General features: G+C 42.9%; 1 protein-coding gene across 1 annotated transcript; it reads left to right on the top strand.

Moving 5' to 3' along the window:
- Positions 1-4,372: 4,372 nt before the first annotated feature.
- Positions 4,373-41,081, top strand: LOC104620204 (dnaJ homolog subfamily B member 6-like). The gene is made up of 5 exons (XM_010286354.1): positions 4,373-4,505; positions 5,411-5,552; positions 7,750-7,820; positions 31,280-31,486; positions 39,478-41,081. The coding sequence occupies exons 2-5, from the start codon at positions 5,485-5,487 to the stop codon at positions 39,558-39,560; spliced, it is 429 nt and encodes a 142-aa protein (XP_010284656.1). The 5' UTR covers positions 4,373-4,505; positions 5,411-5,484; the 3' UTR covers positions 39,561-41,081.
- Positions 41,082-61,908: the final 20,827 nt, after the last annotated feature.

The following is a 61,908-nucleotide window of genomic DNA, read 5'->3' as shown; positions in this document are numbered from 1 at the left end:
CACCCAGCGAAGAGTAAACCTGTCTAAGATAGTTTATAGTGTATTGTGATTTCTTCTAATGCCTTTGATTTAATTAATTTCATGAAATTTAACTGAATTGTGGACTGCTCCAAATGTAGATACACTGCTTTTTGCCTCCTTTCCTCCCTTCCCCTATCGTATGGTGCTTTCCTGCTCATTTTCTTTCAGATACACCAATCTTGCCAATACTGAGTCAGATTGGCTCACGGATGCAAAAGAAAGATAACAATACGAACACTCAGTGTTTTCTTTTGGATCAGTGAATTAATGCAATTTGTTGTTTGGTTTCATGATTGCAAGGCAGGAAAGGAGAGCAATCACATCTTTTAAGTAGTATTCTGCAGTTGGCTTATACTGCTAAAAAAGATAAAATCTTCTTTCTGTGTTATGGCTGAGGACTCCTGGGGCGGGATCATGACCTACCTTATTTGGAACTGCAGTGAGATATTTATTATACTTCTTGTTGTTGTTGTTTGACTTGTTTAGAGGTGAAATTCTTTTCCTGTGACTACAGAAATGCAAGGTAGGATTCCCTGGTTTGCAGTGAGCAGATTTAACATTTTTCCCAGAGGTACAATACAATCGCTGCATTTGAATTAGCAAAGATTTTTTTTTTTTAAATAAAGTAAATTCGTTTGGAAACATTACTGCTAATGGAATTATTTTCAGATAGGTTTGTTAGTGTACAGTCTTTTGTGTTGCTGTGGGTTCTGTTTTCGAACCTTAGCATTAACTTTTTGGCTTCTGTAACTGTAGTCTTCTACCTAGTAACAGCAGGAGTTCTGAAGCCCTTCATTTTGTCTCTTTTTTTGGTAACAGGCTAACATGTGTTCTTTGCTTAAGCATTTGCTTTTTCCCAAAAAGCTTCATGTCATGCTGTTGTTGATAGACTACAAATCTGTCTCACTGGCTTTCTTGAAATTTCTCACCTTTTATTTTCTCGTGGTCTTTGCCGTTTTGACAGCACCATGTTTTTGTTGAAACTGAATCTGATACTCTGTCTTCCCATAAGCTTCTGGTAATACCCAGATTAGAATAAACAGTGAGTTTATCTCCACACAGTATTTTGTCATACCTTGAAGTGACGCTAGTCTAGCATTTCAGTTTTCCGAAGCTTTTAAGTTGTATAGTATTTATATAGTATTTTTCCTTTCTAGAAAAGCCTTCACTGGTGGGTTGGTTTGGTTTTTTTCCTTTTTACTGCTTAGTTTTGTTGATCTGATATGCTTCTAACGTTCAATAAGAAAATTACATGGATTGTAAGCACAAAAATGACTATCATAAGAGGAGTCATTAAAAAAAGCCCAGTGCTATTGTGATATTCACTGCTTTTGAACTGTGTGGAAAAAGCCATCTATGTGGAAAGGTTATCATGCATGGAAAGGTATCACAAAAATAGACCTATCAGGCTGAAATGTTGTTATTTTACTGAGTGGTACTATTAATCATCCTGATACAGGGACTAAAAGCATAAACAGGGTCTGAGTAGTTGTGAGGTTGCTATATTAATGTGTATTTGGTGGTGGATACAACAAATGTTAATGTAGAAGCCTCCTGCTGTCTTCTCTCCTCAATGTTCTTGGCTTTTTTATTTTTTCCTGCATGCTCTACCTGGATGGCTGTCAGGATAGTAAGAAATAGTCCCTCAGGAAAGTCCTACCCATTTTCCTGTCTCTGCATAATCCATCTTGCTGAACATTCTGCAGTGCACTGCAGAGGTGTGGTTCAAGTATTTTAGTTACTGGGGAGAATTACTGGAAGAGCACTGGAGGATTATTAGCAGGGCTGCTAACAGAAATCACATGAGGCCAGAACATTTTCTAATATGGAGTGCTGACCTCTTTCTTTGGTGTGTAGGGTTGCCAAAGGCTAAGAAGGCATATCCAAGTCTCAGATAGGTTTTTTGTGTGTCTAGGAGTAGGCAACAATCCATTTAGAAGCTGGGTTGATAGCAGGGATCTCCAGGAGATTCTGTGATCCTCCCTTAAAAACCTTTGTGTTTCTGCTGCTGTTGTGCCAGGAGAGATTAACTTGCAGAATAGGCTGATATACTGCGAGGATTAAAAACTCAAAGCTTAATGGTAGGTTGTTTTGTTTTTATTTGAACTCCAGGTAACAGGAAAAATTGGACTATAAATAGAAAGCTTAACAGTGGGAGTAATATAATATAGATCATTTGTACACGTGAGTGAATGACCTTCATAACTAACTTATGAGTCACTCTAGCAAGAATAAATTGGACTACAAACCAATTAACTGCAGTGGTTTTGCTTGCTAGCTGATATGCTTGTCTGACAAAAAAATAATCTGTTTCTAAATGGGCATAGTGCTTGTTTTGGAAGTAATAATTTTAGTGGTAGGTTCCCATATCACCATGCCCAAGCATTGATTTAACTTTTACTGTTTTGAAGATAACAATAGGTCATGTTTATATTGAAGAAAATTTTTTCTACATGAAAAAAAGCACAAAACAAAAGAACACCTGAGGTAGAAACACATCTTGCCACTTGCTTGTCTAGTGTATGTAAAATAGAAGTTGGGTCCTGCCTTGTTTTATTTAGTGACTGTAGAAGCTAGGGGAAGGATAGGGTTATTTTTTTGTTGTCCTTGGCATTTAATGTCTTTGCTGATGGGAGTATATGTCTGAACCTCAGCAGCTGCCATTGTTCAGCATCAATATATTGTGATGTTTCACTTTTGTTAAGTAATTGCACATAAACCAGATGGTAACGAATATCTTTTTATTAGTGCATTGATTCCTTTAATACTGTCACTATTGTATTAGCTTGGTGATTTATCATAAATCAGCTTTGATTTTTTTGTGGGGTTACCAGAGGTGGAATAAATACTGCATTTCTGACCTTTGCTTTGTCAATTTGTAGTTATGAAGTAATGCAGTTTTAAGAGTCTTTCCTGGCTGTCATACTTCTATTGCTGCTATGACCACTTTCTGTGTTTTTCAGTAAGAGCGTATTCTGAGCAGTGTTTCAGACTGTTATCTTTCAATATTGAGTCCCCACTTGTAAAACTTGGTAAAATCATTGGTACTGTACAACACTCATTCTGGGGGAGTTGTGATTGATGGAGAGAGTAGTTGAAGTGCCTAAACTTTTCAGATTTTAATGCAGGTACTATGTTTATTGAATATCTGTTCTGATTGTAATTTTCTGTGGTGCTCTTTGTTTTAAGAGCCCTTGTAAAAAGTAGTTTTCAGATAATTCTAGTAATAACTATTTTTTAGGAAAATGTGATAAATAACGATTGCTTGTATTGTTGTCTGGAGTTCCCCTCCCTTCCTTTTTTTTTTTTTTTTTTTTGAAAGAGACTATTGTCTTCCTACTGGGGGTGGAACAACAGCTGTTCTGAATGACATAACAGTTCTACTTGAATTTGAAGCAGCATTTTATCCATGACCCCTTTTCTCTATTTCTGCCCTCTTCTTCCTGCTTAGTAGGGACAGAATGCCTCTTTGGAACACTGTGTGTAAACCTCCATACTTTTCTGCCTAAACATGCATCAGAATATGTGTTTGAAGTACCTAATGTGGCAAGTGCTAAAATAAACGCTTTGAACACTTTCAGATTATGAGTCATCAGTCCCTAGCTCCTGTTTCTATATTTCGATAATTGATACAGCCTATCTGAGAGTTACTTTTCAGATTCCTCATCCTGGTGATCCACAATAGATCTTGAATAGATGTAAGGTAGAAAGTTCAGGTACCTGTGTGCAATATTTTAAGATTTGTTAAATTCAAGTTCTAAGAGTTTAATTTGTCTGTAGTGCTACTCTGTATTCCACACCTAGGGAAACCGTAGTCCAACAACAGGGAGTTCTGTAGAACGGCTGAAGGATTTGCCTTGTGGTGACTTGGTATGGAGAAATCACAGTTCTGTAACTGAAGAGTGTTAAATCTGTCAAATGCTAACTGACTGGACATAGTTAGCTTCAAATAAATACTGATTTTATTTTTATCATACCTCCAGTGTATGATGCTATATGGACATGGGGTAGAAATAGTATTATTTCTGTAGCTCTTGCCACTTCTGTTACACTGAAAAATGTAAAAGCATCTACATTAGGTTTACTGTTTTTAACACTAAACAGCTATGATAAGAAAATAACCACTTTTTATAATTATTTTTAGGTCCAAAAGCAAGACAGAATTTAGTCCAAAAGGAGCATAGGAATTGCCTTTTTTGGTGGACTGTTCAGTTCAATAGCATCAAGTATTTCAAAGGAAGAATCTTATCTGTAACAGGAAATTTCTTTTTTTTTAATGAAGAATCCCTCATGATTAAATATGGAATCACTCAGTAATATTGACCTTTTAAATGTTGTCTCCTGTTTTGTAGAAGACCCTTTTGAGGACTTCTTTGGGGGCAGGCGGGGTCCAAGGGGAAGCAGAAGCAGAGGTGGTGGATCATTTTTCTCTGCCTTTGGTGGATTCCCTGCTTTTGGAAGTGGTTTTTCTTCATTTGACACAGGTAAATACCACAACATTTAACAAGGAATGCAGTTTTCGTTCTAAAATGATCTCCGTATAATCTGATAAATACTTTTTTAAAAGTTGCTTTCTTCATTCAGGAAATTGAGGCTGCTTTTTTTAAAATCACGCTGCTCTCTGTAAAGTCTGAATGTAAATAAAGCTATACTTAGAATATTTGGTCTACCTGAAAGTTCATGAAAAGTAAACAGATCTCTAAGAGGTAGAATTTATAGTATTCTTAATTTTGGTGCTACAGTTCCTTTATAGCTTTAGAGTTGTTTTTGTTCTGTTTGCTTTTAGGGGTTGGGGGTGTGATGGCTTTCATTTAAGGTCCTGAAGACACCCTGGAAAAACGTTTGCCTAAAACCCATGGTACTACTTGGAATCAGTTCTGGGGTAGTCAATTTGAATGCTGACAGCTGTATCTCCGAGGTTGCTGAGAGTTGCTGGTAGTCACCATTGTTTCAAGTATTAAGATTCTGGGTATTAGTTGGGATGTTTGTGATACAAAACTTGTTCTGCCTGCTAATTCAGGGCATCCCAACATCTACATTAAAGCAAAAATTGGATTCATTAACGTTACTAGCTTTACCTTGAGTGGAAAGAATGGTACAATGGTTGAGTTCAGCAGATAGGCTTGAATGCCTTTTCTTCAGGGGAGGAGATGACGAATGGTTTTTAGACAACGCTATGCATTTGGAATTTGAACTCTTGGGCCCATATGGGAGAAATTGATGGGGCTGGAGCCATGGTTTTGTTCTCACACTGGTGTTTAATGCCATCTAGTCACCGGTGCTGTGTTGATGCAACCAACTAAGGACATCCTGAAGCTAGGGATGATAAATTTGGATCCCATGGTCATACAAAAATATATTTTTAGTCGAATACCTTCTTTCCCAATAGGTTTTACTTCGTTTGGTTCATTGGGACATGGAGGCCTTACTTCGTTCTCCTCTACGTCATTTGGTGGCAGTGGGATGGGTAACTTCAAATCAGTATCAACCTCAACTAAAATAGTTAATGGCAGAAAAATTACTACGAAGAGGTAAGTGGTGCAAATATGTTTGTATGAAACTATATGTAGACACATACATAGCTATAAATACATGCATATAAAGATACTATCTATCTATATATATACTCTCACATAAATATAGTGAGATATATATGTATGTGTATTTTTACTTTTGCTGTTGCGGTCATCGCATTACTTGGATTTCTCTGCTTAAAAAGAAAAATGGAAAAGTTTTATTGGGTTCTCTAACTCCTCTTGGCATTGCTGAGTTACTTAAAGCTGTCGCATGTGGAAATGGGGAAGATGGTGTTTTTGTCTAAACTCTTGATAGTCAGTGAGGGTTCAGATATGTAAGACATGCTTTCAGAACTGCCCCAATTAAAAATTAAGGTTGCAGCTTGTTTGCTGTTTGAAAGGGACCTCCAACGGAGCTCTTCCAGGCCTTCAGAACCTCCTGTGTAGTGATGCATCTTTTATTATGGTCCTTGACTACTGTCTGCCAAGTCAGCTTGAGCTTCTGGAGGAGAAAAGCGTGCTTGGTTTCGTTGATCATGAAGCTTTTAACATTATGAAACACGAAACAATTTTCCCTAACATCTGCTGTAGCTTGCTTTCCCAGGCAGTGTTTGAGAGAAGTTAAGTTTTTGTGTAAAAAGTAATTTTCTTTTATCTCTTAAGTGAAATAAGCAACTGAAACCTGCTTTGGAGAAAACTTTTCCTGTTTGTTGGAAAGTGGATTTTCAAGTACGGTACACAGTGTATCTTCTCAGTATTTCATGTGTTTGTCATAGGGAAATCACTGCATTTGGGAAACCCAAATATTAGTTAGCTATACAGTAACCTACATGGAACATTATGATCAGTAAGTTGTAGGAGTACTGGACAAGTAAATTAATTTCAGTACTTAATAAAAATTTACAGAAAAGCAGGGGAGAACCAATTATTTTGTTTGGTAACTTGTGTCCCATACTTCAAAGTGCAAGGTTCTTCTGTCTCCTCTTGTAATGGAGAGACCCTGTCATCTTGACCACTTAAATGTAGCCTTTGTCATCATGTGCTGGTGTGGTCATGATATTTTTCTGTGAGGGTATTCCAGAAAAATCTGAAAACTGCCCACTCTTCAGGGAATTGTACCAGGTAAGAGAGATCAAAGAAAGTGTTTATGCAAAAGAAGATAATGCATCATGTTGGTTTTAATAATAAAAAATAGGCTAACTCAGGCATGCTGCTATTACATCTTTTGTTGTCGTATGTAGAAAGCAGGGGAAAAGCAAGAAACCTGGCTAAGCACATCTAGGAAGACATATTTACTATCTCTGAGAAGTCCTGTTACTTTGTAGAATGTCTGCCCACAAAGTACCTAAGAAGATTCATATCTCAGCATACCCAATGAAAATCTTCTCTCTGTAATATTTTGCCTCAGGCAAGAAGCCGTTCCCTCTGTTTTTAATTTGGGTGTATTCTCTTCAATAAGTCTGATCTCCAGAAAAAATTATATTCATCCATGTGGCTTCCTCGTTTGAATCATGAGGGGAGAATTCTTACATAATCAAAATTTAGGCTTTAACTGTTCTAAAAATAATTTAAACATCCCTTATCTTCCCATTTCTAAAACAAGCAAAAAAACCCCCAACAAACTCAACCTCAAACTCATAGAACTCTTTAATAATCTCTCCTTCCAGCAAGGGATACTTAAATTTTTCAACATACGTGGTAGTCATAATCTTGGTATTCAGTAGGTCTCCAAGTTAATTGCTGTGCACAAATTAAAAGTGGATTAAAGACTGTCTTGCATGCCTTACATCATGCAAAATTGTGATTTGATCTAGAATATTACACATTTAACAAATGGGGTAGGTAATAAATGCAACATCAAGATTGTACAGTTTGATCTGTCAAAAGACATTTAGTTCTAGATAATAGTGCGTAGTGTCAGTACAACTGTGACAGCGTATGAGGTGACAGCTGTAACTGTGAGCTCTACAAACTGGAGGATTCAAACTTCCAGAAAGCAGTTTTCCTGCTATAAATAAGCAATATCAGTGGGAGAATGCAGATGGCTACTAGTTAATGGCTTCTGTGCTGTTAAATACAAGTTTGCCAACTACAGTTGCATTAAGCAGGCAGTGCTCTGTTATAGTTCATTATCTAAAAAAACTAGGTCTGGTGTGTATTTTCAAACTGCTTACAGTGCTTTAAAAGGGCTAACTGTGTTTTTGTCCTACAGAATTGTTGAGAATGGGCAAGAGAGAGTAGAAGTTGAAGAAGATGGCCAGTTAAGGTCGCTAACAATAAATGGTAAGGAGCAGCTGCTACGCTTGGATAACAAGTAATTCAACGCACGCATTTAACAGAAATTTTAAGCTATAACAGCCACCATTTGAGGATTGACAGGAACATTTTTTGAAGATTTCAAACGAACTCAACTTTCTGTATATCCGTACTTAAGTAGTATAAATAGCTCACTGAAGCTCGTATTTGTCATAGACTTTTGAGTTAATTGTTGGGACCACATCAATTGGACCATTTTTTGTCCTTAAAATTGTTGTAAATTTCTGTATGCACTTTTCTTTTTACTATATATGATCAAAGTGAACCATGATCCTTCAGTAGTGCTAGGGCAAGATGTACACTAACACTAGCATGAATCTTGCTTTTTCCGATTTGTTTGAAATGTGAGCCAATTAGTAGTTTACGTCTGCTGTGAAGTTAACATTTCCAGGATAACCTTTTTAATAATTTCAACTTTTTTTTTAAATGTTTGGTAGTGAACAATGTTAATACATTTCTAGTAATGCATTTCTGGTTTAAATAAATTAAGGATGTTTTCTAGTTGTGCATGAATGCAGACAACTTAGTAAGTTTTGACAAATGTTTAAATGTGTAATGTAAGCAAAAGGTAAACAAAAGTGAAGCCAGTGAGCTGAGTCTTTTGTCATTTGCTAAAAAAAAAAAAAAAAAATTCAAAATGAATAAATGCTGATGTTTGTGGTGCATTCTTTCATGAATGGCATTTGTAACCTTCTTGTGTCTGTGTGTGATTTGGGCAACTTGGGAAAACAGTGCTTTTTTTTCTTTTTTTCTTCCCCTACCACCTTTTTCTTCAATCTTAAGGATGAGGGCCTTTTTTTCTTTGCAGATGCTTTCTTCAATGTGACTGAAAAAATTATATTTAATTTCTTTTCTAAACCTGTATTTGAAGCACCTATTTTTAAGAAGCATTCAGAGACTTACTCTCTAACTCCATCTTTTGCCCTAATACATAATTTTTTTTTTGGTCTAGGCCTGAAATAACTCCCTCTGTTTAAAAATAAAGTTTTCTAAAGCTTTAAGTTCTGAGATTGCTTCAAAAAATAATCTGTAGTGAACATAAATATACAGGAAAACATTTAAGAATTTAAAAAAGGCTTTCTGAACAATAAGATTTTTTTGCTTATTTTGAGAACAGACGTAATTGCTTTGAAGAAGATTTGTACAAAATTATTAGGGTTAAAATATCTTAGTCTTATTTTTACTCATCGACCAAAAATCAAAAGATGGATGAATGCCTTTTGTTAAACTAATGGAGTGAAGCAAAGTGTTAATTTGTAGCTAAGACCAGATTTTCAAAGTTTAGTGGAAGATGACTTGATTTCTGTAGGTCATAGGGAAAGCATGCAAATAAGTATTGGCATGTGTTAACACCTGCCAGGCTCTGGGTAATTTCATGCATGAATCATGGATGTGCGGTTTTTATCTGTGCACCAGCTTTGAACATCTGGCCTTCACCAAATTCTTTAGGGTGGCTTAGTGTTTAAAAAAAAAAAAAAAAAAAGGCATGGTGTTTTCAAATGATTATTTAATACCTTCGTGCTGAACACCATCTGCTTTCTACTAACAAATGCTTTGATTTTTAAATATATCGAAAAGATTTGCTGTTGTTTATCATGCAAGAAAACCAAGTCAACTTAACCCAAACCAACAATCTAATAAACTGCTACAATAGAATTCATATTTGCAGCAAAGTTAGTATATCTTGCGGTTGTCCCTCTACCATTAATGCTAATTTCATAGAACCAAACAAAATAACAGAAAAAGAAATAAATATGTACTTTGGTTTTGGGACTACAGAAGTTAACGTCCTTTTTCAAGTTCTTTGCAGAGTTCTTGTTACTTCAGTGTTGTGTTTTTGGTGTAGAAGCACAAACTCAGTTTAGAACTAAACAGTGTGTTCTTGTCAATGATGTTTTTTTCATTCTCCATGTATGTTCCTTCTTGATCCAGATAACTAAACAGACAATTTACTTCAAAATCTGGCTTTGTTGTGATGTCTTGAGTTATTAAAAATGTTAATTTATATTTATAGGGGACAGTGTGCTCCTTTAAGTTATGTAAACTGTAAAAACTGCTTCAAAATTCGTTAACCAACACAAATAAAATTAGGACAATCTGGAGTTGAGTTTTAATTCCTTCCTGTGGATACCCATAAGTTTTACATTAAACTGACAAACGTCACCCTCTATTTTAATCCCAGCTAATCTTTTTTTAACATTTAAGTTACCTAGCTCAAGTTAAGAATGCAGTTATGATAGCATAGCTGCTAGGGGCCAGTCTGCACCCACATGTTCTTGCCTTCGCTCTTCTTACCCAGAAAAGTGTGGTTCCTCTCACAGTGTGTGCGTGTACAAACCATTCACTCCAGGGTTCTATAATGAAATCCTTTAACGCTTTAAATTTGCTGAAGATACAGTGTTTTGGATAGTCTCTTTTCTGCCTTCAGCTCCCTGAAGCTGGTTATCTGAGCTGGATAAAATGCAGCATTAAATGGCAGTTGCTGCTGCATATTCTTGGTTGAAAGAGAAACTGCCAAAACACAAAACCAGACAAGAATAAATGAGTCGGCAGAAGGCAGAATTTGTCAGTGAAGATCTCTACAGTAGTACCCATACACCAGCATTTGAATAGGCTGATGCTTGAACCGGGTGGATACGTGGTCTTGGTCCAAGTATATACTTGAACTAGCAGTTCCAGTTCCAGATGTAAGAAATTGTCACCTTCTTACACTTGAGCTAAGCCTAATAGTCTCCACCTGTTTCAATATGTAGAACACAGTTCTGTTTTTTTGAAATAACAGTGCATCCAACTTCTTTTTTAATACATGAAATGTCTCCTCATTCAGTGCTTACTGTGGATCCAATTTAAATTCTTCCTATTATGTATTATATATTCAGAATTTCTTATTTGTGCTGCTGAAATGAGTTTCTGTTCTCTTGAAACCCCACTTACTAGACTGCTCTGAAAAATTTTATGTCATTCCTTACTAATACATAATTTGTATGTATATATGAAACGTACTCACTAGAAGTAATGGATCATCAAGGGCAGCGAATTCCCTTAAATTCAATTTTGGCCAAAATAGCACAAAATAGTAACAAAAAAGGTTCTTAATTCTAGCAAATGCTAGGCATCAAATGTGCAGTGGGATGAGGTAGCTTTCAAAAAGAGTGTTTGATTAAAAGTACCATTTCTTCATATAGGAGGGATTAATTTTGAATGTGTAGGGACATCGTTCCATTTAAAGTAAAGCTGCTTCCAGTGGTTTGGAAAAACTAAGATGGAGTTTTTGAACCTGCTAAGTCACTTAACGCTTTCATGCTCTGCTTCAAAGTTCATTGGTAGAATACAATAACTTTGTAATGCTTTTTCTTGGTGTAACTTTTTGGTCTCATGCATGGCAGCAATTTCAATGCAATACACTGTAACAGCAGTTTCTCTTTAGATTGCATGGCACCTACCCCTTTCACTTGGCTTTACTGAAGAAATTTGGGATTTTTGCCTTAGAATGCTTCACACTTTAAAATGGCTGCAGCTATTGTAGTTCTTGGTTCTTAGAATAATGTCCCAGTTGAGAATGGCAGGCACTGTTCTGTGGTGTACGTGACAAAGCTGCCCTGCAGAGTAAGTATACGTAGCGCTTGTAAGGTGTATACTATATCGACTTGTGATTAGTTGATGGACTGAGTCTTAGACTGCTGAAAACAAGACTTGTAAAAGACTTAAAAAATCGTCTCTAAACAAGCCCAAGGGTTTCCTCTCTCTCTGTCAGTGTTTGTGTTCGGCTGTCCTGTTCGCGTGTTAGCTTTAGGTCTAAGTGGAGGTTTGTCTTTTGTACTTAGCTGTCCTTCTGTGTTTCAGACCATCTCTGGGATGGCTGAAAGTTACATTTTATGTTTTATTTTTGGAAATGTGTGTTCTGTTCCTGAATCTGCTTCTGTTTGAGAAGTGAGTTTGTTTCCTACTGTGCCTTAGTATAATCTGTGATTGTAACAGGAGAGTGTTTACTTCTAAGATGGTTGCCTTGCAAAACGAATGCTACAGCTGTGTGATGCTTCTGGTCAGAGAACTTTTCAAAAGCCCTCAGTGCTAATGCCGTGCTTTAACTTAGTATTAGAATGCTTATTAACCGTTTCATTAAGCATTTCAAAAATGCTTTTGGAAAACAAGTGCTTTGGTTGTGATTTTTGGATATCTTAGTATTCAGGCTTATTTTTAACTCATGGTGTTTTCACAAGGTAGTTGCAGTACAAACATCAGTCATCTGCTGTCCTGGTTTCAGCCAGGATAGAGCTGGTTTTCTTCACAGAAGCTGGTGTGAGGCTGTGTTTTGGATTTGGGATGAGAAACTGTTGATAAGGTGCTGATGTTTTGGGTTGTTGCTGAGCAGTCAAGGACAGTCCAGCTTCTCGTGCTGGCTTGCCAGCGAGCAGGCTGGGGGTGCACGGGGAGCTGGGAGGGGGCACAGCCGGGACAGCTGACCCAGGCTGGCCAAAGGGATATTCCATACCGTACGACATCATGCCCAGTACATAAACTGGAGTTGGCTGGGAGGTGGGAATCGCTGCTCGGGGATGGGCTATCGATCGCCGGGTGGTGAGCAGTCGCTGTACTGGGCATCACTCGTTCTTGTACATTCCTTTGTCGGTATTATTATTGTTGTTATCATTGTTGTTTCTTTTTCTCTTTCTGTCCTATTAAACTGTTTGTATCTCAACACATGAGTTTTTTTTTCCCAATTCTCTCCCTGTCCCACTGGGGGAGGAGGGAGTGAGCGAGCGGCTGCGTGGTGCTTAGTTGCCGGCTGGGGCTAAGCCACGACATCTGCCAATCGGCAGGAACCCCGACTTTTGAAACTTTACTTTTCTAATGTAAGAAAAGGAAGCTTGCTGGCACTGTCTGCTCCCTCTGGTCTTGTTTACTTTGGGACTGAATTGTGACCACAGACTTGTTTTACGTAGTACTCAACGTGTGCAGTTTGGATTTTCTTGTTGTTATTGCTTGTCTTCAGGTAGTTGTCGTAAGTGAAAAGCTTTTTGTCTTCTGACCAAAATGCCGAAATGGTCCTATGTTGCAATAGTGTTGGAATGGAGCATATTTCCTTTGTTAGTGTTATGAGCTATATCTTTTGAATTCATAATTTTAGTGGGTTTACTGCTTGATCTGCTTTGGTTTTGGAAAAAATACCTTGACTGGAGTTGTTTTTTTAGTGAGGTGTACTGCTGAGAAGTTAGAGCAGAAGATGGTCAGTTGATACTCTGCCACATAGGTCATACATTCACAAAGCAGTAAGCCCCGCTTTTGAAATGTTGTTGTCGAATAAAAAAAAAAAAAAAAAATGCTGTGACCATCTGAGGCATAACCCTGAACCTGTGCAAGCTGAATGCTGATTCAAACTCATTGAAACTTCTCTGAAAACTGTGTTCTGGCAGACTTAGCGCTGGGTTAGGTGTTATCTTACTTACAACAGCTGGTAGAAAGTTAATTGAAAACCCACAGGAGTACTATATCCCCGTCATGCTTACTGTGTCTAATACACACGCAGTAGTTTGGATGTGATAGTACCCAAATCTGAAAGCTGTGAAGCTTTGGTGTGAGGTAGATTGCACTGGTGGCCTAAGTGCTAATTATCTTCCAAGTAAAGGAAGCTGAAGTCTTCTGCCGGATAAGATGTCGGCTTCAGAATGTAATGGTAAGGATTAAAGTATATTTAATTCAGAAGATAAGTAAAAAGTCGTATTAAAAGGATGCTATTAAGTATGCTATGTCTCTTTAGTTCCCTGGCTTGCTAGCTTTTGCAGCACAGTAGGTTCATTTTACAATAACTAAATATAGATAATTTCTGGGCTTGACTTAAAATTGACAGTCAAGAAAATAGATTTTTTTTTTTTTTTTTTTTTTTTAGAGCCTTACAGTCATAACTCTTAAAGCTTTGCTTTGCCCTGGAACTTACCCTTTATACTGAATCATAAATGAGAGCTTTTTCAGCTGTTCTTTTCAATGTAGCCAACTTCGAATGAATGTCATAAAAGTAGCAATAAACCCCCGTAGCCGCTAGTTTTACCAGCGGTCAAAATAAAGCTGGATCCTTTCATACAATTGAATGTTAATTCTGAGAGAGATTAAATATTAACACCTAGCTTGTAAAGACTACAATAAGGATGCTATTTACATGAAAGGGCATATTCCATAGTATCAGTCTCCGTCACTTTTCTTCCAAAGGGAGCTAGACTATGGATGGTTTAAAATTGCTGTGGACTTCTCTGGGAAAGTATTTCTGGAGGAAAATGGAGAAAACTCACATGGCCAAGGCTCAGCCTTTCCTCCAGTCTCTCTTCGCCGGAGTCAGAGGACTACACCTTTTGTCTTCCCATAGTAATACTGCCTCTCATCAGGAGGCACTTTGGTTCTTTGATTTATTTGGACATGCCCTGTTCAGTAGTCACTCAGACACCTCCCAGATTAGTCTGCTAATCTCGACGTATAAATTTCTTACTACTGGGTGCTTATGGGAAATACAGCCAGGTCCTTATCACCAAGCGTACTGCACTTCAGTAACGAAAGGGCATTATTCAGCTCTTCCACACAAACTGGGAGCTGGATGTTCAAGAGAGCAGTAGAGAGAGAAGAGTTCACTTAAAACTGTTTTGGATGTGTCTGGTATTGCCTGCAAGCATGACTAACGTTTACGAACCTCCTGCCCTCAGTCTTTGACCGAGCTCCTGCATGAATGCAGAGAGGTGGAAGACTTTTCTCTTGGGGAGATTCACCTTCTGAGTTAGGACAACCACCAAAGTGTTTCTTTCATTAAATACCTGTAGTGCTACTTCCATCTTGTCTGGGCTTGGATGTTTTAGCCCCAAGAAGAAAGGCAAAACTTAACATCCTTGATAGGCACAAGAAACAGCTTCTCAGTGTAGCTTGCAGGGCGTGAAGCCAGTAAGAGAGAAGCAGGAAACCAACACAGCCTGTTTTGTGCTGATGACATAAATTTCAAGGACGTCTTTTTCCTCATTTGGCCTTTGCCTGTCTCATCAGGAAAACCTGATCACGAGTTACTGCCGTGAACGCAGAAGCAGTGGGCATTTGCCCGGTGTCTGCCGGCCCGCGCTCCGTGCTGCGGTGGAGGCTTGTTTCCCTGCCAGCGCAGGCAAGAGAGCTGCTTCTGCAGCCTGAGGATGATGTGCCAAATTCCAGTTTGTTTCTAAAAAAGATGTCTACACCACTAAGATAAAACTGTGCATATTAAAGGTCATCTTGTTTGGAAGAAGGGTATAAACATTTGTGTAAGACTAGACAAATTCAAATGAGAAGATAAACATAACATTTTTAACACATGGGTGATTATCTGTTGGAAGAACCTGCCAAGAGAAGTGGTTTCTCCAGCTTTCAGTGTCTTAAAAGACTAGTTTTGTGACAAATGTATTTTAGTGAGAAGTGAGTGTGTGGGCTCTACAGAGAAGTAGCGGAAACTCGGGAGCTGGGGGCAGAGGCTGAGACGTGACATAGGGCACGGTGTTCCCTCAGGCCTTTCTTCACAGGCTGTGTCTTAGCTTCTTCCCTCCCTCTCCTGATGTGTTAACGTTAATGCACATGGCGTATTCTCTTACCGTGTTTTTGAGACTGGGGGATGCTTTTGTGATCGAGGAATTTGAGGGATGGCTGCGGCTGCGTGCAGGGGCTGCCTTGCCGGTCGGGAGGTGCGGGGGGAGCAGGGTAGCCGGGAAGAGAGGAGGCAACGCGTGCGTCTGGGGCGCAGGTGATACTGCCCGATGGCTGTTGCCCTCAAGCATCCAGTTTGGGATGTGTAGGTGCCCAGGGTGGACTTCATGTGGGAGAAGACGTTCTGCATCTATTAAGGTAAGTAGTTGCTTTATTGTAGTGGACAAGTTGGGTGTTCAGTGCCAAGGAGGACCCAGAGCGAGGGCCGTGATGGGTGTCCCAGGGAATTTGATTTGGAATTTGCGCTACAGTGAGCCCTTGTACATCTCCTGTCTTCTCACCCACAGCAGGCTGCAGAGCTTGAGAGCGCCTAATTTCAGCTCCCAAGCTGAGGATTAGGAGGTCTCTTGTTAATGAATGTAATGTTATGGTAAAGATTGATTTGGCAGACTGAACTATTCATTTTCTTAAATGTGGGCAACGTTTTAACGATATAAAGTTTTTACTTTTAGTGTGTGTTAAATCTTATGTGGATAGCAATATGCGTGTTTTGAATTTTGAGTGAGTATGATGAAAAAAGCTGTCTTTTTCTTAATTGGATCGTCTTTGGTAGTGTACTAAATGCCTAAGACTGCAGTATGTCAGAAAAGTAGTTCAACAGGGAACAGCCAGAGAAGAGTCTCCTATAGGGCTTATGTGCGTGAAAAAAAGAGAGTAGACTCTTATTTGGGTTTTGTGTACACCTGAGCTGCATTTGTTAATCAAGTTTATTTCGAGGCAAATTCCTGGAAATACAACTCAGCAGCATTTGGATCATATAACCATAAAACGTAGCACAGAGCAAAACCAAAATGTTAACTCTTGTATGGCAAAATCCTGGTATCTCTAGGGCCTTCCTAATTTTCTGGGGGAGGTACCCTGCTTGGCGAGTGCTGGAACTCCAGAACTAAGTCATGGTTCTCCAGTCAGATTACCCATGCTTTGAGAGCTGAATATTCAGCCCTTAAAATAGCTTTTGTGCTTCTCTTTTCTGTACAGATGCAAAACCCGTAAGGCTTTCACCTTAACAGCAGTCAAAGCAGTGCAGCTTCACCAGGACAGGCACAGCTGTAGTGACAAGGAAACTTGTTAATGGAAAAGCAAATAAGTAGCTGTGCCCTTTTCTGCCTTAAAAGAAGTCTTGGGCAGAAATATTCCTGTAGTGGGCAAAATATATAGCCAGTGTACACCTTGTATGTGCTGACTGTTCGTTAGCACAAAACCTCTTCAAAACTAGTTATTTTTAAATGTCTCAGAGCTGTAACTTGTCAAAGCAAAAGAATTCTATCCAGTTTATATTTTCCAAGGAGCTTTAGAGTTCTTGAGTCACATTCTGCGTGGAACCTGTTTCAGAGGTAGGAATTCTGTTTGCTGCGCAGCTCAAGTCCCCTGTTATGTCGCTGGAGGAGACATCATCAGGTGGTCTTAGGCGAAACACAGCGATTTCTCTAGAGAATCAGGTAGAAAATGACAAAGTAGATGGTCGTTTTTACCACTGTGAGGTAAAAAAACCCATGCATACTTCACTGTGCATATACATCTTTTTTAGGTGTTACATCAATGCCAGCTACTATTGTATGGTGTGCATGTAACTTGCAGTGTCTACGGCAGTGAGGGCTGTCTAAATTTACAAAGTATTTCTGAAACATTGGTATTGACTTTTGATCCATCTTGAAAGTATTAGCCTGAAATAACTGCAAAATAATCCTGTTTGAAAGGTTAAAAGAAAGTTGAGTAATTTGTCCTGAATCCTACCCACAGCAGTTTCGTAGCCATTAGTAATGTCTTTATTAACAAATATAACTCTGTCTTGAAAAGTGTCATAGAACAGAAGGTGAATTTTAAGTGCTTTCTACTGCAGTGAATAGTCGAGAAGTGCTTCTTGTAATCATTCCTTAAAACAAGAAGCTCGGCTCGGGGAAATAAAAGGGGTTTTTTGTGAAGACACAGGTGTTTAAACCTCCCTGCTCTTCTTGATGAACGAAATCAAGAATAAAAGATTAAGTGATCACTCTTACGTGGTTTCCACTCTTCCCTCTCCTCTAGCACTTGGTCTGAGGTCACGTGTGTGCTTTGCTCCCAAAATGTTTATAGGAGGAGATGACTGCATCCCTGGTAACCCTTGTTGTAGAATAAATCACGAAGCCAAGTGCATGCCCGTGCTGTGTGCTCGGTTGCAGGCTCGGTGCTCGTTGCCCTGGATAGAATAATTTCCAATAGTGGAAAGCCTTTTTTTTTTTTATGAGAGCTGTTTGAGGGGGGGATTTTGCCTAATGCCTCCCAGCTTCTTCTGAAACACAAAGCCAACCCTTCATTCACGTCAGACTCCTGATTCAGCTCACTGTTGTGTTTTCTGGGTGTGGCGGTAAAATTCCCCAAATTATCGGTGTCTCCGGTGTTGAGTATGGACCTGTAAGTGGCACAGAGCCGAGGTAGCAGCTTGAAGTGCAGCTTTAATGTAGGTTAGATGATATATTGCTAACAGAGGTCAAAGCCGCTCAAGTTTTCTATTTTTGTGACAGTTCTGGCTAATCTTCCCTTAAAATATAGGCCCTCCAAAATTTCAGTTGAAATTGTGATAGAGATGGGCATCCTGAGGTCCTAGCTGAACTGTCATCAGTGACTTGTCCAGTATATTGGTGTTACAACAGCCTGGTTTTATTTATTGGTGTATCTTCTCAATAAAAATTCAATGCTTTGAAGGCTTCTGCAAAGAGATTCCACCTCCTGGAACATGAAATTACTGCCTTTCCTGCTGTAATTTTGTCTCCAGTCCACTGCTTAGTGTGGAGTAAGCAACTTCTTTAGAAAAAACAGTTGTTAATTCTTGTATCTAATGTTTTTAAAAATTACTGTAACAGGACATTGTTTTTGCAGAGATGCTAGGCTGTATCCAATACTGGGAGTTCAGGCAAGGTCAGAATTTTAGTTAGAAAGTGATGAAATGTTCTCAAAAGTGCAAAGTCTGGGACTTTTCATCGCAGTTGCTGACTTGCACGATAACAAATGTAGGTGAACGTCAGCCTTGTCCGTTGTGCATCCGTTCTAGGTTTCCTTTCGGTGCCGCCGTGCTGACGGCAGGACATTCTGAACCCTGCAAAGGGAGCGGTAATGGTCTTACAAGGCCAGGGAGAAACGCTGTGGCCTATGTGAGGTTTGGCATCTTCAAGCTTAGTAACTTGGCAAGTGTTTCTGAGAAGGTTTTGAGTTTGCTGGTGTTGAAGAGGGAGATGGATTAGCTTTGCTAGGTCCTGCACTTTGGTCTGCTAGTAGTACAAAATTGTCTTTGTAGTTAAACAGTTCGAACCTCTGCAGTTTTTGATGACATGTTTTTAAAGTTTTTCAAACATTTATACCATGATATGATGAGTCTGCTGACAGATACTCACTTAAATACTTGTAAAAGCTTTCACTGCCGTTACGGAATTACAGGAGATGCGAGTATGGCTGTATGATGGGTGATGTTGAGCAGAAGCTCGTTAGGGCATCTTCAGGTGTTGAGCTGTCCTGTCACGCAGGTTCAGTGGGTGCATCCCTTCCATGGGCACACCAGTCTCTCCTCCAAGAGCTGGTGGGCATTCAGGTTCTACCTTCTGGAACGTGGTGTTCTCCAGTGTGTCTGCCTTCGTTGTAGCTTGTCCCCCCCGTCTTTTGCTTTGGCCCCAGAGATTGAGGTTGGAAATGGTTGTTATTGTCCTTGGTGCTTCATCCTTTGGATCTCAAAGGTGCGTTAAAGAGAAGGTGGGATAGTGCTGCTGCAGCAATGTAGGATGGGAACGGCCATCGCTCTGGGCATGGGCAGCTCCGGGGTGGCCTTCCCAGGAGATGCATGGCCCCGTTGAGTACACCAAGCAGGTACTAATGTCACTGTTTGAACTTTCCTTCTCTTTCCAAAACTCACAAAGCGCTCTTGGTAAAATGTTCCCTGTTCCCACTGGATCTCAGCAGAAGGAGCGTATAAACTGGCTGACAATACTGTTCCCAGGCCCAAAAGGTAATTGTAAGTATTGTATTCTTGGATGGTAGTCGTGTCTGGTTTGGTGTTTGGGATTTTTTTTAATTGAGAAAATTTTAATTTCTGTGCACTCCATTTATTGGTTATTTTGGTCTGAGCTTCAGTTCGAGCAGTATACACAGAGCAGTTTCTTTGTGTGTGTATAAATATATGCATGTATACATATGTTTGTGTGTGTAAACATTTAGTTATTGATGATAGGTCTTGGATTTGAAAAATTACTTGTTGTATTCCTAAACCGTGGTGGGTTTTAAAGCACAGGTTGAAGAGCTTGACTATGGGTGGGAGAGAAGGATTGTTTGAAAACTTTGAGAGTTCCCTGATGGATTGGAGATGCCGAACAACAAAAAGTGGTATCGCTTGGGAATTACAGCCCCTGTAAGGCCTGTGTACAGGTTCCTAATTAAATATAGTATTTAGTCAAAATTATTATTGAATGTCAACTTGAAATGCTATTTTTTTTTCAAATTCAGACTTCTCATTATCATGCCAACATTATTGAACTGAATGCCAACTAACAGCTTAGTGCTCTTGTCAGGACGATGTCAAAAATAGGCTTCGGTTTTGTGGTGAAGGTTCATAAAACACTTTGAAACCTATTGAGCTGTTGGAAGCAGGCTCCGGGTTGCTACAAGCACGTGTCGTTTTCGGGTCAATTAAAATATGGTGGTCTCTGGAGCTCTGTAGATCAGGGATGCGTGCAGACGCTGGGAGCTGGGATCCGCTTGCCCTAATCCTAGTAATGCAGGAATGGATGAGGAATGAATTACATGTTGGGGGGTGTAATTGCAGAGGGCAGGTATCTTTTTTTTTTTTTGATAATTAATATGTGAAACCCTTAGTGTCCTATTTAAGGCTCCGGGTAGAAGGGAGAATATTTTTCAAATGACTAACGTGAAAAGATGAGGGCTTACAAACTGAGCAAAGGCAATGCAATAGAAAACATGGGGCTTGCTCTTACTGTCTTGTGTCTGTGAGATTTCAACAGCACTAATAGCCATTTGATGAAAATATAAACTTGGTGATTTTGTGCTTTTGCCAAATTACTATGGAAGTGTTGACAAAACAGCTGGGGAAGTCATTCACTGCATTTTTCTGAAGTCACTCATGCGATTCTTTTATTTTTAAATTTAACAGCATGGCTTTTTGCTTTATATATAGTTTTTTTCTCTTATGGTAAGCTAGATTTGCAGTACATGAAGGTTTTGAAGACTGGTTTAAAGCTGATAATGGAAAAATGTTTAACAAAACTGTATAATTTGCAAATTAGGGCTTGCTCAGAACTGCTCTGGAGTTGCTCCTGTTAATGAGGGCCACTAATGGAAATAGAAGGTGTTGTCTTCATACTTTATGACTCTTAAAAACTATTGGGTTAAAGATCTGTTCGTTGGGAAGGTAGAAGGGCACTTTTCCTCTGCTTGCTGTCTGAAGGGTTGTCTAATTAGCAGCCAGTTTTGCTGGACCTGGTGGTGGTGGTAACTCCGAGGAGGGTTGAAGGCGAGAAGCAAAGCTTTGTCTTTCGGGGCAGCGAAGGGGCCACGTCGTCTGGCGCTGGGAGGTTCTGGAGCACAAACACGAGAGGTGTGAAGGTCCCTGGGGCTCTGCTTGGGTGCAGGGAGAGAGGAAACGCCGGCGGAAGGTGCCTCATGTCTGGGTACATGATGGAGGACCTGGCCAGGCTGCATGTAGTTGCGCTGTGGATTTTTTTATTTGTTTTCCTCTAGTAGTGAGTATTAAGTTGCATTGTAAGGGCTGGTTATTTTTATTTTCCTCAGTACGATTTTGGTTTGCACTTCAAAATCCAATTTCAAAGTGAAACGTGAGCTGCAAGGGCTTCCTCATGCTAGAGGTGAAACCTGCAGGGACTTTTCCCTGGGGTTGAAATATGTGAGATGAAAAAACCCTGTGAATATTGAACCCAATCAAGTATTTTGATGTCAGTGATACCAATTCTGGAGGAAGAGGGACCGTGTAAGAGGGGGAGGCAGTTACTGGGATATGAGCCCTACACATTGCGCAGGGAGTGTTTTGGGGAGAGAAGCCCCAAGAGTAGGAGCCCATGGCACAACTTTTTAAGGGGGGTCTGACTGACAGCACTGTAACGTAGTGGCATACAACGTGACTTGCAAGAAACGATGGTAGAGATCTGACATGACCCTGAAAAGTGTAGAAAGAATAATGTTTTAAGTAATCTTTTTTTTTTTTTAAATGAGGTCCATTTGCTCAAACTCTGAGCTTGAAATCTTGCTAATTTGTATTTATATATGTCAAGCTGCGAAGCTCATTCCTTGTTCTTTGATTCCTTTCAAAATTCATGCGGAAGTGAATAAAGGACCTCAGTGTGATAAAGTCTTTTAAAATTAATAAAATTCACTTTGAGCAGCAGCATGCAAACGGGGTCATCTCTTTGCTTGCTGGAAACACGGGGATTTGTCTTACCTCCTGCCATTTGCATTTCCCACATCCCAGATCTTTAAGATGAGAGCAGCTGGCATAATCTATACGTGCTTCAAGAGAAGCACAACAGCTGCAGAAGCCTGGATGTGCTCAGCCTGCACTTCTCTCTGGCCTCAAATTTAACATAGGACCATTCACTGGGCTTGAAAAGATCTTCCGAGGAGTAAGTTTTGGCAGTGAGGAGGTAAATCCCGGCTCTCTCGGCAGCTCCCTATCCGTACGGCAGGCTGCGGAGCTCGGTGCCACCAGCTACAGCCAAACGGGATGGGCTTTAGCCACTGATCCCCGTTCAGCCGCTCGGGGGGGACAGCACAGTAGCTCCTTTCAAAGTACCCGCCGGCAGCGCTGCTGCAGCTAGCGTGGGGTGTACGCTCATTTCGTTTTCCCAATTTGTTGCTGATCGGGGTATCTTTGTGGTGAAACGTTGTTGTCTTGAGTAGCCTGATGTGCAGGATTCCTGTTGGTACACGCTGGGCTGAATACAGGATATTATTGGGTTTTTGGGCACGTGTGGGGGTGGTGGGTAAAATCCTGATGGCTAAAAAAAAAAAAAAAAGAAAAGGCTGAGCTGTCAAAGGGAGCTGTTGCAGGGCGAGGAGGGTGAGCGACCCGGCGTGGGGCTTTCCCCGTCCCTGCCCTGCGCCGCGGGGGTACGGGCTGGGTAGGAACAGAGTGAGCTGGCGCCGGAGCAGCTGGGTACGAGGGCAAAAATAAAAGGAGCAAGTCCATTGCCAGCTTTTAAAGCCAGAAGGGCAGAAGATGGCTGTGTGCATTGAGCAAAAAGTATTGAGCCCTGCCCTTTCCCAGATACTGGACGTGCTGCAGCCATGGCTGTACCGGGACAGAAATAGCACTGCGAGCGTCGCTCCCTCAGTCTCTGCCCTTTTCCCCAAGTCCCATCACGCTTTTTTCTTTTCCCCCATCACTTCCCAGGAACTTCACCACCACCTCCCGTGCTGTCCCCGGCCACTTGTGGACTTGTTTCCCCCCCTCGCAGGAAATGCCCGGCTCCCACGGCAGAGCAAATAGTAAGTGCTGGTCCTGGCCTGGGAAAGCCTGGCCCAAATCCCCCAAGTTCTAAACTTAGCACGAGGTTTGGAGTTGGAGCAGGGAGACATCACGCACGTCTGAGCGTGGTGCCGTCGGCGACGGCAGAGGCGTGGGGCTCGGAGCCAGCGCAGGCTGTGGGATGGGGAGAGGATGAGGTGGGACATGGCCGCAGGTCTCTGCGGAGGGCCCGGGCTGGGCGCTGACGGTGTCTTTGGTTGTCAGCCCGCGGGCGCTCTGGGTGCCGCTCTGGCTCAGCGTTCCCGGCGTTGGCGGGGAAGGTGGCTGCCACCGCGGCGAGCCGCGATCTCCTCCTCTTCTCTCTTCGAGTCTGACGGTGGCACCGGGGAATACGCAATTGCTCCGGAAGAAAAATGGTTGCCAATAAATCGGGGAAAGCCCCTGGTTTGTGTGAGGCGACTCAGGATGTCGTCCTTCATCCCGTGCTTTGGCTGATCAACTTCAGCGCCGAAATAAACTCCCTTTCCAGTTTACAAAAGCTCTGCCCCTAGAAGCGATGGTGCGGATGGGGCAGCTGCTCCGGCATTCCCCGGAGAGTTTCTGAGTGATTTCAGGCTCTTTCGGCTTTCGAGACTACTTGCATTTTTTTTTATCAGTAGATTTTAAAATGGCTGTTTTTCTCATAAGCATCGCAGCAAATAGCAAGAGAGAGGTTTTTAAAGGCTGTTGCTGTCATACTCAGAGAGCGACGTTTTCCAGAGAGGACTTGACCAAAACTAAAATTTACATCGAGTCTGACAAACCTGGGAGAGCACAGGCTGCACTCCTGCTGTTAAGCGTTTTACTGTTAGTGCTTCCTGGCATTTAGAAACAAGTTTAAGAATGATTAATCTGAAGAACTTGCTCAACATCGCCTCCGGTAACGGTGAGGGAGTACTTTCCGGGGGTGGAGGGGGTGCACATGTGGTTTTGTAAAATACCCTGGGCTTGGTATCTTATGAGCATCCCTTGCTCCCAACAGAAATCAAAAGAAACTGTGATGATTTGGCAACTTTCTGAAAACAGCTTTCAAGTTTGGTCCCCCAAATTAGACTGCTTCTATGTTTTAGTAGAGTTACTTGGTCTCCTGATGTTTTCTCTGTGCTATAATATATTAGACATGAAGCTTTTAAGAGAAGAAACAAAAGAAACAGTTAATCTCTAGGAATTTTTCAGCCCAGGGTAATCCAGGCCTGTAGACAGGTTGTTTCCATGAAGTAAGTTCTCGGCTCCAACGGGCTTCTCTAAAGTGTGAGATTTCCCAGCAAATGTCGGACTTGAGTCGCAGAGGAACCCTGGTATCTTCTGCTAAGTTAAATATTAATACCAGAGCTGCTGTAAGCATGGAAAAGTTTATCAGTACAAAAATCTTATCAACAGATTACAAAGACTGTAGTACTATTGACTTCAGATAAATGTATTTAAATATGTATTTTTTTTTAGTTTCTCTTTGGGTCGCTCCTTTGGTGACAGCTCAGCTCTCCCCAGCAGCGGATGTAGCAGAGTCATCAGAAACTCCAGTGCCCTCCGTAGGCGCAGGGTAGATTCCAAGTCCTTGTAATAAGAGGGGAAAAAAGTCAAGCAAAGCTTTTTTTCTTTTGAACTCTTGTTTTATTGTCAGTTGGCATCGGTAGCAGCTCAGACTGCCATCAGACTTCCAGCTGGGTCCTCTCTAGAAGCAGCAATATGGTGTGCTGCTTCAGAAAATACATGACCTCTTAACTTCAGAGTCTTAAAGAAGTGTAAGAAGGACACTTTGTTGGCCATCATTCAAGAAATACTAGAATGGAGTAAGTTTCCTGCAAGCCATCCTTGCACAACCTGGGGCTTTATCTCGGAGCCAACTTGTGTCATTAGATAAAGCCAGACATGCCTCACCGGTTGCATCTCCTGATGCTGGTTGCAGGAAGGGCTGCGTGTTGCTCGCAGCCATGGGGAGGTCCTCCTCTGGACTGAGCAAACCGGTGCGCCTGCTGTTTGTTTCCTAATACAAGGGAAAACCCTGATTTTATGTTTATTTATACACACACACACACATTTTCTTTTCCTTGGTTAGGTGTGTAAGGAAACTGTGGCGATGAGGGTGTTGGTCTCTTCTCCCAAGTAACTAGTGATAGGACGAGAGGAAATGGCTTCAAGTTGCGCCAGGGGAGGGTTAGATTGGATATTAGGAAAAATTTCTTTATAGAGAGAGTGGCCAAGCATTGGAACAGGCTGCCCAGGGAGGTGGTGGAGTCACCACTGGGAGGGTTCAAAAAACGGGTGGATGTGGCACTTCAGGACATGGTTTAGTAGGCATGGTGGTGCTGGGTTGATGGGTGAACTTGATGATCTAAAAGGTCTTTTCTAACCTTAATGAATCTGTGATTTTGTCAAAGAGCACGCAAGCGGTGGGGCTGCCATGCGGGAGCCACGAAGGCTCCGTTTCCTCTTGTGCGAGAAGTGACCTGGTAAATGTAAATAAGAGGTTTGATATCCTCAGGATGTTTACCCCGGTTTGTTCGGCATGTTTCTATTAATTACTATCTTGCCATTAATTACTGCTGATTCCTGGTAGGATTTCAGTTCAATTCCAGGACGTACACAGATGTTACTTAAATGTAACACAGAATAATAATGTTAGCCCGTGCGGGGCTGTTCTTTTGTAAAGTCGTCTGTGACTTGTCTGTCCCACCTCACCTGGAATATCCTCTGCCTTCGTGTTTTTATTCCCGAGTGTTATTGCCGTTTTCCAGGATTCCTGGGTGTAGCTGGTGGCTCCTCCAAAGCACCCACCTAGTCCAAGAATTTGGAAAAAAACCTCACGGTTTGCCTTAGACATGTAAGATTGACGCATTACCGAAAAAATACGAGTTGGCAATGACTTTTCCGATAACGCCGCCCCTCACAATAGGCAATATTGCCCTCTACTGGTTAATTACAGGTTAAAGGATCCATATTTTCCCCTTTCATACAGCAGTACTTTGCTGTGAGCAATTATTTTTCAGCCCTTCTTGCTTGGAGCAGAAGGCAGGTTTTGGACCTAATGCAGTTTTTTAGGGTGGTGCAGCTCGTGTTTGATTGCTTTGTCCCCAGAAGCTGCTTTTCATTTGGGAGAACCTGGTGCACCAGAAAACCAAACTTTAATTATGGTTTTTAAATGTTAGTGGTAATGCTGAATCCCTCATTTTCAGAATTAACCCTTGGAAATGTGACTTCTCCAGACTGGTTTTTCAAGTGAAGTAACTGCAAGTTTTAAAATTATTATTTGCATTAGTAGAATAAGACCTTTTGCTTCACGCTGCAATCTGGATGCTGGTGCTGGCAGCCCCCCATAATTGCCCTCTCCCCTGCCCCGGCTGGGGCAGCTGCACGATGAGCTGGATCCAGGCACTGACCGGGGTTAAAAATAAGCTTGCAAAAAGAGCGTTATTTTTAACCCGGGTCCGTCCCCCGCTTGGGTTCACGGCGCGGCTGCCCAGGTTCTCACGTGGGTCTGCTGGCTTGGAGGCACGGGAGATGGCAAGAAGGAGCCATGGGGGAAACCGAGGGCTGTTTTAAAGCTGGAGCACCCCGAAAGCTGCTTCTCAGGTGGATATTCCAGCCCTGAACTCAGCTATGGAGCCCTCCCTCCGACTCGTCTTCCTAAAAGTCTTTTCCAGGGCAGACATCACCGTTGACAAAACTCCAGCAATGTTTAAGCACTTTTTGGTGGTGATGCCCTGTGTGGGGGTCACTCATTCGTGACACCGACCCTTCCCAGAGTAAATTCTTTTCAAGTCTCATAGTTGCAGTTGTACAGCTAGCTGTATTCAGAGTCTGGCTTGAATGTTTTAAATACATTTAAGTATGTAGAACAAGAGAGAGTAGTTGGTGCAAATGACGCGTTAGGTTTGCTTTGCAAGGTGTGCTAAAGATAGATGATCCGAAGAAAGGTCTGGCAGCTCATACAGCGCACAGCGCTGTAGTCGATTCAGTATTTGAATCGCAGCCGATGCGATGTTACAGCGTTTAGCTAATTTATGGTGCCATCCTAGTCTCCTGCAACTCAGAAAGGGGAAAAAGTTTGGACAATTTTTTGATATCTATTTGTTGAACTGAAACTTGTCTTTACTTCAGGGAGAGGTGGGAAACTGAATGACTCTGTTGGGTGATCGAGATGGATTTAATCCTTCCAGTACTTAACGGGATCTTATAAGAAAGATGGGGACAGACTTTTTAGCAGGGCCTGTTGCAATAGGACGGGGGTAATGGTTTTAAACAAAAGGAAAGTAGAATCAGAGTAGATACAAGGAAGAAATTTTTAACCATGAGGGTGGTGAAACCCTGGCCCAGGTTGCCCAGAGAGGTGGTAGATGCCCCATTCCTGGAAACATTCCAGGTCAGCTTGGATGGGGCTCTGAGCAACCTGATCTAGTTGAAGATGTCCCTGCTGATTGCAGGGGGTTGGACTAGATGACCTTAAAAGGTCCCTTCCAACCCAAACCAATCTCTGACTCCATGATTTAGCTGCAGAATGCGCTGCCTGGGTAGTGGTGGGGAGGAGCTCTGCACCCCCCAGGGCTCCGCCGTGGGTGAAGTGGGGGCAGGCGCAGGCAGCCCAGAAATAGGAAGCACAAGTTATTCTTCAGGAGGAAAACTGAGTAACCTTGTCATCTAATCGAGGTTAATAAATTGTTTGGTTTCATTTCCCACTGTATCACGTGTTGGAGCATGCAGGCGCAGCCCCTCTGGCGTGCGTACCCCGAAGAGCAGAGTAATGCCGAGGGCAGCTTAAGACAGAATTTTCTTGCAGTGTAAGACAGGTCAGCTCAGCCTAGCAAAAATGCTAATTACAAATCCTTGATGACAGAAAGTTAGGGAGCTTATGAGGAAAGATTTAACACAAACTTCCAAAGGGACGCCGTTTCCCTGAGTCCAATACTGAGGAGTTGTGCTCTAGGCTTAGCGTAGATTGCCGCCTCTTTTGGGGCAAATGCTGGGTTTGAACAAGTTTTCAAACAGCCCCTTCACCACTTGTTCTCGGCGGATGCTGTCTAAGTGTTTGATACTGATTCCCACCCACCGCCACGTGCCCTTCCCTGGAGCTTCGGCCACAGCTGCGCTGCACAGGCGAGCCCCAGGCAGGAGGAGCCAGGTCCTGCATCTCGGACCGGTGCAGGCAGCGTGCAGGCAGCGTGCAGGCAGCACCAAGCACAGCCAGGGCTCTCCTGCGTTCGTTGGGCTGGTGCAGCACCTTCAGCCGATGTGATGGTGCAGTGCAAGGTCCAGCTTCGGGGGTTAGTTTTGGATCATTTTTGAAGGAAAGGGACGTGCATTGCAGGAATTGTCTGTTTGTGGGGTTTTTTTCTTGGTGTATCACCCTTCATGGAGCAATTGAACTATGAGCCCTGCTGGAAGAGGGGACAGTCTGTGCTCTGGGCCGTTTGCGGACGAGCTGCAGGTGGAGGACACATCAGGCAATGCCTTGGAGAAGGTGCATCGTGACTTTTCAGAGACAAAAAGTGGCATAGTTGTGAGGACTTGTCCCAAAACTCACAGGAGGTGTGTAACAGGCAGGCAGCATTGTTTTCCAGAGTCAGAGCCGTGCTCGTACTATCAGGAGCTGCAGGCTAGAACCTGCTCTGGAGAGCAGCTCTCATGGGATTTGATAAAGTAGGACAAGCTCTCCTGCCTCTTCCCTAGGTTGCAGTTGATTTAATTGGAAAGTTCGGAGTACGGAATACCTTTTGCATTTTTATATTTTATTTTAAGTTGGACTCAAGCAGCGAGTACCTGCTGGAAGACCTTTCTGTGACTTCATTAGGTGCTCGGTGCCGTGGGGCTGGTGGCACAGCTCCGCTCTCGGGGCAGGGGAGCTCTGCAGCAGTTGTTCGCCGCAGGCAGCGGATCAAGGAGGCATCGGGGTGAGGGAGGGACGGCATGCAGCAATGCTGCGGTACGTCACCAGGGAGGAGCAAGATTATCTTGAATTCTTCCAGTGTTTAACTGTGCCTTTCACACCAGCCGAAGTAGACTTTAAAATGCGGAGATTAATCTCTAGCATAGTTAGGAGTAATTTATAGGGGTGTGTGTAGAGCATCTGGTTTAATATTTAACTGCGCTAAGCGTTAGTCTGTCTGATCGGGGTGTCTCTGCGATGCACACACACACACACAGCCTCAAGAATGGCCTCGGCACATTTCTCATTCCTGCGTCTGCTTGCCAATACAAATTTAAAAAGTGCATCAAGCAAGACTTTGCACATCAAAAAGAAAGCTGCGCGGTTTGTTTCCATGGGAGGGGAGGGATCTTCTATTTCTGGTGCACTACAATTTGTTAGGAAATGAACTGTCTTGACTGGTTTTTGTATGTGCAACTGGTGTTACATGGATTTCCTATGGTTTTTTGGTTTTTTTGTTTTTTTTGAGTTTTTTACACCTGGCATTTTATAGGCTCCCTCTTCAAAGACCTGGTATCATCAGACTGATACATGCTTCAGTGCTGTTTGTACAGCGTGTAAAATCACGTAGCCTCTTACGGGAAATGCTGGCAATTCTGCATCTGACTTTTTCTGGTCTTTTCCTTACCCACCACCTCTCATAGCTGCAGCACCGTGCCCCATGCGAGGGGAAAAAAGGTGTCTTGCCAGCCCTCTCCTACTGCAGGGAGAACCACACACCGAGTTTTACACCGGTACGGTGCAGGCAGGCAGTGTCTAAATGCGGAAATCCTCGCTGTTGTCATCACTTGTGCTTTTGTCTTGTTTGCTGGTGCCTTTGGAAGTGCAGGAGACTCCAGAGTAAAAAAGCGTGAGCGTTGTGTGTGGGGGGGCATTTAATCACCTGGGAAGAAGGGTCCTCTGCATCATACCCGTGCACATCGGGCGCTCACATGCACGGCGGGGTGATGTGAGGCACGTCTTGGAGTCCTCTTCTCCTGCAAGGCCTTGGGTGCCACACTGCACTGTGAAATGACTTTTTCAATATACCTTGCCTCCTTTTCCTCATGCCCTCAGAAGCATCTCCCCATGTACGATTACAAGGTAAAGACAATGCAACCTGTTTTGTTTGAAAGTGTCTGTGGTTTGGTGCACACAACGAAGTGGGTATTACTCCTGTTCCTTACTGCATACGTGGTGCTTTTTCCATCTTCAAAGCATTTTCCAGCCATGAACTAAGAGCACACGCATTAGCTGAGAGCACACACCCCTCTCTAAGCAGCTGATGCCGAGCACATCCTGGGAAAAACTTCCAGAATGTGACACACCACTTTTGATGCAAATAAATGACGCCATGTTTCATCAGCTCTATTAAAAGTACTTAAGTAATTGAATTAATGAAACTTTAAAAAGCCTTTAAGAGACAAATGGGGTACACACCTTTCATCTCACTTCTTAAAAATTTTTCTTTTTACTTTCTTATTTTCCACATTGAATGTCTTTGGTTGGATTTTTTATTTGGTATCTTACTGTTGGCTTTTCAGTGTGTGGTTTTGCTGGTTTTTTTGTGTTACAGTAGCTGATTACTCTTCTTTGCAGTATTCTGTTACAGTTTCTACAACGAAGGAAGGTGTAATCTGAAAAATAGCATGAGTATAACTGCAATACCTCATCTTTCATATTAATTTTTGCAAACTGTTTTTTTATTTCCATTGTGTTCATTCACCTTTGCTGTGAGTGTGTGCCTGCCTTGCCCCCTGGACTGTGCTCCTCTCTTACATACTCAACCCCATTTCCCGTTTTCATGTGATCTTCTATGCTTCTCTGCCATCCTTCCACTTACGGATGTCCAAAATCCAACCCCTCTGAACCCACATTTGTTTTTCTCTCACCATCCCTGTAGCCATCTTGGGTATTTCTCCCTCCTTCCGCCATAGCTTTTCCTTGAGCAGGGCCAACCCTTCCTGGACAGATGGCCCAGGTGAGGTGGGGCGAGATGCCATGCTCTGCACAGGACAGAAATATCATCCAGGGCCAAGTGCTTGGCTCGCTCACCCTGCCTTTTGGGAAAAAGGAAATGGTGGCCCCAGAGTTGTCATACCTAGCTGACTTTTCTGGGTGGCTCCAGTGTGGTGAGGCCATTGATGGAGCTTTCTGCTCTGGACACTCCCTGATCTGCAGATAGACAGGAGTATCTGGTGAGCTAACCACAGCCAAAGCCGTAGTTTAGTGACACTCAAATTCCAGCCCAGTTTTGAGTTTTTTTTCAGGCTAAATTTAAGCGTTCTGGGTGCAGCTGACTTTTCTTGCACTTTGCTTTTTCAGGTGAGGCAGATGAAGAAGCCTTTGCCGAGGAGTGCAGACGGAGAGGACAACATGCTCTGCCTTTCCAGCCGACCAACCCTCGCCTGCTGAAGTCTCACAAGCCTGCCAGTTCCCCCAAATATGCCTATCATTATAACAGCGATGAGGTGGAAGAACAAGATAGAAGCCGGGTTACAAGCAGCTTGGAGACCCCTTTTTATTTATCAGGTGTGCACAAGCATGTTGATGAGAAATGTGCAGAAAAGGATCCATCAGCTAGTCAAAAGCCAAAACCAAAAAGCCAGGCAAGAGGTTGTTGCTGTGTGTTGACTTAATGTTAGCTCCCTAGTAGATAATAAATGGCAGCTTTTGTGCCTTCACCCTGCATTAGCTCTGCTCTTCAATTTAGTCTGGACTCACAAACGCCCTGGTATATTCAAGGATCCAGGGCAAATATTGTTATGCTGTTGAAGTGCCCATGCTTTTTGTTCTTAAAAGTGAAGGCCTTTTAGAGGTTAACTAATCACAATACCTTGCACATTCATTTACTTAAATTGTGCTTGGCTTCCTTGTCGAAGGAGTAGTTCAGCAACTTGATATTATTTCTGGAAGCTGCAATTTTAGGCACCTAAATCCTAGTAGAGAAGGCTGAGACCGTTCCAGTGAACGCGGAAGCGCGGCAATTGTCCCAGTTATTTTTGGAAATAATTAGTCCTTTGATATATTTCCTGTCTGTAATGTTTCAGCAATATAGTCCAGAGGCTATCTTGGACAACAGAGTCCTCATAACTACTTGATTTAATTTGAACCTGTGGTTAAAGATCATCCAGGACTGCCAGGACAGGTTTTTCTGAAACATGAAGGTGCTTTTCTACCTGGATGCCCAAACTAAGGGCCCTTCTCAGTAGTGCTGAATTAGGTGAAGCACTGGGAAGTGTGAGCGTATGAGGCTCCTCAGGGTAAACACAGTGCATGAAAAACATGCACTGTACCCCAGAGCATCTGCTCACATACACCCAGTGCTGTACTGCATTTATGAGCCTTTAAATCTAACACCATTTTCTGTACAGAACACCTAAAGATATCATGTGGGATGACAGCTTGAGAAAATAGAAACATTCAGATAAATGTCTTCCTGATCAGCTGCTGGAAGTTTTGTCTCTTTAGGGATGGCTAAGTTGAAACTTTTCTTAAAAAAAAAAAAAGATTTAATATTTCTTTACAGAAGCCTGGAGGCAACCTCTGGGCTGATGTCCTGAAATCTCCCACACAAAGGTTACAGGTTTTGTCTCCTGTGTCTGTAGCCGGCAAAACAAAACCTTGGCTCTGCATTTGGAGACTTGAGGTTCTCTGCAATCATAAAAATGCCTCGTAATGGTTTTTACTTTTTGCTGTGAATCTATTTATGCTCCAAGACGCACAAGTTTGCAGTTGAAATGAAATTCCAGAAGTATTTGTGCAATCACAAAATCCTGTCTTCTACCATTAGATTGTGAGTTGCCTTAAAAGATTCAGGGTGAAAACTTGATTGCAGTAAGACTAAGATTTTACTGTTGCTTTAAACATTTTGCCTACTGTTCCTCTGACGGACAGGGCTGCTGAAGGACTGGTTGAGTCAGTCATAAAAACCTACGTGAGTGTCTTAATCCCTCCCTGGGAAGTCTGCACATGAGCCCTGGCTGGTAACACCGTGTTCTCCTTCATAGGTGTTCACCTCTGCCGACTGCCTTGCCCAGCAAGCAGGCTTCACCAGCGCAGGTCTGTAATTGTATAGGCCACTTACTTGCTCCCATGTGGCTGCTTCTTGATCACTGCAACAGCTGCCATGCTTACACGGGCCAGCATTGGGAAAGGGTAGCATCTTTTTCTGCCTTGGTCCAAAGCCCACTCAATTCAGTGCAAAATAGTTAGTTAAGTTCAATAGCCTCAAACTGGGCGCTGTTCCACCTCGAATCAGATGCTGTTGCCACCACTGGCGTGTGGCCCTTGGCAGCGAGACTGTGCGGCAGTTTTAGACGTTGTCCCAGTTAGAGCACCTCAGGCAAATCCTCAGTTGTTAATGATTCACCTGCAGTGAAATGGTTTTCTTTTCCCAGCTCTAAGAGTGGGAATGTTTGAGTTTTAATTTGTAAGTCTGTAGCAAACTTAAATGAAGGAAAAGAGGATAGGTTTCATCTTGACTACGTGGTGGGAATCCCTCTGGAAGTTGACATTTCTCTGTAGTGCCCAAGGAGAAAGGCTGGCCAACTCATTTAGACTGGCAGCTGATACCCAGAGGTGAGGTGAATCCTTTCCTTAGTCAGGATTTCCAGTCATTACAGTGGGTATTTAATAAAAAAATTAGAGTTTAATTTGATTCTCCATCTAACATTGACATTTTGCGTTTTAGTAGGAATTGCTCTGGGTTTCATACTGTTCCTGGTTTTCTAATGGCCTTTTAAAGTAAAACTTCACCTCTGGTGCTCTGAAGTCACTGCATATCATCTCGAACACTTTTCTAGCTCCAAACAAGTAATTTTTAATAAGAATTCAGATACTGCAGGTAATATGCTCCATGATCATATGATGTATGTCTGGTGGTATCCAAGCTGTGTCAAAGTGGTGGTAATGCCAGCAGAGACCTGGGGGTTGCAGCCATTAATGGTAGAGGTAGTGGCAACTACCCCTAAAAACTACTTCTCTGGATTTGAGAGTTTTGACCTCTATCTAGCAAGAATGGTTGAAATGTTTAATTGTTAAAATACTGAAAAATACATGATACAAAAGATCATTATTTGCAAGATAATATTGCAAGGTTTGCTCTTCCTTTTGAATGAAAAAGCTTGCATTAAACTAAAACTTACAACATTAATAATTCATTTTTGCTGCATTTTCATCCACTGGCATCCCTGAAGGGGAAACCACTTTAAAATAACTAGCTTAACTAATGTAGATCCTTTCCTGGCATGGATTCCTCTGCTGGAAAGTTGAGCTATTTGAACTTTATTTCATCTTTAATGCAGTCTCCGTTCTTTTTACTGACATACGGTTTCCTGAATTACTCTTTGCTAACTAGTAAAATCGATATGCTTGGTTATCCAAACTAATTACCTTATAATTCCCTTGCACACTTCTATTTGGGCATGTAATGGAAAGAGAAAGGAAAGCAAAGCCACTGTTTTCTGTGGAAGTCTTAATACATGAAGAATACTGGAGGTATGGAGATGGGAGGGAGTTCACTCTCCCCTTGCTCCGCGTCCCCTGGCTGTAACTGCACACAAATGGGACGGGGTGACAGCTGTCCTCTTCTGCGGGCAGAGGGTGGGAAGATTGGCTGGTGGATTTGGAGGCTGGCGGGTTGCTCCCTGGCTTAGCCAGAGCTGCCTTCATGCATGGTTTTTTGGCTGCTAGTACGAGTGCATCCCGTTACCCGTTGGCTTCCCACAGAAGGTGGCAGTTGCACATGGAAAGGCTTCCAAGATGGCATAGCCTTGCAAACGTTTGCTTGCCATGTGGGAGTAAAACCTTGGACTCTATTCAGTAATAGTATTACCGTAATTAATAGCAGGAAAGCAGGTTGTATCTGGCTTGGTATGTTCTTGTAGCAATTCTAGGCAGAATTAGTAATGAAAATAGTATGGTGAGCAAGCATCAAGGAAGGCCCCAGTTAGCTGCTAAAGCTTTTCAGTCCCCTAAAACATCAAAGTTGGAATTACATCACTGGGTTGGCCAGTGAAACTGGAGAACTCGCCCCTTGGATTTAACAGTGTGGATAATTAAATAGTGGAGCGGCATACCTAGACGGGGTGGGATGTTTGTCACCTCTGGTCTTTATGTAAAGGTGGGTTTTCTCTCCACGATGCTCTGTGGCATGGGCAGGAGCTGTGGATGTGGGGAGAGAATTATTAGGTCAGATCATGGTGTGTGTTGGGCAGTGGCTCAGGCTGAAAGGAGGGAATGTGAAAGTGTAGTATAAAGCTGTAATTGTAAATTGAGTCACACGCATGAGATTATACTGAAGCTGTGATCTGGGGTCAATTTTTATAATGGCATATGCAAGTGTGGTCAGTTGAAAATGGTGGCTGCAACTCAGAAGTAAGCTAGCTACCTTTGAAGTAGCAATTTATCATTTTGACTAGAGAGGTGTTTCTAAGAGCAGAAAATTAGAAAGCACACTACAGAACCCAATTTGCATATGCCCTGTGCCCTGTTAAAGCTCTGTGTGCATGTTGGAGCCATGACTGCTTTCATGGTTTGAAGGGCAGCAGAAGAATGGTCACAATCTTAGCAAGAAGTTAGTAGATCTTGAAAACTATTTTCTCTGGGACTTGGGCAGAAAGCACGAATCTTGCCCAAGTATAACCTCAGTGCTTCAGAGCCTGAAAGTGGGAAGAAACTCCTCCAACTCTTCACCTTTGCAGGAGATCTTCTATGAAAATCAGGCCATGGCCTTTATTACTGACTGATGTGGGTCGAGAAGCAGCAATGCTGCGTGTTAATCGTTGGTCATGACCGAACACCTTGTTTCCTTCTGCTGACTCCTACACTCTCCTGTCCTGGCAGAAGGAAGGTGGAGCAGACCCATGGCTGCTCTCTGCATCCTCGTGGAGCAGGCAGATGTCAGGCAGGGCAGGAAGAAGTAGGATACTACAAATGAGTTGGGTAGGAGCGTTTTCCCCAGGACACTTGTCCCTTTAGATCAATGACTTGATGTGCACACCTCCCTTGCAGTTGCTGCCCAAGAATATAACGAGTTTCATAGTCAGTGACTGAACAAACCTGTGACTTTGGGAGGTGCAGATAACAGAGAGGTGGAAAACCAATCTGGGACACAGCAGAGAGGATTCCCAGTTTGTTTTGGTCCTTGCTGAGTGGTTGAGGGATTTGCTACTAAGCGTTATTGGAATTGGTTTCAGCCTTCAGCAGCTTTATGAAAGCTGGAATAGCTTCTTTGCTCTTTATTGTTCTTCTAGAAGTAGGGGAGAAGGGGGTGAAATGGCAAGAGCAGGTCAGCAGATGCTGTTTGTTTCAGACAAGAATTATACAAGTTGTAAACCAGGTGTAATTCCAAATGGTGTGGGTTCTTGCCTCGTCTGTCTCTGCTCCTGGCAGCTGACAAAAGCAAGAACATACCAAGTTAGGGTGATATCTATCTGCTTTTGAGTGACTCTGTTTTCCAAATGTCCAAGCATGTGGGGAAGATCTCAGCAACCTGTTCTCCCTCCACCCCGTAATGCATTTCTAGAGTTTAGATGGCTAACACTTGCTTCTAAGGGTGGAAATTTGAAAAGCCCTTCTCCAAGGCCAGAACTGTTTGGCTGAAGCCAGCTCAGCCAGGCACTGGCTATGGGAAGCTTCTATGACCTCTTTGTGATGCTGGCGACTCGCCAGGACACAGGTTCACTGCAAATTAATCAAATAGTAATGGGGCTGCTGCTTTCTAATTCAGATTTTGTTCTCTCATGACTTTGGGGCTATTCTTGTAACCGAGGCAGCTAAATATGCTTTAAATAGTGCTGGTTGAAGTATTCAAGTGAAATAAGCACCAAGGGGTTACACCTTTAGTGTGGAATTTTTATTTTTGTCAGGAACTGCTTCACTTGTTTGGATCAGGTTTTTGGCCGTTATCACCCAGCATAGCATCACTGGAGCTAACAGACTGGCAAAGTTTGACCCATCCTTTCTTCTTACCTGGGGTAGAAAAAGAAATCATTGAGAGTGAAATTATTTATCACAGCAGGCTTGAAACAGAAAAGACTTGGCAGTTTTCTCTTGGGGAATACTCTGTATTTGTGTGTTATCTCCTACTTTTGGCCAATCTGTTTCTGTGTGTCAGTGATAACACTTGAAAGATTTCCACTCTTCACCCTTATCATTCCGGAGGCTGGTAGGAGACCATGTTGTCAAATGCCTAAATATCTTCATACCACATTATTTTAACGTTTGAGTTGTTTCATTTATAAGACAATGAGTTATGTGGCATTCATTTCAAGTAATAATTTACATTCACTCACAGTATTTTCAAGGAAGAGTTGCTAGAATTGCTTTCAAAATCTCAAACATTTGAAGAAAATGGACTGTTGAAAAAATAAAGTATTATGATGTAAAATAGCAGTATCAAATGCAATCATGCCTGAATGTGGAAGCCTTTTAGAAATACTGACTGTTTTGAGAATGAAAAATGAGAAAATTATGATGCTAATAACCTGTTAGGGTTTAATGACCCTTTCCCAAATATCTGTGTTAATGTTTCATAGTTATTACATGAACTAGATCTGATCAGCTGATATGATGCTGTTTTTCCCTCCAGTAAGGGGAAGAATCCTTTGAATAACACCCCTCAGATGACTGATTCTCAAGAGTCAGCACGCCTCTTCCGCCTCCATTGGCTTCTGTGGGAAAGCAAAGAGACGCTTGAGCCCTTCTGGGATGTATCCCTCACAGCAGTAAATGAAATGCCAAGGGATCCTATTTTTGACAATGTATAGGTGACCGAGGGGCTGACATTGAAGTAAACTTCATAGACGGAGTTCTTCGTTAGGAGATGTCCATGCAGTGTCCCCGGGGACAGGATGGTAGCTCAGGAGGGTGGCAGCGTGCGGGGAGAACACAGAGTCATCTGCAATTCTGCAAAGCACTGCCAGTTTTTCTCTTCCTTAAACAGTAGAACTGGTTTCCACTCTAACTTTGTGCAGGCTAATCACTCATGGCAGAATTTCTAAATAAATATCCTGCTTCTTGACTCAGATGATTGCAAAAGATGAAGTCATGCTGTTGATACAGCATAGGAGCCAGAATGATAACCTAGGAACAGTTTCCTTTTTCTACAAGGGAGTGTATTTCCTCTAACACACAAACTTTTGATAACGTCTCAGGTGATTTTAGCCCGAAGACTATCTCATGGTTCTCCCCAAGTCTTAAACTTAAACCAAACAACTGCAGTTCTGCTGTGGGCACAAAACTAATTGCGCTTGGGAGGAGCTCTGATAAGGAGCAAACTTCAGCCACAACGTGGCTACATACTCCTGTGACCTCCCACCGCTTCCTTTTCCCATCTTAATTTTGCTGTTGGTGCTAAACTGATGGAGAACCAGGTGCAATGGTGACACGGCTTCCTTGGGGTCACCTCTGCGTGCCTGCAGGCAGAATGGGGGAGAGAAAGAGATTTCCAGACCGGCAGAGCTGTGCCCTTCTGGGCTGTTCCTCTGACTCCCAGCCCTGCCTCTGCGCTGCCTTGCAGGGGCTCCTCCGCTCGGCTCTCTTCACTGGGCTGCACCGATTCCCAGTGGCAGAGCACCACTGAGCTAAAAAATCCCCCCAGCTACCTCAAAGCATCACAGAATGCTTGTTTGAGGGAAATGTGTGCTCCTTTTGAGTTTAGATTTATTAAGTGCCCTTGGGTAGATGCACAGATAGTTCTGCACTGTTCACTGTCCATGCAAGTCTGCGAGCAAGTTGCATTTTACTGAAAGTTTGGAGGAAAGAATGAGATTTAGTGGGCATGGTGGTGTTGGGTTAATGGTTGGACTTGATGATCTTGAAGGTCTTTTCCAACCTTAATGATTCTGAGATGCAGAGCAAGAACTGTTTTTCACGCATCTTTGTGGGGGGAAAAAAAAATCATTGGGATGATAATCACATTGGCTGGAAGCTTGTGCCTATTGAAGTTGTAGCACATTGCTGCTTGAACTTAATACTTCCATGTACCATAGAAGCTGCAGTAGAATATAACCTATGGTGCATAGTTAAGCATGAGCAGGCTGATGACCTGCCTATAAAATGCATATTGGTAAACACCCAGCACCTTCTTATTTACTCAGGATTCTCTGCATTCCCTTGTCTTAAAATGGAAATGCAAATATCATGGTAACTCTGACTACTGTGAGCAGGAAATGCCAGTACTTAAATAGCTCCTGCTGTATAAGTCTTATTTATTGCTTCTGTTTTGAAAATTATTCTGGTTTTGCATGTGTTCTAATTTTTAAGCTTTTCCTGAATGGCTTTGAAGTCTTTTGAAAGTTCTCCAGAACTTTTCAAACTTCAAAGACTGATAGTGTTTTCTTTCTATCCTATATAAGGGATATAGTAGAACTGATCATTAAAAAACAAAAACAAAACCACATTAGAAAGTCAGACCTTCTCTTTAAGATTCCTTAAACCATTCAGAGAACATGTGCTTTTGATAGAGGGAAAAGTCCATGAATGCTGTGAATAGTATTTTACAAGCCATGTTTCCTCAGGACACAAAGAAGTCAGCAAGAGGAGGAAGCAGAAGCAGAGAGAGGAACAGAAGAAGAAGAAGTCAACCAAAGGGAGTTACTAAAATGGACTTCTCTGCTATGCCAATACCTTCATAATAATGACAACTTAATGTTACGTTTGAGCACACCTCTTTTGTGTATATTTTCTGATTGTTCACACTGCTAGCAAGGAAGTGACTCATGTTTAAAACTGTACTAAAATTGCACTATGTTACTCTTTTTAGTTTCACGGAGTGGCTTTCTTGCCAGTCAGGTTAGGGAATTCGAACGAGGCTGATCTTGGTTAGAAGGGTGTTATGTTTGAAGATTGGAAAGCGTTACAGAATTTCTTACCTCTTCCTTCCCTGGGACTAAAGCAACTCTAGTCTAGTGTTTGTTTATTTGTTTTGTAGGGTATAAAGGGTTGTGCAAATGCCTGTTTGTTCACTCTGGCATCAACATCAGGCCAGTTGAAAGAAGAGTCCTGTTCACTCATGTCGTTGGGAATGGGATTGAGACATGAGCTCTTATAGGGTAATTTATGCGAGCTTAATAAATAACTTTTATGGTTGTTTTTTTCCCCAAGCTGGGCAGCAAAGGTTTGTCCCTGCTATTAAAATGTTTCTTCATTTTAAATTGTATCATGAAGTTATATCTTTTGATTTTAAGAAACTTAGTGTGATGATGGTCTCCTGTAAGCACTCCTACTGATTTCCTTAAGCATAGTTGACTCCCAATGAATCATTTAGTGAAATCATTCCTTATTTTAAAAGTTTATTTTCAGAACCTAGAGACAAATGATCTAAGTGCTACTTTAAAACTGCTCTTTGTTTCTGCTGAGTAGGTTTTAGATAACATTTTTTCAGCATCCGTATAAGATTTTATCAAGTTGTTTCTGCAAAGAACTTAGACCTTTATGTGTGAAAGCATTTTGCATTGGTTTTATTGCAGGACTAATTTTTTTTAGCTTGAAGAGCTGTCTTCAATTTAAAAGAAATGTGTATTTTCTGGCAAGATTACTTCCTTGCTTCCCATACTTGTCTCATGTGCATGACACATTGCTTCTCTTAACCTTTAGTTTGTACAGAGCCCTTCCGTTGCCTTAAGCATTTACCTGCATGTTTCTTGTCAGTATGTTGCCTCCTCTTTTTAACCTCCAGGTAGGAGTTAGCAGCTTATGGTTTTGTTTTGTTCCTTTTGTCTTCCTCTTGCCAATATGTTGTTGATGTAACAGACTTAAACCTGGCAATATTGAAAGTCCGCAGTTCCTCGAGAAACTCACTCATCCTAACGTTTAAAAGATGTAGCAGTGCACATAATCATGTAAGGAAGAAGCTAAACAGAAAAATCAAGTCTGCATTCTGGCATGGTTTGATATAACAAGTTCTGGTGTCTCTGGTATCTGAACGGTTTAGCTTCAAATGCTTACGTTAGCCAGTGTAACCCTATGCAAACATATAACCATACGTGAACTCTGTTAGGGTATTTAAATTATGGTTAATATGAAATAAAGCTGAGTACCGGTTTTCTGTCACTTAAGTACCACATTTTTGTTTTGTGCAGTGTTACTAATATTTAAAAATAAAGAAAACTCTCCGTTATACTTTGTCCTCTTGCACTGTACTGTAGATTGGAGCCGGCATCAGTTGTTCATATTTATTTTCAATTAAAGACTAGGCTGTAAGCAGAAGGGGGAGAGTCCACATTCACAAGATGCCCACAAGCATACCAGGTTATTCCTTTTGCTAAATCCATTAAGTCGATACAGTCCCCGTGTCAAATGGCTGATACTGGGAAACGAGGGTTCGTTCTGGCTGGAAGCATCACTCAGACAGAGCCTGCACAGTTGCCGTGCAAGGCACTTTCGTCCTGGATAATACACGCTTTGACGTTTTGATGCTTTGAGCTGCGTCCCATTTAGTATGGCTTTCCACACTCCGGGGGAAGTCCCCCAGCACGTATGCCGATTTTAAGCTATTAGTGCTCCTTATTTGGTTGGGAAAATGGTGTGTGCTGTGGAAAAGCAGGAGAGGTGGAGGAAAGGAGAGGTGACACCAGCGCAGGGCTGGTCTGGCCCGGGCCGTCCCTCTGCTGTGGGCAGCCTCATGTCACACGACGGAGTGGCTCCTGATCAAGAATGCGCCGCAAAGAGTTAGAGCGGACCGGGGTTTGGTACACGAATACCTGCTTGACTCTGATCCCTGTGTTAGGCTTGAAGGAAGAGGATCGAGCATTAATTATTTAGGCTCTAGATGGGTTAGGAAGCTAAGGGCATCCCTATCCCCCCAGAAGGGTGTTTGCGTGCCTGCAGCTGGGGCCTACACCCTGTGCTTCCCCCGGAGAGAAGCTCCTGGAAACAGAGTCCCCAGAGGAGGGAACCATGGGCACAATCTTTCCTATAACGACCTAGAATCTGCCCAAGCTTGCCCAGAAATTAAGAAATGTGAGCCTGTGGCCATTGAGCCTAATTCCTTCCTTCTCGGCCTGGTTATTTCTGGGTTTTAACTGAAGGGTTGTCGGCCTGGCGGTAGCACCACGCTGGCGTGGCAGCGCTGCGCGCAGGACAGCCGGGAGGCCGTGCCGCGTCTGCCACGTGTGTATGAGCAGGCATGTATGTGAGGTCTCGTAGCCCGCAGCGCATCCGTCTGCCCAAGGTGAAGGCTGCGTGATGATGTGGGTGCTTAAAGTATGTGCTGGGGCAGGAAGAATGCAGGTGGGCGTGAGGCACCACAACTGATAACAGGTGATGCTGGCCCAAGAATGGCTGTGAATAAATGTATTGTGAAAGTTGGAAAAAGGTTCCTGACCACCCTACAACACTTCTGTGGAAGAGCTGAGGGCAGAAGCGGAGCTAGTTTAAATACAGACCCGACGTGATTTATAAAAGGTACTGCAAAATGATTGTTTACAGAGCAGATACTTGGGCTCAGAGGCCCAGAGTGTTTTCAATCCCTTTTAATATCCCATAAGAAAATTAAATTATTGGGGTAGAGAACACACAGTGAGTTGAGTAACAGCATAATTAAAATGATACACCGAAAACAAACCAATTTTATCTTAAGATAGTGGGACACAATCACAAACAGGCAAAATATGGACAGCTAAGGATTCCTGCTCCTCACTTGGAAGCTGCCACTATGAAAATGGTTTAAACTCAGTTGTTTTTCCACACCTTTTACAGATGTGCACAGTCTGCTCTTTCAACTAACGTTTGGCAAAACTTTGATCCTAAATAAATGATCTCAGAGAATGTAGGTGTCAAAATGAAAAAATGTATTTTTCAAGTTTTTGCCCAGTCTCTGTTCAGTGCTGATGCCCACCTTAGTGGGCAGCTTGCAGACCTGTAAATGCTACTTCTAGAGGTAACACAAAACTCAGATTTTCTCGGTCAGCTTGGCTGCTGTTACAGAGACTTGCTTTTTTTTCCAAATTTCAGAACTAGATCATGACATTTTGTATGTATTTGTTGAAATAACACACTGTTCTGGTTTCGTCTGGGATAGAGTTGCATTTCTTCCTAATAGCTGGTACGGTGCTGTGTTTGGATTTGGGCTGAGGGTAATGCTGATACCACACCGATGGTTTGGCTGTTGCTGAGCGTTGTGGTGCTTATACTCAGTCACGGGCTGTTCAGCTCCCGTGCTCGGCCGGTGGGGAGGGGCACAAGCAGCCGGGAGGGGGCACAGCCGGGACCCCGGCCCAGCCCAGCCGAAGGGACGTTCCCACCACGTAACGTCGTACTCAGGGTACGAACCGGAGTTGGCCGGGGGCGGGAATCGCTGCTCGATCACCGGGTGGTGAGCAGTTACTGCATCGGGCATTGCTTGGTTTTGTATATTCCTTTATCAGTAATATTATTATTCCCTCTTCTTTTTCTATCCTATTAAACTATTTTTATCTCAACCTGCCATTTTTTTACCCATTCTCTCCCCCATCCCACCTTGGGGGGAGGTGAGCAAGCGACTGCGTGGTGCTTGGTTGGGACTAGACCACAGCATACACCAAAAGATGCTTCTTTTGAAAAGAAGAGTCAGATACCTGGAAAATGTATAATAATCATTAGGGAAACAGTAAAGTGCCCATTTTGCCAACCACATCTGAAATGTGTGACTCAAACCCACTTGTTCTTCAAGAATGTTCCTAGACATGTGCCACTAAAGTGGTGCCTATCAAGTGGTGGGATTAGCTTGTTACTATATCGAATGACATCGTTTTATTCTGCCTATACAGAAATGTGTTCATTCCATTTCCCCCCCATCTTTTTGCATGCCTGTTGCACAGGACTGTTTATTCCTGGGATTCACAGGTTAGCCCTTCCTGCATTTCAGATCTCAAGTACCTTCCTTCATGTGCGGTGCTGCTCCATTACGTCCAAACTTAGCTCACATTCTAGTGCTCTCTCACATTACCTTGCCTGGGGAGCACCTTACTGCCCCGTAACTCACACGTTGCTGGGGCAGGGGATGGTACAATTCCCATGATTAGGTATATTTAATTCTCTTCTTCCCAATGAGCAAGTTGGAATCTGGTCTTAAGAGACTCTAGGCAAGGCAAGGCACTTTTCCTCTCCACTGACGAGAGTTAAAACAGGGCACTTAAAACCACAGATGCTCAGTTTTAATAAATGTTCATATTTGAACCTATGATCGATTCAGCTGCCCTGTGTCAGCACACTTTGACTTCTCACAAGTTTTTCTAGTCAAAAAGGATTAGGTGGGGTGTGGGGAAGTGTCAGGTTTGTTAAGTACCTTGTTGGTGCCCTCTTAGCCACCAGCTGTTAACTGACAGCAGAAGCATTTCCAAAGTGGCTGCGCTGACCCCCGATAACATTTCCAAGCGTGGGGTAGGTTACCTTGCTGCTCTCAGCACAACAAGCAGAAACTGCTCATGTCATTTGGCACATCTTGAACTACAGCGTCAAGTATCCCAGACTTTTCTTCTGCCTCTTGCAGAAGGCCTCATGTGATCACTGAAAAGCAAGCCCAAAGAGCAAGAAGTGAGCATGACAGTAAGGTCAGAACACAGGCTCTCATGGGTCTGAATGTCTGAAAATCTCTGTTTCAGGGGAACGCCTCCCTGTCTGCCTGGAAGTGATCACAGATTTTCTAGGATGTCTCCAAGGAGGGAGCGGGACCTCGCTACTCTGGCTGGGTGTTTAATTGCATCTCTTCAATGCCTGTTTCCACTGGCATGCATATACATCTTTCTGCTTAAACAGCATACATAATTTTTTCCACCCCTTTTTTGGGAAGTGCCTATCCTTTTGTCAATGCAGAGCAGCTTGCTTGTTCTTTAGGCTGCTGGTGGTTGCAATTTAATGAAGTCTTATGATATGGCAGGTGTTATTTTTACATTATCTCGATATTAGAGAGTTATGGTGGGGAAAATTTCTTTAACTTATAAAGCAAAAGTTACTTCCAGGTTTTTTAAGATGAAAGCTAGCAGTGCAAAATGGTAGATCATTCCAAAGCCAGTAGGCTTAATGTATTATGTATTAGGTTAAAACTTATGAAATACATGCTTCTGCCTGATTTCTAGAGTCTCGATGTGTGACATCTTTGGATGCTTTAATAGGTTAAGATGAGCAGTGGTGGTTGCATATTGCTACGTGACACCAAGAGATAGGTTGGAGCTCCTTGAATAGACTGCATGCTCAGAGCTGCGGAAGGGAAGGAGCTCTAAGGGGACGTTAAGGAGCACTAAGCTGACACTTCCCACGGCACCTGGAAAGGACACTCACCAAAGGTGCAAGACTTGATCCTGGCAGCAGATGCAAGCCACAACCTGCCATACTGGTAGTGTTGTGACAACAATGGGTTTTACTGCTTCAGGATTCCAGGCGAGGAGGTAACCAGCGCTAGAGCCTTCCCGGAGCTGTGAGTCACGCTTTGTACCCATAAAAATGATTTGTCAGCTACCTGGCCCACTGTCCTGTCTTTGATAGTGACTAATGGTGGGTGCCTAGGGGAGAGCACAGGAACAGGTTAAGCATGTAATTATACCTCACCAGAACATTTTCCCAGCTGCGGCACTCTGTGGGTCAGAGGCTCCTGGATCCAGAAATGGTCTTTCTGTTGCCCAGTATTTTTTTCCATTGACTTGTTCTTGCCTCTTACCCTAGAAAACTGCTCGATACCCAGTGTCCTATGGCAAGGGATTCTTCATCTGACCCTGTTGGGTAGTGAGATGATAGCCCCTTGTGCTTTAAACCCACCTCCTGCAAACTTCCTTTGGTTTCCTCCCCTCCTTCATCCTGATATTGGAAGAGACAGTGAACACCTCATCCTCATTCCCCTTTTCCATGCCACTCATGATTTTACACATTTCGCTCATGCCAGCCTTTGGTTTACTCTTTTATGGCTCCAGAGGTCCAGCATATTGAAACATTCCTCGCAGAAAAGCCATTTCCTACCTTCGATCATGCTCCCAGTTAGGTCAGGAAAGCTCATTAAACAGTGGCTGTTGCTCAGCTCCATAAATTGTGACGACCGCCTGGATGAGCATGACTAGTATTTTAGCAACTTGTCAATACCCCGTTATCAGTCTGACAGAAAGAAAAAGGCCACACAAAGCCCGGGATGCAGGAAGAGCTGACCAGCGCTCGAGACCCAGCTCTGATGCCCTCGGTCTCGCCAGGCTCTCACGGGCTCTGGAATGAGAACACATGAGCTCATGGCAGTGATGGTATCTCCAGATTGTGGTCCCACACACCTTCCCCCTCCTTCCCATCCCAGACGAGAGTGCGTCACAGGGCATTCCTTTGCAGCTGGCGGGACGCGGCGCCTTCTGACTCAGGCACAGCTCCTGCTGCCACTCGCCGTTCCTCGGGCTGTGAGCATTAACTGTCTCTAGCTCTGCCTGGCTGGCAGCGCGCCGACTGCGGAGTAGTGCTTCTTGTCAGAAGCGCCTGGTGTGGCCAACGCCAGTTTGCCTGCTCCCCCGGAGGAGCGGCGTTGGCTGTGTGATCCCTGCCGACGAGGGAGACGGGTCTGGTAACCTTGGGAAGACACCTTGCTCCTGGCGTGACACCTCCCCGCAGGCAGCGCCCGAAGACGTGGGCAGCGCGACTCCACGTGTCCCGTGGCAGCACAACAGCTTTTTCATTTCCAAGCCCTTCTTGTCCAATATGGGGATGATATTTCTCATCTGTAGCAATCTGGGCTGTGACTTCCCGTGTTCCTCTTGGCATCTTTTGTTCAGGGACAGCCGTGCGCAAGTGTTCACTTACTGGGTCAGTGACGTCATTTGGGAAATCTTAAACAGCCGAGGAGTTAGTTGTGAAGAACCATCAGCGATGGTAGGGAGGATCCAGAGACATGGCAGGGTGTAGGACATGAAACACACATTCTTAAAGTGCAAAGTCAAAACTGGCCCATTGATCCATCCCCCCTCAAAAAGTTGTGTCAAAGCTCAGAGTGTGTCTGGCTCTGCCGTTCTGGTTCAGATCCAGCTCCACTTTAAATAATACAATTTTGCCCAATAAATTTTCAATCTGAGTGCAGACATGGGCTCGAGTGACAGGTAATCTCTACTCGCTGTGCCTCTGCTCCAGCAGATAGCCCTGCTGCGGTTTGCAGGGAGGTTTTTTTGGGTGCACCTGAGCCCATGGCCTCTTCTTTCTCAGCAGGATTCAGGTTTGGTGGTAGCGATTTTTAATCAACAAAATGACTTCCCTTGGAACCACAGATTTTTCTATCATGAATACTTAGGAAAATATTATTCAGCTTGTGTAATGCAAGTCTCAGGTTGCATTAGGAGATGGGATGTGATAGAACATGATGGTAATGAGTCACCTCATATTATGTTTTATTGTGATGTGTCAGCTGAGAAAGCTAGAGAGCTATAGGTGTTTCTACCAGCCCAGTTATGAAACAACTGCTGGTTCATGCAGAGATTACTAAGTTTTTCCTAGGCCAGTTAGCAGATAGGTTTAGGTCTGTGGTTTAGCAATGTTTTGATTAAATTGCTAACAGTGAGCTGCCTCAGAATCTATTTTCCACCCAGAAAAGTCAGCAGCCTCTTGTTAGCAAGGGTTAACCTTGCTCAAAAACTTCAGTCATCAGGATGAGACTGTCTCTCTTGGCAGAGGGGAAAGTATGTGAGATAGATTGTCTGTATTTTAGGGCTTCTTTCTGCTGCCTTTGAGTAGAGGGTGATGATGCCATCGCCTGTTGCTGCTGTAGAACTGAGAATATGAGAGCATGACTTGGAAAGTCAGGAGTTTAGAGACTGGCCCTATACTTCTGAATTTAATCCAGAGAGTGAGAGATGCCCAGACACAGGCAGAAGAATTCAAAGGATTTTCAAGGTAGGCATTGCTGGTGGTCATTAAGAAGAAGCACACAGGACCCTTCAGGACATCACACCAGCCCTGGGTATGAAACTGTGTCTCTGGGATGTGGGTGACGGAATTGGTGGAGGCCAATGGGTCTCAGTCCCCCTCCGCCACTGGTCTGGTGAGATCTTCAGCAACTGCTCTGCCTCCTTCTGAAATGTCCATGGATCTGCCTGGGCTGCACAAGCAAAAAGCCACCCAGGCAGTTTGGAAGCAACTGGTGTACCTGATCTATGGCGATGGTGAATGAGGTTTTTTTTTTTTAACATGTTTAGGTAAATTTTGAAAATAAGGTTTTATATTTTCAACTTCTCTTGTTGTACTATTTATTTTGAATGTGAGTGAACTCAGCGAGGGGGCTGTTGTTTCTAGCCCCTCACACAGGGGACAGATTTGGGGCAGGCATACGTGTCCTCTCCCACAGCTCTGTGGCTTCTCCTGACTGCGACTCTTCGGCCGTCTCCGTCCCTTTAGCCCTACGTCTCTCTGCAGCAGAGAAAGTCAATTCAGTGAAATGCTCTGGGGCTTCTGCTGTGGCAGTGAAGGGAGACCCAGGTAGGACCTTTCCCTTCCTTGTTAACCTACCGTTTGAATGCCCCTTCTCCAAGTGTTGGTCTTGCACCGTTAACCCCTTGCAGCCCTGGTTTGGGGATAGTGTTTCCTAGAGGAGCTGTAAATGCTTCAGAAGAGGCATCTGGGGAGGGAAGCTAAATAATGGAAATGTTAACACACCTTTCATTACACACCCAATACATCATTACTTAATTTCTTTGCTTTTGTCTCTTGTTTTTATAGTTCCCCCCCCCTCCCCCCCGATCAATAGCATTCATCCTACTCAGTGAACAGGCTTGATACTGTTTTTATGGTGTGAAAATTACTGTTGCTTTGACTGCCTCCTATTACCAGGTGACACTGCTTGGCAGAAAACAATGAATCTTCCTATTATTTGGAAAATAAATGTGATTTATGAGAGCAGCAATCAATAGTGGTCTGCATCTTGCCGTCAGGGTGCCTGCTTTCTTGAAATAAGGCTTTTACCTTTGGAGTGTGAAGGCTGTTTGTCTAGTGCTGCAGAGCAATTTCTAATATATAATTTTTAATCTCAGCTTTTATTAAGAATTTTTTAAAAGATGATGATAAAGAAAACGTCTGTTGTCTTTTTAAGAGTTTGATGCCTATGTGGAAAACAGGTAGATGTGAAGTTAAGCACGCTGGCAGGGAAGGACACGTTGTGGACAACAGAGATGCTGGAGGGAGGAGGAGGAAGGGGAAAGCTGACCATTGAGCACCTGCTATCGCTTCCCTTCACTCACTGGAGAGATGATGGGCAGCACTGAGGATGTATTATTAAAATACCACAGTGCTGATGATAGCAAAAAACGGACCAATTTAACTACAAGGAAGCAGAACCATTTCACCCGATAGCTGTGCAAGACATTACCTAGAGATGTCTGGGGAGGCCTGTGAGGCTGTTCCTATTTTTTTCTGTTCACTCTCACTCTTTGGCAGCAACCTCTCTGCTGCCTATGGGTTGGCTTTATCTATTGTGGGCAAACCCAGAAGCACAGGTGTGGGTCCTCTTCCTCTAATGCCCAGGCTGAGAATGTCTTGTGCTTCTTGAAGAACTAGTAAATAAAGAATTTACCTATTTGGAGACACTTTTTGTGCATGTCTTAAAGCAAAGGAACTAAGGGAGCTCCTTATCACTTTGGATTTTTTTTTTCCAATTAAAAAAAGACACGGTCTCCAAGTTCCCTCTACTCTTTGGCTTATTCCAGGCTTAACAGTGTTTTAAACTACAGTTCTGGCATATTTACACAGGGAGAGGACGCTGTCTGGCTGAGTGCATATATAGCACCTCTGCAAGCAATTACAGCTGAAGCCAAATCCTGAGCTCTTCCCTGTAACCGCGTCTCCCATGCCAAGGAAGAGGGGATACAGCCCCTGGGGCAGCAGAGCTGCAGGTCACCTCAGCTGGCCACAGGGACCCCACACCTCCAAGGATGTGGGGTCTGGGACAGCTGCGATACCCCAAAACCCCCAGATGTTGGAGAGCCACCCAAGTGGTTCCAGTCCAGGGTGGAAATTTTCACGTCCTAGGAATCAAATTTAACCTCAGCAAACAATTCTGTCCTACAATACACTGCATAAGGAGCCACAGTTTTTTGCAAAATTAGTGGTGAAAGAAGCCCTGTGTCCAAAAAGGTACATCGGTACATTTGCAGAGGCAAGGATGGACAGCGAATATACACCTATTACTGCTGGACAAAGGACCAAGCGCACAGGGCCTAAATTATGTCTCTGTATAGAACTGAGCTGCTCAGAAAAATAGTTAACCAAGAGATTTTCATTAAGGTATTTTGACAAAGATGAATGTTCCCTTAGGAAGCAGGTACATCAGATGGAAAGAGGTTGATCATTAATTTTAAAAAGTCAGTTTTCTGTCAGGTAAAGTTTTATTTTGCAGATGTATTAATATCCCTTCCTGCTAGCCATCTTGCTCTGCTTTGGGGCCGATTTCTGGTCAAGCCGAAGTGAACACCTGAAAGTTCTTCCTTTCTCCATAGAAATAAATGTGCATGCAAACATATACATACATATACGTACCTTGAGCACCCTTCTGGACATTTTCAGCTACTTTTCTTAGGCCAAGAGGATGGATAGTGTACTAGCAGCTAGGAGGATGAAGCAAATTGGAATTGCCTTTATCAGTCTTAAAAGAGTGGAATCAGCAGTTTTCTGACTATCTTGGTGTAGAACCTTTATTTTTCAGGCCTCTGAGTTTATGTTCAGGTAGTGCCAAACATTGAGGTGATCTAACCCTGATTTGGGTCTCCTCAGTGGAACTCCTTTATTTTATGGTCAAGAGGAGAATATTATGAAAATCTGATCTGCCTCATTACATGGGGCCATGTAATTTCACTTAATGATGCCTGCATTGAAGTTATGATCTCACGGCAGACCCCGAATGTATCTCACAGAGAAACACCCAGCCACAACTAGAATAATTATCTCTTTTAGGCATCACCTCTTACAGAAGGTACTTTATTTTACTCAGTTTCTCAAACAGCAGCTTCTTCCAAGCAACTGCCTGTCGGCTGCAGTGACTTTACACAGGCAGGACTGTCTCTGGCCAGGACTAAACATAGGGTTTGTGCTGGGTCCTACAAGGAATGGGATTCAGTGGGTAAAACAGCCTAAATACAGCTGCCAGGTCAGCTATAATTATATAGACTTTGATAAATATAATTACACTGTTGTTAAAGGGACTTTGATTGGTGTAGTTTATTTCTTTGACTTGCAAGGGGTGGCTAGAGATAGGGAGCTGTCAAAGGGAGTCCACAGTTTTGTTTCCTTATCTGAAATTAGAGCCCCAGGACACAGCTGTATTCTTGTACTTTGAAGATTAATTTAAAATAAATACTATACTTTTTATATCAGGCTCTTTCCTTCTGTCTGGGATTTTTGTCACGTGGATGTACTTATTGCAGGTGCAGCTTTTCCTGCCGTCCCACTTCAGAGAGGATGTATTTGTGTGTGTTTATCTGGCTGTTGGTGCAGGATTCAGCACTGTATGTTTTAGCACTCTATTTCTAGTGATAAGTACCTGGGATAATGACACATGAACTCGAAGGGGTGGTATACATTAATTATACCAACACACATAGTCTGAGGTAAAATTCTGGACTGACTTATTTAAGGCTTCACATCTGTAACATAAATAAGCTATTGCTCTGTGTATCATTACACTGAGTCTCACTCTTAAAGGATATTTTATTTTGATTAGGAAACAGAATAGCCAAATAACAGAAGTACCATGTTGCTACCTCAGAATCTGGTCATAATTTGATGACATTGTCAGGATGTGTCCTTTATGAAAGATCCTTGAAATGGTCTTCCTATTTAAATTAAACCTTGTGGAGTGCACAATGCTTTTCTGAATGGAACTAACCGTTCCTTAATTTAGCCCTGTCAGTGCTGTGCTATTTGCACTAATATATACTGATATTCAGTGAATTAAATCATGATGCATCCTTCCAAGTGCAGTGGTGAAGAAATCCCATCAACCCACATTACCTTAAAGTAACCTTCGCCAACTAATCTGTATTGCTCCAAACATGGAGCACTTTACTGTGATGAGTTAGCTCCAATACTTACATAGTAAACCCCCAAATCCTGCTATCATTTATGAGCCTAGAAGGAGCTTTGCTCCACTAAGCTTAATGTACTCCCGTCAGGTTCCTGACTTCATAAATAAAGCAGTGCTCTTTTTTCCCCCTAGGAAGAAGTTGTTGTGTTCCTGACTTTCAAACTGAAACCGTTACTAAAACAGCTTTTTGGCATCAGCCGAGAGCTTTCTACTTTGTAAGCTACCTCATTCTCCTTTTTGATCCAGCTGAATTTCCTAGCACCTTAGCCTAATTTATCAGCTATGTAAAAAATCTGTTGTGACCTCTTCTTCAGAGTCCTTCCGGTCTTCTGCAATTCCTGACCATTTGGAGCTGCAAAGCGTATTAATCTGGAAGAACAATTTTTGCTGGAGGAATCAACCCTTACAGATATGAAGTTCAAAGTTGGAAATTTGCTGGAGTGAGGGTGGGCTGGAGGCAGAAAGTGGTTTATGTATGATATATGGCCACATTACAAACATAACTCTGTACTTGAGAAGGTGGCTTTCATGGTTAAGAGAGTAGCCTGGGACTTAAAGGATCTGCATGCAGTTCTTGGCTCCAGTCCTGCCTTCTTGAATCAATCTTAAAATGGTTACCAGTCAGCCTATCTCTTTCTGTTCTCTGTGTATAAAATAAGGTAATTTAATCCCTTTCTCTTGCTCTTCATTGAATCCATTTTTCTCATTAATTCTTCAGACGAGGAACTCAATTGTGCTCTTTCACAAGGCAAGCCCACAGAGAAACAGTGTGGAGCAATACAAATTAAACAGTCTTGTAGCTTATAAAAATGAAATTCAACCCTACAGAGCACTCCCCCTTACTACCAATACCGAGACAACACATGTCTCCCTCTCTGTTAAATCTAGACACACCAGAGATGGAGATGGGTGAGGTCTGCTAAGTGCTGCGCTCCACTTTTCTGCCGGTGGCTCTCGTTGCACCCCCTCTCATTCTGCCTAATTGTATTTGCAGTGCAAGTATTTGTACAATCCATCACAGCTGAGGGCTTTCCCAGAGATAAGGGGTTTTATTTCACTTCCATCCAGAGACATCTGCAAAATAATGTAATTAGTTGATCCCATGTTTGTCAAGAGAAAACACAACTGAACAGTTTAAATGGTATTTGGAGGAACAACACATTCCTGCCTTTTGGCATAATTCAGCCTATCACTCTTTATCCAGCTGTTTCTGTGCTATGATGTCCACCACTCTGGGATGTGAACAGAGCAGGGGTCTTGATTTAGAGGAAAATTTCAGCACATCCATCACAGGAAAAGTTCTTTAACTCCTTCAAGTATGTATCTTCGGCATTTGTAACCTGCCGTTTTGTAGGTACTCACGTTTTCGGGGTGCGGGTTAGTGCAGAAGCAATGTAACCGGTTCTTTTCCTGCTTTCCTTCAGCTCTGCCCCCCGCACGCTGGAGGTGAGTCCCACTGGAGTGGAAGAGACCCTGTAACTGTCTTCTGTGAGGGGTTTAAATATATTTTCCCACTTGTTAGGCAAATCTAATGTAACCCTAACTATCCAAGCCAGCTAGTGTGGTAAAAAGATGCTGTAAGATCTCAAGAATCCAGAGCAAAAGGAGGAACGTTTAGAAAGGCCCCCAATACAGCTACGTTTAATGGAATTAGATAGCTTAGCTAAGTAAATAGGAAGCTATTGCTTGTGGAAAAAAAATCTCAGTGATTTTCCCTGAGGTAAAATCAGTAGAGCAAAAGAAAAAAAAAAAGGTCTAAAAAAAAAAATCCCTCACCATAGACCCAAAGGGACTTGTCAGCTCTGCAGCAGAAATTGGAGAGACCACTCAAGCAAGAAGAGGATTAGGCTATCTCTTATCAAAGCACACATGGGCTGGATTTTTACAGCAAAATAGAGAGTGGTGGGGTTTTGGTTTTATTTTTTTTCCATGTCCAGATGTGGCAAAGATTGTAAGAAAAAATATACACAATACAGTCCCTAAGGTAATGTCTTTCCAGCGGGATCAGTGCCTACATCCTCCTTCTAGGTCCCTCAGCGTTACCAATTGTAAAACTGCTCCACTTCACACCATGACCCCAAAGGCAGTGTGAAACATCTACACCTTTGGTTAAGTCTGTGAAGACCCAAGTCCCACAGGGCTGAACGTGAGAGTGAGCCGGCCTGGCTGTGAGAAAGCAAGCGCTTAGCTGGTGACAATGGGTCCTGGATGCTGCCTGATGCAGAAGAGCTGGAAGCAGCTACACTAGCACGAATCCTGCCTTCTAATCCCCTCTGCCCTGGGCTCATGATCCCAGACACATCAGCGCTCAGCTATTTTGAATCTGCTCGGGCTTCCAAAAATACCAGGCATTCCCCGAGCATACTCACATTAGCACAGCCTCCGCCGTGAGAACGCGGTACAGGCTGGTTTGCTCCGCGCCAGGAGCACCATGCTCCCGGCCACGCCGCCGCCAGCCAGCGTGACTGTATTTACAAGTAGCAGAAACTGGGCAAATTATTACCAGAGTGTGAATAAATGATTCCTTATTAAAACTCAAAAAATTTTTCATTGAGCCTTCAGCTTTTCAGCCTGTGCCTTTGCTCAAGTGTGTAGCTGGCTCTGAGCATTGAGGGGAGGACACCGATTACCTTACTACTGTATAGTCCTCAGCTCTGGCACAAGTCACCTCATTGCTCTGGTCCTCTTCTTCTTTACGAGGTCCTTCCAGGTACTGTCTCCTCTAGGCTCAGTCCAGTTCCAGCCCTCTTTTTGTCATTACAGCATTACAGGTTGGGCTGGTGGCAGCTTTCAGGGGGCACAGACAAGCTCACCTCCATTTGGTGTGTCCCTCATCTTTCTTCTTATATGGCTCCTGCAGTCCTTTTATAGCAAACTATGCCAGGGCAGCATAACTGGGCATCTGCGCTTGCTCATCTTCAGACCTGCTGGTGCACTGTGTGTTCGGTGGCTGGTCCTTCACTGTCACACTGTGATTCAGCCCTGCTCCCACCATCTGCTTTGTGGCTTTAACCAGTTTTCCCCTAAAGAGAGAACAGATATGGTTTTAATTTGGAGTCTCCTCCTGGGCTTTCAACTCACTCTTCTAAAAGTTATTCATTCCAGGACAGACACAATTTTCCCTCTTTTTCAGCCTGAGATTCTGGTGCTGTTGAGGTAATGTGTCTCTCTCTGTCTAGGTTTTAGTTATAAAGCCTTTGCCACTGTATAACCCTCTCCTTTTCTTTTCTTTTTTTTTTTTTTTTTCCTTGCCACTCTATCACCAGCTGGAGAAAAACTGTTATCTCTTTCCTACGGGCAGGGCATGAAGAGATAAAAAAGCAATTCCAATACCAAAGCTCAAAGTCTACCTGCCCAGCCTTCAGCCACCACCCTTCCTTGGCTAAACCTGACAGTGTCCTAAGCCTGGAGCCTCCTCAGGATCACCTTGGAGATTTCCTCAAACATCCCTACGTGTTCTGCGTGCAGACACACAACCACCAAGTCCATGCAGCAACCAGCGCTCCTGCTAGTAGTCACCAATGAGGTGCTCTGTGCCCAATTTCACCTTCAGAGCCTCCCGTGAAGGGCCACGTGCCTCAAGATGGTCTCAATTTATGCTCAGCAGATAAAACCTTCTGCTGGGACGGAGTAGTTGCAGGTTCACACCCCTCAGCAGCCTGAAGGTTTCACAGTGTTATCTTCTGCCTGCAAGGCTCTTCTCTTTGAGGGAGGAGAAAATTTCAGCATCTTTAAAACAGCTATTCAAGGATTTTATACAGCATCAGCAAGCTTCAGCACAAGAATATAACTGGTGAGGAAGACTCCTACTTACGAGCACTGTGAGCACCATGTAATGGGCCCCATAGGTCTGCAGCTGTACCCTTGCCTCCAAAATGTCACATTGTAGAAAACGGTGGGCTTGACCTCAACATCGACCATCAGTAGAGTCCTCTCCATAGAAGAGCTTCATGTGGAAGTGGATTTTCTTAGTCCCTTCCTCTACAATACTTTGCAATGTTAGTTTAACTTATCCTAATGCTGTTCCCTAAGGTGTCTGACTGGCAACAGCTCTTTTTTTAGGTATTAGAGTGCCCAAGTTCTGCTCATAAGTCTAATCCTAAGTAAATCACCCAAGTTAAAATAGAGAATTTATTCTGAAGCTAAGATATGAATCCAGGCTGAATTTACAACACTCCTTTTTAACCTCAAGACTTCCAAATACAATTGCCTCAGGATATGAATTTTATATTATCAAATAGCATTCAGGGATGCTGTCAATCTACATATGGCTGTATCAAGGCTAGCTGTAGTAAAGAATTCATTGCTCAATATGTGGTTAAAATGGATTCCATTTCTTTACAAGTTTATACATTCAGCTTCAGGCATTTTATTATGACTGGCACTAATGATAAGCTTTCAAAATAAACATATGTGTATTGTTCTATATTGTAAGTTAAGTGACCACAATCCCTACTCTACCTAGTTTTCCTGTTTTAAAAATTCTTCTAACTGGTTGTAGACCAGTACTGCCTTCCTTGAATTATTTCAGATGAATAATTCTGATGCCAGGGAAATATTTTACTGGTACCTCCCTCATCTCCTGGCAAATGTATTCATATTTTTAAAACTTAGAAGAAAACCAGAAATTTGCCAGTTCCCAACTGTCGTTTGCTCCTTATAGCCTACTTTTGGAGCGTTGCCAGAAGCTCTCATCAGTCTGTTCGTGATGTATGCATGGCTCTTTCAGCATAACGTATGGCTGTGGACAAGACAAAGTCACATGAAAATAACGGCTGCTGATTTCACTATCAATATGCTCTTTGACTTTGACCCCTGGGTGGAAACCATTATATTATTAATTTAAGTCTCATGTTGTCTCTTCTCTTTACTTGTAATACGTGTTCTCTGTAGGCTTTATTACTAAGTACAGGTTACAGATTTCACAAACTGGGAATAAAATCACACTGTTCGCATGACACCCCCAAATACCAATCTGTCTGCTAGGTTTCTCATGGGAGCTATTTCTTCTTTGCAGGATCTCAGCACCTTCCTACTGACCCAGCACAGGAGGAGAACTAATATGAGAAAGCATGAAACTTGCTTTTAGTGTAGGATAATTTTATTTAAAACTACTAGGCTAGCCGATTGAATTTATTGCTGAAACATGAGGCCTTGGTATAGCACAGATACCATTTTTTTGTGTGAAAGCATAGGCTCTTGCTTAGAAAGATTTATCTGTTATTAATGACATAGCTGCATTTTGATTGCCTGAATCAGTATGTGCCATAAACTGCTTGAAGACTCGTTAAATCTGATGAATTAAATAACCCTCCTGGGCTGGAGAGAGATGTTGCTGTTATAGTTTATGATATATCATATATCACATCTGTTTGTTATTGTTCTTCCCATGTTATTTTATGTGTAAAAGGGATAATGCCAGCAGGAGTAAGTCCTGCTTATTTTGGAAGAAACAGATGCTCCACAAACAGAAGACAGTGCAAAAAGCCTGGAAACCAGGAAATCTGCTGGAAATTGCTCTGATAGCCTGAGGAAGTGCTGGAGGACTTGTCGATAGGGAGAAAGAGCCTTAAGAATATTATTATGGAGTAGTTATTATACTGTGGGTTGTTTTTCTCTACAGTAAAACAACTCGTATTTTGATTTTAATTCCTTTCATTTTGAGTGCTCTCCCTTTGGAAGTGTTGCCACAGGGGCTGCTTGTCCTCCGCTCGGGTCTCTTAGGTTGGAGTCTAGTACACGATGATACTGAGTGTCCCTCCTTCTGTTCCCAGGGAGCACTGGACTGGGGCTCAGATCTGCATCTCAGTGGCTCTCTAAACTGTTTAAGGCTTGGGCGAAGGTAAATCCTCTTAAAATTGCAGGCCAAACATTGTTTGCTTTGTGTTGTCTATAAAAGCTCTTTTTTTATTATTAGCTGGTAGCACAATTCTTCCAGTTCTCAGGTTTACACTTTCTGCCGGTCATGTATGCGTTGGCTGGCTGAGAACCGCTCCTCAGCCTGAGCCAATTCCCGACGGAGTCGATGGGTTCTGAGCCAGGCCAGCTGCCCTTGGCTGTGAACTGTAAAATAAATATTTCTCTTAAACACGGAGCATCTTGACTATTCCAAGAATGTCTCAAAAGCCGATCTAGGCTATGTCAACTCTTCTTCATATGCAAAGGGGAAAAATCCTTTCAGAATTGAGGCATGGGAAGCATGTAATGCTGAGATGTGTCATTGTCTAAACTTTGGGCAGGGTGGGATGTTAGGGAAGGTTTCCAGGGAACCAGAAAAACTTTCACCAACTTATTGGCTGACATCCATGGCAAATGTCATTCCAGATATGGCAGAGAATTAAGCAGCTCTATAGCAAAGTAAAACCACATCTAAAAATAAAGATCGTAAACCTTATATTTTAATGTTAAATGGTAAAAATTCAAGTCCTGTAAAAGTCAGTGAGACTGGGGAAGAGACTTACGATCCCGGGTAGTATTTAACCGAGTAATTTTCTGTGATTCTGGTTAAAAACAAGTTAACTGTTTAGATGCATTTAAGTGTGTGAACTGTTTCCTGGCTTTAGGAGGGACTAATCTTTAAGTTACATACAATCTGCTTTGCTAAACTGTGGATGAAATTTCTCTCACCTGGCCAGTGATGAGTCACGCTGTAATGAGAACATAGTGTCTCTGGCTTAAAGTGTCTGTTTTAAATCAAATACACAGATAAACAAAGAAAAAAGCTACCTTTCAAAGAAGTCCACCTAGGCCTCCAAAAATCCTCACTCCGGCTACAAAAAATTATAAAAGTAAACAGGTATTCAATACTTCTTATAGCTAAAGCTCTGCTGAACTAAACCCAAATACTTAAATACAAAATTGGTCCTGCTCCATGCAAGACATTGTCCTCTACTGATTCCCCTCTTATATGTCCATTTGCTCCTTTCTCAGCAATCTTTCCATCCCTCTCTGGGGCATCATTGGCCTCGATTGTCTCAATATTGAGAGAATCAATATACTGAGGTCCAGTATTCTCTCAATGGTGACAACTCTCTGAATTACTGGATTCCTTGGGTGGCAAGCGCCTGTAGGGAGGTGTCCCCATGAAGCCTGCTGTCTAAGCACCTACTGCAGTCAGTGGAGCTCTAATCAATTCAATCCATTGACTCTCAGGAATATTTGAGCTCATCCTAAAGTACTGACCTACCTTTGGCCAGCTGACTGGCCCTCTGGGCTCCAGTGGTCAGACCGGTATTGACTGTAACAGCACTCTGCACACCATCCACCCTGGCAGACAGCGGCTTCTGTGTCCTAAGCAGGACCTGAATCCCAGCTTTACCATCCAGACTAAAATTCTGGCATGTCTTTGTGAGTGCCCAGCCATTGGTTTTGGTTCAGTTTTTAATCTTTCCTCCCTTCTTTCTACATCCTTTTATAATCATGGCAGGTGATAACCCTATTCTGCCTGTCAGTCAGGCTCCCAATCTGGCTGTCATATTAGCTGGGATTTAGCCGAGCTGTGGTTACTGAAATCTCAGTGCTTCTTGATTGCTGACTTTAACAGCCAATCCTTCCTAGCAATGCATGCAGGTAAATCTCTCCTCCAGACACCCAGTGTTTCACACCTAGGTCCTTGCAAGTTCCTTTCTGTTGCCCTTGAGAAATTCGGTTCTACCCTGCTCCTACCCACAGGCTATCAATCGTTCTCTAGCCTGGATCGCCTCTCACCTTTCTTTCTCCACACTGACACCTTTTTCTCAAATACACTGAACATAAGCTTCTTGCTTTGGCTCTCAGGGTGCAGCCTGGCCGGTTCCTTCCCTTCTGCATCAGTTTTCGTTGCCTGTCAAGGCGGTTACTCCCTGCCGGGGTGCTATCATCCCCTTGTAAAATTTCCAACGAGCACCCTTTATACTTTCTTCCATCAGGCCCTCAGTCTTGGCAGAGACGTCTTGCAAACAGCTGCAAAACTATATCATTACCTGCCTTTGAAGCTCTTATTTAAATTCTCTTTTGCCATAAGGCTTAAGAAAAAAAAAAACACCTTTGACATTACACAAACTACAATAGTATATGATACTAAATAATATATTTGCTCATGATTTTCCATATTTCCTTTATATTTTTTCTTACATTTTGATTATAAACTCTTCGGGGTAAGAATCGCATCCAGGGGTTTGTTATTAGGACTCCAAGAACTGAGAAGACATAAATACATGGTAAGGACAAATGTGGAGGGTACTAACTCTTTTTCATTAAAGAGAAAAACCTGCCGAAATTTCCTATCGATCAGATACTGTGAACTCCATGAGGAGCGATGAGTGTTGACATCAGTTTGCGTAATTCATTGCCATTTTTTCTAAGGTAATAAGGCTTGCTGTTAGCTTTGGGAGACCCGAGCGCACCTCATTTCAGTCAGCAGTATAAAACACCAGCTGCTTCTTCAATGCTGCATTTTTTGGAGGCGCCACTGGAGGGACACCTCCACTACGAAACTAAAACCCGCCGCAACCTGCTCCGGTGCTTCCAGCCCCTCTGCCCGTGCTCCCTCTTGGGTGGAAGACTCCAAACAGAGGTGTTATTTTACTGCTTACAAATTATTTGTGGTTCAAAATCGAGGACCTAACATGGTCTAAAGTTACTAGTTCTATGGACGTAAGAGGAAAAGAAAGAAAGGAAAAAATGCTTTTGTGTTACTTTGGACTAGTGTTAAAGCTGAAAACTTCATGGGGGGCTGTCAGAAGGCCTGTTCCTGCATGGCCAACCTGCAGAGCACCCGTGCTGAGGTGACCCCGGCTCACACAAGCAAAGGCTGCAAGATGGGGCCAGGAAGAGCCGCAGCACAAGTCTGCAGCCACCTGTCCAGCTTTCGGCTGGGATGGAGTTAATTTCCTTCCTAATAGCTGGTACGGTGCTGTGTTTGGATTTGGGCTGAGGGTAACGCTGATACCACACCGATGGTTTGGCTGTTGCTGAGCGTTGTGGTGCTTATGCTCAGTCACGGGCTGTTCAGCTCCCGTGCTCGGCCGGCGGGGAGGGGCACAAGCAGCCGGGAGGGGGCACAGCCGGGACCCCGGCCCAGCCCGGCCGAAGGGACGTTCCCACCACGTAACGTCGTGCTCAGGGTACGAACCGGAGTTGGCCGGGGGCGGGAATCGCTGCTCGATCACCGGGTGGTGAGCAGTTACTGCATCGGGCATTGCTTGGTTTTGTATATTCCTTTATCAGTAATATTATTATTTTTATTATTTCCTCCTCCTTTTCTATCCTATTAATTTATTATTATTCTATCCTGTTTTTATCTCAACCTGTGATTTTTTTACCCATTCTCTCCCCCATCCCACTGGGGGCGGGGGGCGAGTGAGCGGCTGCGTGGTGCTTGGCTGCTGCCTGGGGCTGAACCACGACACCGCCGGACACATTTAGGCAACCAAGTCATCCCCGATGGCCACGCTGTTCCTCTTGCTGATGCGGGTTTTCAGGCGTGACGTCTGTAGCAAAGCTGAATTTCCCTTTTCTTTTCCACATCAAGTCTACTGTTACTGCAAGTTGACTCTTCCCAAACCACAATTTTTTTTAAGCTAAATAAACTAGTATTTACGGCCATCCACTAGTTTTCTGTAAAAAATAATAGGCACCCAGAAAGTGGCAACCTGGGGAAGACATGCCAAATGTGTCTAAAACATATCTCTGTGCAAATACAATTCTGTTTTTGTCTGAAACAGAAGGCAGGAAACATACATGTTCCTGAGTATCTAAATTTATCTTGAAAATAATATTTATTAAAGTCATCATAGAAACAGAAATTTACAAGTATTAGATTTATTCCAGTTGTTACAATCGCTATTTCCTCCACAGCGTGATCTGTTACATAGGAAATAATGAACACTTCATTCTAGAGATTTTTGCTCATTGATGAAAAAAAGGCCAACTTTTATGGCATGTAAAACTGCCCTTTCACATTCCT

This window comes from Phaethon lepturus, unplaced genomic scaffold (assembly GCF_000687285.1).
Source record: "Phaethon lepturus isolate BGI_N335 unplaced genomic scaffold, ASM68728v1 scaffold13014, whole genome shotgun sequence".
NCBI lineage: Eukaryota > Metazoa > Chordata > Aves > Phaethontiformes > Phaethontidae > Phaethon > Phaethon lepturus.
The sequence above is the reverse complement of the archived record's forward strand: the minus strand, read 5'-3'. Positions and strand labels throughout refer to the sequence as shown.

Coding starts and splice junctions, on each gene's coding strand:
- LOC104620204 (XM_010286354.1), top strand. CDS start 5,485: ATGGGTAACTTCAAATCAGTATCAACCTCAACTAAAATAGTTAATGGC. Junction 7,821..31,279: donor AAGGTCGCTAACAATAAATG/GTAAGGAGCAGC, acceptor TTGCTTTTTCAG/GTGAGGCAGATGAAGAAGCC. Junction 31,487..39,477: donor GACCCCTTTTTATTTATCAG/GTGTGCACAAGC, acceptor ATGTTTCCTCAG/GACACAAAGAAGTCAGCAAG.